At 38.2% G+C, this 72,089-nt stretch overlaps 3 non-coding genes across 3 annotated transcripts; 2 read left to right on the forward strand and 1 right to left on the reverse strand.

The window, feature by feature from the left end:
• Positions 1-30,329: 30,329 nt before the first annotated feature.
• On the forward strand, positions 30,330-30,435 carry LOC145629758 (small nucleolar RNA R71). Its single transcript, XR_014111907.1, has one exon. It is a non-coding gene; the product is annotated as a small nucleolar RNA R71 (small nucleolar RNA).
• Positions 30,436-47,107: 16,672 nt separating this feature from the next.
• Positions 47,108-47,216, reverse strand: LOC145629740 (small nucleolar RNA R71). The gene has a single exon (XR_014111889.1). It is a non-coding gene; the product is annotated as a small nucleolar RNA R71 (small nucleolar RNA).
• Positions 47,217-67,425: 20,209 nt separating this feature from the next.
• On the forward strand, positions 67,426-67,531 carry LOC145629711 (small nucleolar RNA R71). The gene has a single exon (XR_014111865.1). It is a non-coding gene; the product is annotated as a small nucleolar RNA R71 (small nucleolar RNA).
• The last annotated feature ends 4,558 nt before the right edge of the window (positions 67,532-72,089 follow it).

The raw sequence follows: 72,089 nt of genomic DNA on the forward strand, positions 1-72,089 counted from the left end.
GCTTGAAAAGACCTTTCCAACGATATATTATAAGCCCAATTTCGATGAATCATGAGGAATTTATGGCCAAAATACTAAGCTGGGCTCAAACCGGATTTTACCTACAACCAATGATCATGTAGAGGGTCCAAAGGTTTAATCCTATTACTAAACTAAATAGGATTTATTAGAAGCTTATATGAGTTTCTAAAAGATCTTAATTATCCTTTTTGAAAATATAAAATCAAAGAGTTTGAAATTGAATAAAACTTTCCTTTTTTAAAATCCTAATTCTATTCGAATTTAAAGATGTTCAAAGACACTCAAATATTATTTTTGTACCTAATAATCTTTATTCAAATATTATATGGTTGTATAGATCTTGAAATCATCTTTCCAATGATATATTATAATATTAATTCCGGGCTATAATGAAAAAAATATTAATGGAATACGAAACTCTATCCAAAACTGGCACCATTCCACTGTTTCAGCCATATCTTTTTATATACAAAATATTTTAATCTTATTCTAATTGGAATGGAAAGTATGATTCAAGAGCGTTCCAACGACATATTGTATGACTTATTTGGACTTCTGGATCAAAAGATATGATAAAAACAAAATTTGGAAAAAGCTGTCCCAGCGCCAAACGATAGGTCCGTCGCTTGGAGACGATACCTGTCGCCTGGCGCTGCTCCTATCGTTGACAACAAAAGGTCTTTTATTCTGAATATTTCTTTTGATTTTTGTGCTATTTTTTCTATAAATAGGGGTCGTATCTCCCAGTTTTTAATCATTAACAACAATCATCTCTCTATTTCTCTCTCTCTTTTCTTAATCTAAACCTTCCCTTGTGCAAAATTCCTCATACATTAGCTTTAGAAACATCTAGTCAAGTTCGAAGTTGCCTTTGCCTAGACGTGAAAGGTTTAATATTTCTAAGGGTTTGGTCCCAAACCTTTATTCCAATTATTTAATTTAATTGTTTGTTTTATTATTTTCCTTTAAAAAGTTACTAACGCATGTATTTTTTTATTAGAAAGAGATACGAGGCATCGAAGTAAGTAATTTAATTTCTTTGTTGATCTTTTGATATAGAAATCATGCTTAAATTATTTTGGTTCCTAGTATCATGTTAGGATGTTTTATTGCTTGCTTCCTAATATCATGTTTAGGATCAATTAAGTTTCTAATATCAATTATGATTATGATGTTGCTTCCTATTTTCTTTCCTAATATTCATGTTAGTATCATGTTAGGGTTAAAGCTTTGATCTTTGATGTTGTAGGCGTCGCTCGAAGTGCGCCTACATAAAAGCATGTTGTGAATATGCTTGGAACTCATAGGAAGTGGGAATTGACATATACAATTAGGGACAACGATTAGGGACAAGGAAAGTAGAGAGCCGCCAACAAGTTTTCAAGGAACTTGTAAACCGTTCACGGATCATTTAAGGCAACCACGATTAAGGGACAATGAAAGGCAACAACGATTGAACCGTGAAGGTTACACCCCATTCATAATCCATGAGATTACTAACTCCATATGGTTCGGAACCACGAAAGGAGGATCAGGGATGATGGTACAATGTGAGTCATAGAGTCACATTCGCCCGTATTGGCCTCTACTCGATTCTTAAAGTGAAAAGTAATTCCTGCGATCTCAAAGGCATGCAAACAAAATATTCAATTTGCTCCAAATTATTATTTAGCTAAATTGGTTGAATATTAATGCAACACATAATTCCAATATATTAGCGATCACTTGATCTAACAACAAGATTAAAAAGGAACCTAAACTAGTCGTCCAAATTATCGTATTAGGTGTAATTTTCAATTACGTATTTCCTTTAAACATGCAATATGGTGATCATAATAATAATAGAATAAAAATTAATATTGGAAGCAATTTAACAATAATAACGTTAGTCAAATTAAATGATAATAATAACCCTAATCATGATATTAGCAATATTAAAATAAAATAAGAGTAATTAAATTAATTAATTACTCACATTCCACGCGTTTCTTTAAATTGCTACATCATGAATAAATTGTTAGTAACTTCAATAAAAAAAAAATAAATCAAATGAAAATTAAATTAAATAAATGTAGATTTGATTTGATCCAAACACTCAGTTATTTGTACCTTTCACGCCTTCGTTTAAGGGCGGAACCTCGGGTTAAGTATAGACTCCTTGAAGTGCTTAGGGGAAGAATGGTGTAATTAGGAATATAGGTTTAAGGCTTAGAATATGAGAGAGAGAGAGAGAAGAGAATGATTTTTGGTGTAAAGGAGAGGAAGAGAGAGTGATTTGGTGCCCCGAACTGTAGAAAGGAGCTAGGAAATGGACTGGTTTATGAAATGTATTGGATAGAACGTGGATTTAAGAAATCCAAGATTAAATACTCAACCCGACCAATAATGGTGGTGAAAGGTTGTTCATCATCGGGTTTGGTTTTGGGGAGATATTTTTAGGTGTCTAAAGAAGCTCCCACTTTGATTGAGTTTGTAGAAACGCCAGTTTCGAAAACGATAGTCAAATTAGTCGATAGGGACGGAGAATGATTCAAGACGTTCTGCGATTCTAAATCATTCTGTATATGCCGATACCTGCAGAATAATGTTAGTTCCTGACAAGGGGTAAAACTAGGTCGTCATCTAATTATCCCTTGGTCAAACTAAATTTATAAACACTAAATAAACCTTATACAAGTATGCGGTAAGTCAAGGGTCGAACCCAAAGGTATGATTAGGAACTATGCTATAGTCTATTGTCAGGCTAAATCGAAGAATATCAATGGTTGAGGTTGGTGACTAGAATAACAAGAATCAATACAAATTAAAGAATTCAATCAATATACTAAACAGTAGGGATAAAGGTTCCACATGCAAGCTTAACAATTATGCTAATTGATAGATCACTCAATTGATTCAAACATTGCAAGGGACAAACAATAGTTGCAATCAAAGGAATTCAAAGGTTATCTCCTATAAACAAAACTAGGGTTCACTATGAATGGCTAACAAGGATAATCACAATCAAATTCAATCAATTAAAGTAATACTCAAATCAAGGGTTCATGTCATTGAAATTTGCAATGCAATCTAGATGAATCTTATAGGTTGATCACTCCTAGTCAAATTAATCACATGCACAACTATGTCAATCAATTTAATTGCAACAAATCAATCAATCAATGATCATCAACTAGCAAAAATCATCAATCAAGCATGCTTCCCCGCCTCCCTAACAACTAATCTACTCACTTATCATGGTGAAATAGAAAGAAAAACCAAATTCAATCACAAACATATTCATTTCAAGATAAATCAAAAGGAAAATTAATCAATCAACAAAATTCTCAAAAATAAATCAAAATACAAACCAAACATTCAAGCATTAAAGAAATTTGCAATTGAAGTAAATTCAAAGGAAAGAAATCTCACAAACTTTCATTGATATGAAGAAGAAATCCTAACTTGATCGAAGAAGCAATGTTGTAATACAAATCAAATCCAAGAATTACAATCTCTACTTTCTCTCTAACTTATTTCTAGTTTCTCTCTCTAAAAACTAAGCAAATGAAATATTATCTAAAAGTTAGCCTTCAAAAGGATTTACAAGAGTATTTATAGACAAAGAAGAAAAATCGATCGACCGCACCCTCTCCAAGAACACCTCGCGGGCGCGGAGAAATGGCTACGAAACCCATAAATAACTTCGCGGGCAATCTAGGCAAGACCCGCGCCTGCAGGTACTGTAGCCCGCGCCCGCGGCTAAGGGAGCGGCAGATGCCCTGTTCCAAGTGAAGACAGGGGGGTCGCGGTCTCTCCAATTGGAGCGGCCTCTCTGGATTCTCCGCGCCCACGGCTAGGGCGCGGAGAGTTCCTAATCATCAACTCGATGCACTTCATTCGCGCCCGCGACCCTCAGGACCCGCACCCGTGGCAATGAATAGATGCAGAGCGCCCTCTCTGAGCCCTCTTCAAGCCCTCTCCAAGAGGCCTGAATCTCCTTTGCTTAGCTCTTTTTACTCCTCTTGATTCCTTTGCGAAGCTAAATCCTTAAGCACCTACAAAAGTAACCAAAGAGAGAAAATAGAAGAGAAGAAGAGCAATATAAAAGAGAAACACGAAGAAAAACCACATAAAGAAAAGTAAATCACGAAGAAAGAAGATATAGAGAAACTAATGGATAAAAGACCAAAATCATAAAAGAAAACCATGAAAAATAAGGTGAAAACATCCTAAAGGACTACCCTATGAGTGACATAAATGACACTCATCAAATTCCCCCAAACTAGACTTTTGCTCGTCCTGAGCAAAACAAAAGCTAAAAAGGAATAAGGAGTGTTTATTTAGAAAAGAAAAAGAGAGAAGAAGAATATACACTAAGACTCACTAACGTAGGAATCACGGTTGTTTTTAGCTACAACAAGCCCTTTAAACCCCAAAGTCGCCTATGAGGACGAATGAGGTCTCGTAAGGGTTACCTAAGAGCTTAACCCACAACTCTTTGAAATAAAATGAGGCAAAATCATTTAAAAAGAAAAGACGGTAAAAAAAAAATTCAAATAAATAGCTCTTGATAAGGACTTTCATGAAGGAGTTATGTCTTCGTCGTGTGCAATTACTAGATATATAATTGGATCAAATTATGGAGATAATTAAGTCCGGACATTTGGGTCGTCGTTTTGCCATAGCTAGAGGTACTTACGATCTTTGGACTAGTAAAATAGGCCAAAGCCCAATTGGACGGATCCTATAAGGTCACACAAAGGGGCTAGATCGAGCATTAGAGGACGAGGCCCATCTTGGGCCTCATCACTTTAGGTGGCCAGCCATATGGAGTGGACAAGAGAGTTTTGGGCTTCGTGCCCTAGTCTAATTATAATGAGATTATAAATAGACTAGGTGCCTAGGTTTGCAAGAAGGGTAAGCAATTAACTGATCAGTGTGATCAAACCCTAATTAGCAAACACGAAACCCAACCCACTCAAAGTCCTCTCTCACACGGCTCTCTCCTCCTCCCCGACGCACGGTGGTGTCTCGTGGTGGTGGTGATTCGTGCGGTGGTCGGTTGTCCGAAAAGGTGGTGATCGCGGTTTTCCTCAATCACTCGACCAATCTAGTATTGGTGGACGGCTCGTTCGAATCTCGTGGACTAAGTAGAGGAGCAACACTTGGGGCTCTATTCTCTCCCTGATTTGCCTGTCGAATAGCTTCGTGGAATTCACGCTTCAAAGGTATGATTATGTGTCTTGTTTGTTATGCATGTGATTCTTGGGATTAGGTACTTTATTGAATATGATTCATGTTATTTCCGCTGCGTAGTACCTATAAACTCCTACAGTGGTATCAGTTAGCCTCTTGCATGAACGCGCCAGATCATAATAATACGATTATTTGATGTCCACGTTAATTTTATAATCAATTAAGAGGGAGAAATTAATTTAATTATGGTTCGATTATTATATTTAATATGATTAAACTTTTGGAATTGATTAAATGCGATTTAATTATGCTCAAATAGCCATGAAGAGGACCGAATTATGCCCTAAAATTGTTCGAAAATTTCGAACCCTAACCCTAATTTATTCGAAAATTCGAACCTTATTAGCCTTAAAATTATGAATGTTGATGCTTATTTTTGTTGATTACGTTTTAAATTTGTTTCATAATTTTAATTGGATTGATTTATGCATAAAAATGTTTTATGTATGATCATAGATTTAATTTTAAAAGTTAAAATTTAATTGGGATTAATTTTATGATAAACCCTAATTTTAAAGTTGAATATGATTTAATTTTAATCTTATGGACTGATTTAATTTAATAAGGATAAATGTTATTTTAATTAAATTAAAAACAAAAAAAAATAAATTTATTTTGGTCGGCAACCGCGGCTGGGTGGCGCAGCCACGGCGGCTGCCGACCAGGTGGTCAGTCCAGAGGGAGGGAGGGGAGCGTGGCGGTCCTAAGTGGCTGTGGGCAGCAGCGTGCAACCGTTGCACGGCTGCTGCCGCGGCTGCCAGCGCCGGGGTGTTGCTGCCTTGCGCGGCAGTGGCTGCTGCAAGGCAGCCAGCCACCGTGGCTAGCCTTGGCTGGCCACGCACGGTGGCCTGCAGCCCCGGCAGTAGCAGCTGCCACGCTGCTGCCCTTTGCGGCAGTGGCTGCTGTCACGGCAGCCAGCCACCGTGGCTAGCTTCGGCTAGCCAACCACGGTGGCTGGCGTTGGTGGTTGCGGAAATTTAAAAAAAAAAAAAAATTCTGTTTTGAAAAATTTATTTCAGGATAATTATGAATTATTTTGGGATAAAATCAGTTTATTTTGGATAAGTTAAAATATTTTGAAAATATGATCTTTTATTTTTAAAAGATAGAATTGGTTTTATTTGGATAAGATCTTTTATTTTATTAGGATAAAATCAAATATTCAAAAGTTGTTATATTTGATATTATCCATATTTAAGTTGTTAAATTGGTAATTATCCTAAATTAAAGTGGTTAATTATGGATAAGATTGACTAGGATATTCTAAACATATTCCAAAAGGATAATAATTGATTTAAACAATGTGATTATCCCATAATTAGATTAGGATGTAATTAATTTTAAAATTATTTGATTGGCTAGTAATTAGGATAGAATCTTCTAAATTAGTTAGGATAATCATGGAAGATTAAATATGATTTATCTTTCTAGATTAAAATATGAATTGATTCTATCTCATGACTAAATTAAATATATGATATTTGATGAACCGTCATGAATAATATATGATATTATCTAATTATGATTAATATATAAGATATTTTAGGAAATGCGTTGACTTTATTATGAACATTCGATGTTGTAGTTTAGACAAGCATATTGAGTGATTTATTATATGGTACTTTTATAATATATGATATTATGTTGCTATATATAGACTAGTATGGTCCATAGATTCTTAAATACGATCTGCGCATCGTGATGTATTTTTGTAATCTAAATACGGTCTGCGTACCGTTAAGTATTTTATAACTTTTATTTAATGTATATAGAATAGTTATTTAAATGGTGTTAGCCCAAAAGAAGCCCATGAAGTGAAGGCCCAAAGGAGCAAGGTGGATGAAGATCCATGATGATTCAAGTGGGAGCATTTTTCATTTCTAGTTTTCTTAGGACTAAGGGGCCATACTACGTCATGTTTATTTTATTGCATTAATTGATTATGCATGTTTAGGTTTATTTATGTTGATTGATGATGCACTAGAGTTCACTAAATAATCACAATATAATAAATCTAGATCCCAGTAATATTGAGGCAGCTTTTCCAATTAACAAACCCGACGAAACCTTCGATCGTTTATGATGGGTCGGCCCTCAGCAAAGCATCATAATATATCTTGGGGAAGTGGGGGTAGGACCCATTCTACAATTTTAATTGGTTATACTCAACAAGGTTACCTAAAGCGTTTAGAACCTTGAAGCTAAGGGTAATAATTAAACATGTGTTGGTTAATTATTCAACCAAGAGTTACAAGATTTGTAATCAGTAAAGAGTTTACTCACCTTGAAAATGTAATGGTTGATGGCAGGGCCTCACTCTGGTCAATTATTGCACAAATAAAGGATTTTGGAATCACTTAAAATTCAATAAGGATCATTTAATCATTGAATAAAGTGTTTTAAAGTTACCAAATGAATGCGTTTTATGGTACTTTAATTTGATTAAACATAATTATTGAACTTTGCCTTATTTTGACTTAGATGGGTAGCCGTAATAACAATGACAGCAACGTTTACAATTTGCGACCATTCCTTGAGAAGGATAGGTTAACAGGGGAAAACTTTTCCAACTGGGAAGGAATGCTAAGGCTTGTTCTGAAATCTGAAGGTAAGGAGGATGTCATTGATACCCCATTGCCAGGACCTCTGCCAGAAAATCCAACTGCGGCAGAGATCAAGAAGCACAAGGAAGCTCATGATAGAGCTATGCCTATCACTTGCTTAATGATTGCAACCATGGAACCTAGTCTTCAAAAGCGTTTTGAGGACCAGGATGCCTATTCAATAATGGAAGAACTCAAAGCATTGTTTAAGAAACAAGCTAGAGTTGAAAGGTATGAGCTTCATCGTGAGATTCTGGATTGTAGAATGGAGAAGGGTGCCACAGTTCATGATCATGTTTTCAAAATGATCGGCCTAATTCAAAGTATGGAGAACCTGGGGTACCCATATAGTGATGATTTGGCAACAGACATCATTCTCCACTCACTTCCAGAAAGTTTCAACCAGTTTATCATGAAATTTAACATGACTGCCAATGCAAAGACTATGAATCAATTGCATGCAATGCTGGTTTGTGCCGAGAAACAAATCCCTAAGGAACCTAAGAAGTAAGTTCTTATGATTCAAAAGGGAAAGGGGTTGAAGAAGAAGGGGCAAAAGGCTAGTGCCAAGAGCAAGGGCAAGCAAGTTGCCAAGGCTCCTGAAAAGCCTAAGGCGAATCCAAAACCTAAGGCTGCAAGTGAGAGTGAATGCTTTTACTGCAAGAAGAAGGGGCATTGGAAACGTAATTGCCAGAAATACCTTGATTTCCTCAAGAAGAAGAATGGAGCATCAACCTCAGGTATAATGCTATAAACATTTTAACTTTCACTAAGGTATGTGATACCAAATTGCAGTGCTTAACATTGTGATGTTGCGCAGGAACTGCAAAAAAGTGAAGCTAGCAAGGAAATGGAGCTAGAAGGTGCACTAGAAGTGTTTTTGAGTGGCCAGAAATAGCTTCATAGTTTTAATTTCTGATTAGTTTATCATGACATTTAGAACAATTTCCAGTTTTTGATGAGACAATATTTCGGTTTTCTTGTTTTGAATACTGATTTGGTTTACTTGGCTCGGACAAATGTTGATCCATGACCAAGGTAATAAATTGTTTTCATTTTGCTAGACATGAGTTAATTTTATTTTATGACATTGATATAAGTAGATCACAAAAGTAAAATTAGATGATTCAAAGTAAACTTACTTATAAATAAAGTAAGGTTAGGTCACATAAGCCATTTGCACATCCAAAGTTATGGATAGACTCTTACTCTTATATGATTATGAATCACTTAAGAATTAGAAGTCATGCTTGATAAGGTAAAATGACCAAGTTACCTTTTAGTTGAAAGGGTAAAAGAGCTAAAATGACCTTTTGGAAAACAAACATATGATGTGAGTGTACCATAAATTCAAAATTAGCAAGAGATTTAACTATTTCATTGCTCTTATTAACGATTTAAGTAAATATGTCGATAGTTACTTAATGAAATAAAAGCTAGAATCATTGAAATGTTCAAAATTCCAAAATTAAATGTAAAATCAATTTGAGATAAACAATTTAGTACTACAATATGATTGTTGTGATAAATATTTAACTCAAAACAAATGATCATCTAAAGGAATTGTTGAATTAGTTCACAATCCAGGAACATTACAATTAAAATGTATGTATAAAGCAGGAATCAAACTTTGCTTGCCATGGTTCGATCCAAGATTTAATGATTTACAAATATCATTTTGAGGATATGCATTAGAACAACAACAATTGCGAATATACTAAACAGAAACTTAACCAAAGCAGTAGAAAAAGATGTCATAAATGTTATGGATTGGAAATGTTCCAAAGTTATCTTTTCTAAACAGGATTGAGGGAGTATGAAATCTATGTAAAATGTTTACAAAGATGACATAATAAACCCTAAATCAAAGGTGTTATTCCTACAATTGCGTAGAAACAAAATGTTTGTTGCTCGCGATAGTGTCTTTATAGAAAGAAATGTCTTCCTACAAAGCCAAGTGGGAGTAAAGTTAGATCTCGATGAGATTCGAGACGAGCAACAAAAGGATGTGGATAACACTACATCAGAGACGAAAGCGCATGAAATCAGCTAATTTGATAAAACATGTGTCGAAGCAAGCTAATTCAAGTAGCGAGACTTCTATCGTCCTACTAGAATGAAAGGCTTCAAAGAGTTGAAGAGAATAATTCTATTGTCGCTCATACCTATCGTAGGTTACTTAGGATCGAAACAAACAGTTTGTTGGAATTCTATTAAAAGGTGGATTCTAAAATTTTCCTATTGGAATGATTGGAATCCATACCTACAAGCAAGCTTTGGACAAGTGCCAACTCAGGAAGTGGCTTAAAGCCAAGAAATCCAGAATGGACTCCATGTCTGTAAAGATGTGCTAGTCCATGATAGTCTTACAAATAGGGTCAAACCTATTAGTCATGTAAGCCTATTCGGATTATTTCTAGTTATGGAAATCAAAATCACCTTCATGAAATGTTCTTGATGGATGACAATGTATATGATACAACCTTAGAGTTTTGAAATCCAGAAATTCTAGAGAGTTTTGCAAACTTCAGAAATTCGTTTATGGATTGAAGTAAGCATCAGGGAGTTGGAACATTCATTAGGAAATCAAACAGTTTGATTACATTGGAAGAATGAAAAGGAATCTTGTAGAAACAAGAAGTTTAGTGGGAGTAATTGGTCTTCTTAGTCTAGTGTGTAGTTGACATACAGTTCATATGAAATGATATATGAATGCTTGAATGAGTCAAGAAATGGTTAGAAAGATTGTTTCTATATGGGAGACTTAGGAGATGTTGAGTACATATTGGGAATCAAAATCCACAAAGTGAATCTTGAAGGATGACTGGACCTAATCAAGAGACTTATGTTGATAAGGTTCTTAACAAATTCAAGATGCAAGACACTAAGAGAGGATCTCTTCCCATGCCTCATGGTTTTACACTCAGTAAAACTCATTGCCTTAAAAGCTAGTAGAGTTGAGTTGAAAAGGTAGTGTACCTTATGCTTCTGCAAAAGGGTCCATTACATGTGCCATGAAATGTACAAAGTAAGTTGTTACATATGACTTGTGCATGTGTAGCAAGTTCAAGCAAATACAGAATAAGCATACGAAAAGTTACCAAGAACAAATCCTTGAGTACTTGAGAAGCACTAAAGGAATTTTTCTAGTTTATGGTATTAGAGGTAAACAAGTTGTCAAAAGGTTTTATGGATGCAAGTTTTTCCAAACAGGCAAGATGATTCTAGAAGTTGATCTAGATGCATATTTTGTCAGTATGGAGAAGTACAGTGAGCTTGAAGAGTTCAAAGCAGAGCACTATTGCATGCTCAATGTCAGAATATGTGTATTAAGCTATAGTCGGATAGTTTTAGAGGAAGTTCGAATTAAAATGTCATATGACTAAAGAGTCACCTTTGCCCAAGAACAAAGGAGCCAGGGTCACATCACAAATCCAAACAAATGGATATGAGATATCGCCTCAGTTATGAGATCATTGACCAGCGGGAGGTCACGTTCTGCAAAGTTTTATTATGAGTGAGAAATCACTAAACCCCTTTCATAGACTAAGGTATGAAAGCAAATTATGTAATTTAAGTTGTGTATGTTTGAGAAAACGTATTACATAAGAAATACATCAATTTACAGAATTATGTTTAAAACAGAAATTATTATTTCTCTTATTTAATTATGGTTTTGGAAATTAAATAAAATGTCCAAAATAATTATGAATTGATGGGCTCACTAGGTTGATGACCTTTTGAATGAAACCCCACAGGTGAACAAAATTCATATATTATTTAAGTTCCTAGTTCGAAATCATTAAAGTGGGCATAAATGGTTTCAATAAATGGACTAGCATGTAAGATTGATTGGATAGCGCAGTTTCATGGGCTATAGGGGCATGGTGATGCTCGGTCAATCACTTGGATATGCATGAATGATGCATGATCGAACTATTGACCTACTTTGAAGTTCAAGTATAGAGCTTCCGTATATATTAGTGGATTCCTTTGACATGAGTGGAACATGATTTCATTCAATGGATGTTATGGCTGTGGTACACTCAAACGTCTGCCCGTAACTGGAGATTATAAAGGGTGTTTCCCGGTCATTTCAGAAGTTGAGTGGGAGGATTGTTACCACAAGATTGGATAGAGTCTACTTATTAAATTAGGAAATGTGTCATGGCCGCTTGAAGAGGGAGAATTCAGAAAATACGTGGCCGCGTTCAAATGCATTACTCAGTAATCATTTGGTTTTGTAATTCTAACTCAGATTTCAAGAAACGATTTGTAGATTAATATGATCTCGACATATTAATCGACATATTATCAAATCGACATATACATTGACTTAAGGAATTTGAATATTGCACCCTTGTCTCAGACAAGTGGGAGATTGAAGGAGTTATGTCTTCGTCGTGTGCAATTACTAGATATATAATTGGATCAAATTATGGAGATAATTAAGTCCGGATATTTGGGTCGTCGTTTTGCCATAGCTAGTGGTACTTACGATCTTTGGACTAGTAAAATAGGCCAAAGCCCAATTGGACAGATCCTATAAGGTCACACAAAGGGGCTAGATTGAGCATTAGAGGACGAGGCCCATCTTGGGCCTCATCACTCTAGGCGGCCGGCCATATGGAGTGGACAAGAGAGTTTTGGGCTTCGTGCCCTAGTCTAATTATAATGAGATTATAAATTGACTAGGTGCCTAGGTTTGCAAGAAGGGTAAGCAATTAACTGATCAGTGTGATCAAACCCTAATTAGCAAACACGAAACCCAACCCTCTCAAAGTCCTCTCTCACACGACTCTCTCCTCCTCCCCGACGCACGGTGGTGTCTCGTGGTGGTGGTGATTCGTGCGGTGGTCGGTTGTCCGAAAAGGTGGTGATCGCGGTTTTCCTCAATCACTCGACCAATCTAGTATTGGTGGACGGCTCGTTCGAATCTCGTGGACTAAGTAGAGGAGCAACACTTGGGGCTCTATTCTCTCCCTGATTTGCCTGTCGAATAGCTTTGTGGAATTCACGCTTCAAAGGTATGATTATGTGTCTTTTGTGTTATGCATGTGATTCTTGGGATTAGGTACTTTATTGAATATGATTCATGTTATTTCCGCTGCATAGTACCTATAAACTCCTACATTTCACACACGGTCAAATGCAAATGAATGAACACTTTTCTATATGAAATGGGTATGCATGCTTCAAGATATTAACGGTTTATTGAAACATAAGGTATGCTAAGCGTAGAGAACTAATGAGGCGCAATCCACTTTCATCCCAACCAATCTAGCCGCGTTATCCCTATGGCTTCAAATCATCCCTTAGTAAGCGTCTCTATGGTTCCTCGAAGGAATCGGAAAAAGAGTATAATTTGAGGGTTTCTCGACATCTTGACCTTGCATCCCTTTCCCTTAGGCTTTAACTCATAATGCCCTCCCTCGGTATATGACTCAACCACTAGGTCGAAAGGACTTTCCCAAAGGTTGTAACGTAAGGGCAAAAGGTTAGGGGTAGGCTAAAATTTTAAAATTTGGTGGTATCCCTAAAAGTGAAGCAAAGAACGGGTCCTTTCTTAGAATCACAATCAAGTAGTCACCAAACAAAAACAAACTAACACCCCCAAGCTTATTCAAAGCTATATCCACAAGTATATATACAAAAAGTGTAAACGCTTCTCTCCCAAGCTAAAAGGAAGCATTGTCCTCAATGCTTGAAAAGGGAAAAGAAATTACATCAAAATATTTTTGAATTTTCTCATTTTCACTACTTTTTTCTTTTCTTTTTTTTTTTTTTTTTCAAAGCAATTGTCCAATCCTATTTAACTAAGGACGACTTTTACAAATGTGCATGTAATATGTCCTTGCCTCTTTTTCACTTTGGATGGCTTTTCCTTTACTCACTTGCCATTATTCACACAAATATCACAACATAAACTTGCTTGTAAGAGAACCAAATATCCAAACTCCTCTACCACAAACTCCAACAATAATGATCAATTGCTTCACAAAAACCCAGAATGGAAATGAAAATGAAACAAAAGGCTCAAGATCTAAAGACGTGGCTTGAAAAGAAGGGAAAAGGCTTAAATGGTTAGCAAGAAGGCAAATGTAAACCCAATGAACTAAAAAGAAAGAAAAATCCTAGAAATGAAAAATTATCACCTCGAAAAGTTGCCTTTGTCCTTCCTAGTGGGTTCGGTTTCGTGTTTGAGAATTATGAGTCAAGATTCAAGATTAGGTATGCGAAGGTCAAGGATCCATGCCGCACAATCAGAACATGATGAAGGCTTGAATAAGATAAAATCTTCACAAGGTTGTAGCAAAAACTTACTAAAGGTGTCAAATCCACTAAAGGAAGCAACTCCGTCTTACCACAAACCAAAAGAATCCGGCTTCAAGGCCCTAAAAGGTCTAGACCGCTACCTTTGCATAACTTATCCTAGAGTCAAACGCAAATACTCTCAAAGAACGCACACCAATAAAACATAGGAAAGCATACATTCAAAGGCAAAATTCTGAGTTGTAGAATGTCCAAAGATAAGAGCTAAACAAGCAAAAAGAAAAGAATAGCCTCAAAAAAGATTTATTTTTATTTGAAAGAAAGAAAAGAACTAAAAATCAAAATAAAGTGAGAAAAGCACAAGAATGCAAGCAATCACAAGTAATACCCATCGTCAAACAATAGTACTTGTGCCTCGTTAGTGTTTGGAAAAATCCCGAATAACCTTCAAGGAAACAATAGTACTTGTGCCTCGTTAGTGTTTCAAGCATTTGAACAAATAAAGGAAGGGGGAAAAGATCTTTCTTTGTGGATGTGTTTAGACGTCTATAGTCTATACACATCCTCCATCCCGTGACCGTCCTCGTTGGAATGAGCTTACCTTTCTCATTCTCAACGACGGTCAACCCTCCATACTTTGGGATAACGTGAACGGGAGAAACCCACCTAGAATTAGAAATGGGGAATATGATTCCCGCATCTAAAAGTTTGGTGATCTTATTCTTCACTACTTCTCCCATTTGGGGATGTAGCTTTCGTTTCCTCTCAATGGGTGGAAGAGTACCCTCCTCAAGAGTTATGTGATGTGTACATAAAGCGGGGCTTATACCTTTGAGGTCATCAATGGTATATCCCAAAGCACCTTGATGCTTCCTCAAAACATCACACAACTTTTGAGCTTGGTGCTGACTCAAAGAAGAGTTAACAATCACGGGAAAAAGTAGAGTTGGGTCCCAAAAATTCATACCTAAGGTGTGATGGAAGAGGTTTGAGCTCAACCATTGGTAAACCTTTACCTTCCTTTGAAGTGGCGGCTTGCAAAGCTTCTTGGCTTGAGATATTCATGCACATAAGCTCATCCACTTCCTCAATGCTTCCATTTAGAAAATCCTCATACATTGCCACTTCCTTGATAGGAGCACCTATCTTATCCTTATTTAATAAGACATTCTCAAGAGGATCATTAGAAGTGAGCAAGCGCTCATGCATGGAAGATACAAAAAGATCAAGAGAATCAATCATCATGATATTTTCCAAAGAAGAACATGGATACTTCATGATTTCATTCAAGTCAAATTCAATGACCTCCTCTCCTACCTTGAGTGAAATTTTTGCACTCATTAAATCAACAATAGCACCTGAGGTAGCAAGAAAAGGTTTACCAAGAATAATGGGAATGGTAGTATCATCATCCATTTCAAGAACCACAAAATCTACCGGAATTACAAACTTCCCTACTTTCAAAGGAACATCCTCAACCTTTCCCTTAGGAATCTTAATTGACCTATTGGCCAATTGCAAAGTAATTTTGGAAGACATAAGTTCCCCTAACTCAAGTCTTTGATAAATAAAATATGGCATTAAGCTAATACTAGCTCCTAAGTCACATAAGGCATTATCAATTTGCATCTTGTTAATGGCACAAGGGATATAGAAGTTTCCGGGATCTTTCAACTTGGGTGGCATCTTGTTCATTATAATTTCACTACAATTCTCGGTCAAGTTGACCGTCTCCACGACATCACAAGTCCTCCTACCACTCAAAATGTCTTTGATGAATTTTTCATAGTTGGGCATTTGGGTAACAACTTCGGTAAATGGTAGAGAAAGATGAAGTTGCTTAAGCATATCAATAAATCTTCTAAATTGTTCATCCAACTTATGTCTCATGAATTTTTGTAGATATGGAAGCTTGAGTTTCACAATTTCTTTCTCTAATCTCACTTCTCTAGGTTGCTTAATCACAACCTCACTCAAAGATGCACCATTTCTCTCATCCTCTACCAAGACCTCCTTAGGGATCTTCTGAGCTCCACTCTTCCTAGGCAAACTCTCCTAAAGAACCTTACCATTCCTTGTAACAATAGCATTCACGGGTCTCTTAGGATCTAAGCCTTGGAAAGTTAAAGAAGAAGGACTAGCATGGTCTTTCAAAGCATTAGCAAGTTGAGAAATTTGGTTTTCAAGCATCTTATTATGAGTCATCATCTCATTAAATTTCTTGTCACTTACGGCGATGTAAGTGTTCAACAACTTGGTTTTATTTTCAATGATTTCCTCCAAATTGGTCCTAGAAGAAGAGGATTGTAAATAGGAATTATCAACTTGAGTCTTTGGAGCAAATCCGGGTGGAGGGCCTCTTTGAGCATTATTTTGAAAATTTCCTCTCCCTTTATTGTTCCAATTACCCCTATTTTGATTTTGACCATAACCTTGATTATGGTTACCACCACCTTGATTATGATTTCCATAACCTTGGTTTTGATTATCATAATTTTGGTTTTGATTTTGGCCACTATAACCTTGATTGTTATAGTTACCTCGAGAACTTTGGTTCCCTTGGTTCCTATAACCACCACCTTGGTGATAATTGTCAAAATTACCTTGGTTTTTGTAATTCCTATTCCATTGACCCCTTTGGTTATCAAATCTTTGAACATTATTATTGTTTGACACATAGTTCACATGTTCACTCTCATTATTATCAAAATCATCATTACCATCCGGAAAAGCATGAGGACAATTACTAGAATCATGATCATATGAACCACACACATCACAAAACAAACAACCACTATGCATGTGACAAGAAGAAGGAGGGGTGTAGGGAATAATTTCAAGCCTTTAAAATCCCACTAGCTTGAACCCCACTGTGATCATACACTAAAGTACGGTGGCGTCCAAAAGGGAAGAAGATAGAGCAAAAGAGTCGCCAACAAGTTTTTAAGGAACTTGTAAACCGTTCACGAGGTGAAGGTTACACCCCTTAACGATCCAAGAGATCGTCAACTCCATAAGGCCATGAACCAAAATAGGGTTCGGGGATGAAGGTACAAATCCAACCTAAAAGAGATTGAACCTGCCCTAATAATAGGCCTCTACTTTATTCTGCTCGTATTCATGTGCGCTTTCTGACTAACATACAATCAATAGGATTAACCCTAAACCTATTTAATCTATGTTGGTTGAATATAATGCACAAACAAACTATTATTGGCGATCACTTGAATTATAATCACAATTAACCTAACAAGATTATTAATTATCTTATTAAGCGTGATTGCAAATACCAATTCCCTTTAACATGCAATAAAGGTGATCAAGCAATAAAGAATAAATAATATGCATATCAAGCAACATAATAAATAATCATGATAATAATAATAATCATGTTAAAACATAGCAAGATCCTAGGCATGATACTAACAAGATTAATAACAAACCCTAGCATGTCACTAAGCAATAAAAGTCAAATCTTTAACCCTAACATGATACTAACATGAATAAATATTAGGAAGAGAATAAAAGGCATCATAGCAATCATATTTAATATTAAAAATACCCTAGACATGATACTAGGAATCATAACAACAATATAAACATGATTTCTACATCATAATATCAATAAATCAATTAAATTACTTACTTGGATGCCTCGTACCTCTTTCTAATAACAAAATACACACGTTAGTAACTTCAAGGAAAATAATAATCAAAACAATTAAATTAAATAATTGAAAGAGAGATTTGGGACAAAACCCTCAGAAATTAAAACCTTTCACGTCTAGGGCGAAGGCAACTTCGAATATGGCTAGGTGTTTCTAGATCTTGTGAATGCGAAATTTTGTATGAAAGAGCAAGAAAGAAAGAATGCCAAAAGATTAAGAATTGAGAATTGATGAAAGAAAGATGATGAATAAATAGAATTGGAGAATGTTGATGATTATTAATTGTAGATTGTAGAAAATTGATAATCAGTGATTGGAGATAATTGGTGAAGGTTGATTGTAGATTGTAGATGAATGAAAACGGAGTTTTTGGTACGATATTTATAGAGAAAATCATCCAAAAAAGATAATTTATCAAAACAGAGTATGAAGACCTTAAATCCACCTTGGCGCCAGACCTGGCTCATTGGCGCCGGGAAATGTGGCTAGCGCCAGGCGCCAATTCTGGCGTCTGGCGCTAACCTTGATTCCAGGCGCCAAGGCCTGGGGTTGGACGCCAAACCGGATTTTAACACGTTTTCGAAAATCTGATAATTTTACCGTACTGGAAGATAAAATAATATAATTTCGGTCGAAAATGCTATTTGATCTAATTAAAACTCTAAAGAATCCTAATTGAATTAAAAATGATGAAACCTTCTAGAATGTTCTAGAAGACCAAAACCATTCCTAATTACATTAGGAAATGATAAATCATATTAGGCCCTCCCCTAGATCATTGGGCCGTACTTAAAACTCAAACCGGGCCCAGTTTAGTAAATTGGCCATAAATTCCTCAATATTCATCGGAATTGGGCTTATAATATATCGTTGGAAAGGTCTTTGCAAGCCCCATCCAACTACACCACTATTGGACCCATATTATGGACCAACCAAACTGGATTGGCTGTTTTCTTAAAAATTAAGTTTTCGAAAACAGGGAGAAGAGAAAAGAAAAGAAATAAAACTTTCCGCAACACTAGACCTTTCCACACTTTCGTTTCATTCGATTATGATTCAACGTGAAAGGTACTCATCACTGGGCTTGGTTTTTGGGGAGACACAAATGGGTGTCTACAGAAGCCCCCACTTTGACTGAGTTTGGAGAAACGCAAGTTTCGAAAAACGAATTTCAAAGTAACGATAGGGACGGAGAATGATTCAGAACGTTCTGCGATCCTAAATGAATCTTGTAACGCCGATACCTGCAAAACTAGCATTAGTTAAACAGATAGAAGAGTTAAGAAACGCGTATCTTGCACCGTCGAGCACACGTCTCTGAAAGTAACCGATTTGCTGCTGCTGCCGTTGTTTTGATGACCTACTGCAAGCTAGAGAATGCCATCCCGCTTGAAAACCGCTATGCCCGTAACTGCTTCCAAATTAGAAGATTGCTTCGCCTGAAACTATCCTCCTCCGCAATGATAATATTCCACGTCCAAGGGAATACTATCGAAGATTATTTCTCTTGAAACAATCACCATCCGTTTGTGACAACTCTCCACAATCTAGGGAACGCCACCTTGTTGTTTCGATGTTCACTCGTCTCTGAACAAAGATCTTCTTTTTTATATGTCTCTAATTTCCGCTGTGATAGTCTTCGAAAAGATCACTGCTTCTTAATGTTTGCTATGCCAGTACGTCGGCGCTTTGCTGCTTGTGAACCAGTATGTCGGTGCTTTTGCTATGATGACAATCCTCTTTTCTTTGGGAATAGTTACCAACACAACTCTTGTATGATGTATGACAATCCGATTTAGGGAAAGTTGTCAATGCTTCGTAACAATCCATCCTTGGAAATGTTGCCACGATGAAGTGACAATCCGTATCTCAGAAAATTTGCCAGAATCCAATTTTTGGAAAAGTTGCCAATGCTTCGTAACAATCTTTCATAAGAACTTTGCTACGATCGACAATCCACATCTTGGAATATAACTCTTGAAAGCAATCCACCTTGGAAATTTGCCAACGCCATGCGACAACCCTTTTAGGAGAATATTGCCACAATTGACAATCCGCGCCTTGGAACATTTGCGAAAAAGAGTCGACCGACAATCCACTTCGGGAAAATTTGCCACTTACTGAAATGAATGACAATCCACGTTGAGGAACTTTTTCCGAAATTTATGATGAGTAGAGACCTACGACAATCCTTTGGGAAATTTTTCCATAGGGAACTGGGTGTATGACAATCCAATCTCGGAAAACTTGCCAACGAGCCGATGAATGTATGACAATCCGAACTTGGAAAAACTTGCCAATAAAAGAAGGAGCACGACAATCCACGCTTGGAAACTTTGCCAGAGATGACAATCCAATCTTGGAAAAATTGTCGTTGAAGAAGATGCACGACAATCCATTTTTTGGAAATATTGTCAGTTGGGGATGACAATCCAATTTTTGGAAAACTTTGTCGTTTAATAAGAATGCGCGACAATCCATATTTGGAAATATTGTCGTTTAAGTGCTTGCTTTTGAACCGATTGTAATGAGCCAATACTTAGGCGCTTAAGCTAAGTGAGACGATCTTTCGTCAGGTCAATCACTTACTACGATTGTAATCGAGCCGACTACTAATCATGTCAAATTGCTTATAGGGGCTAACTGGCGTACCAAGGAACCCGAAATTGCTGCATGAGGTCGAAATCACCTTTCTGGTAGGCTTCGAGCTCTGTCGTTGCTGAAATATCTCTGGTGCCAGGCGCTGGAGTAGGGTCTTCCATGTTCTGCTGCATCTGTATTTATTTTTGACTATAGAACTTTGCCAATCTTTTTTAATTATCTTAGGGTTGACCTAAGGCTTAATGTTGCTTGACTCATTGACTCGACACAACTCAAGGTATAAACTTGACTCGATATGTTTGACTGACTCGAGGTTGACTCGACTCGAAGTGTAATGGCACATGTGTTAGACTCAAATCAAAATGATATGACATGACTCAATGTGTACATGACTCGTGTGTGCATTGTAATGTGATCGTGCGACTCGAAAAAAGCAAAAAAGCAAAAATTTTCCGTCAATTGTGGAGGGTACCGACTTTCTCCCGAAAAAGAAAGACGTGAAAAAGAAATCAAAAGTTTGAAGATGCATGTTGAATGAGCTTAGTCAAATGTTGTTTGATACTATTTCTCAAGGTTCAAGGATTAATTCATCCTAGGCTATCTCAATGGTTGACTCCATGATGAAAGTATTTGGGTAACTTAGGCACGGAGGCTAAGCACTTCATACTTCGTGATGCAATGACAATTATGATTGATTTTGACGAAGCATGCTTCAGCGTTAAGATTTCATGACAAAGGGTTCCTAAGGGAAATATATTTGGTCATGTATGTGTGCAGTGTGTGACAGTGACACTAAAGTTAGGCCGCAAGAGCTAAGTGTGTGGGAAAATATTATTGTTAGAAGAGCCAAATAATTGTGACTCTTAGGCTAGGTAAGCTAATAATATAGGGGTCAAACCCCCAAGTCTAGCTCTAAATGAAAAGGGATGAGCATAGGGAATTCCTTGATATGATCATGGTGTAAGTGTGTGAATGTGAATATGAATGCATGTTTATTACGGCCGCACCTCGATGTGAGGTTGCCTACGTATCCGTTAGGAATCAGGCCGAACGTAGCTCTAGCCAAACCTCGCACAAGTGTGTATACCTCAAAAAGGTCTTTTTAAGGGTTGTAACGTGGTTAGGCTAAAGGTTTAAAGAAGAAGGGGATAAAGGCTCAAGACCCTAGATAAGCCCCAAGGTGTGCAACTTCGCTTTTGAATCTTTGTATTTTCATGCTTGAATTTCTATTCTTTTTTAGCTCTTTTTGCTTTAGCATTTATTTTACTTTTGCAAGTGTGGGCAATCTCGATCATGCGGTCTATCACTCACTTGGCATTCATGTTTCTCAGGCACGGTACCGAGCACTCGATAAGAGACGCAATCTGAGACGTGTTCTTATCGAAGATACTTTCATATCAAAGACATTGGAACACTTACCCTTTTGTACACTTGTTTTCGTTTTTTTTATTATTGCTTATTTTTTTGCTATTGCTTTCTTTTGAATTTGCTCAAGCTTTCTTTAGAATTGCATAAGTTGCACACCATCCCATCCCAAGGTTAGGTAGATGTAGGTTGAAAAAAGAAGGGTCTATCGTTAGACGAGGCTCAAAGTGGTTTATGAAGAAAGGATTGTATAATTGAAGGGCGAAAGGAGATATGATGTGGCTACAAGGGGTGCCTCAAATCCTTAGTATACCTTGTGCTTAATTCGACATGGTTTTTTTTTTTTTTTTTTTTTTTTATTTTTATATTTGATGCAATATAATGAAATGATCATATATAAGGAAATAAATGCTCATTTTATTAAAAAGGGAAAAGAAAAGAAAAACTACAAAAATAATCTAAAGGAAAAGAAAAGGTGCCTATGCTAGACTTATTGGGGAAAGGAAAAAATGAAAAAGCAATAGAAAAAGAGGTCATGAAATCTTTTCGTTGAAGCTCGCCTCTTGTCTTGTGTTGTTTCATCATTACCCTCATTTTTTGTTTGTCAATCATATGACTCAAACTCGATTCAACACACATGGATGGAAGAAGTGAAGAAAGATTGGAATAGAATGCGAAAGAAGATTTAGATGGAGGGATATGAAGAATTAGGAATAGAATGTACCCCCCAACTCAAATGACGGAAAAGACCGACTCATGCATGAACCTAAGACATGGCCGTGGTGATGTATACTCAAAGTGTGTGCTAAGACTAGTGAGTGTAGGTGACATGTTAAGACTCGTGTCATGACCATGTGGCTAGACTATGTGACTAGACTCAAGCAAAGACTAAGTAAAGACTTCACGTATATGCATTAAACTGGACAGATTGTGGTATTTTAGTCATAACTTTTGATCTGCGACTCTGATTGGGATGAAGCCAACGCCAAATTAAAGATAAAACTCGGGGCTACAGATCCATAGGTTGTAAGACTCATATTTCTTTCTAGAACTCCAGATATGACCAAAACAAGTTGACGTTTGTGCAGTATACGGGAATAAAAATCCGGGTTGACTTAAAGGAACTATGACTCATTTTATGTTTATTTATTAGCTCAAATTAATTATTTAATTAATTAAACAAAGTCCTTTAGTCATTAATCAGTTTATTTAGTCTTAACACAAGTCAAACAAACGGTTATGAAAAATCACATAGAGTATGCACAACAAATAATGCACAATTAGTCAAGTAGGCACAATATGATGCAATGAGTTCGCAACCTAACCATGGCTCTAGTTCTCTAAAGTTCGGGATATGGTTTAGTCAATAGGGTCCATGGTTAATTGTCCAGATGCACCGCGTAGAAGCCTAACCGTGAAGGGTTAACGCGTGTTGATAGAACACCGCGAGTTTTTAGAAAAAACTCACTTCCATGGTTTGGTGAATTCAACCTCTCAGATATACCCTTTGTTGCCAGGAGCGTTCAATCGGGTAGATAGAGCATGAATTCCCAGAGGGTTATGTCCATATGTAGAACACATATGGGTTTCAGAAAAGTGAGAAAAAATTCAATCAGGAAGTAGGATCGAGCAAACAATACGAAAAACTGGTCGAAATTAGAACGCATATTTCTGGCTCGGTATTGGGGGAAATTGGCGCCAGCAAACAGAGACTGGCGCCAACTTTTAACTGTAGCGCCTGGCGCCAATACTGGCGTCTGGCGCTACGGCTAAAAGTATGGCGCCAAGCTCTGGCCCCTGACGCTATTTCCCACATGCCTCAGCAGCTTTCTGTGCTCAATAAAATCATCCAGTTTCGCGCGGTGTTATTTCAGTCCTAGTTGTGAAAGACATTTCTCAAATTTCCTACGTGTAAAATCCTATGTTTTTGACTCATTACAGATGGTCTTTCCAATGAGAACCTTTTTATGCATATGCCACAATGTTAATCAAAATTACGCACATGAAATACTTAGAACTTTTCGAGTCTCATCCACTCATTCTAAATCATTGCCGAAACAAATTCAGGAATTAAAATAGAAATCGTCCCCAGCGGAGTCGCCAAAAACTGTAGGGAATAATTTCAAGCCTTTAAAATCCCACTAGCTTGAACCCCACTGTGATCATACACTAAAGTACGGTGGCGTCCAAAAGGGAAGAAGATAGAGCAAAAGAGTCGCCAACAAGTTTTTAAGGAACTTGTAAACCGTTCACGAGGTGAAGGTTACACCCCTTAACGATCCAAGAGATCGTCAACTCCATAAGGCCATGAACCAAAATAGGGTTCGGGGATGAAGGTACAAATCCAACCTAAAAGAGATTGAACCTGCCCTAATAATAGGCCTCTACTTTATTCTGCTCGTATTCATGTGCGCTTTCTGACTAACATACAATCAATAGGATTAACCCTAAACCTATTTAATCTATGTTGGTTGAATATAATGCACAAACAAACTATTATTGGCGATCACTTGAATTATAATCACAATTAACCTAACAAGATTATTCATTATCTTATTAAGCAAGATTGCAAATACCAATTCCCTTTAACATGCAATAAAGGTGATCAAGAAATAAAGAATAAATAATATGCATATCAAGCAACATAATAAATAATCATGATAATAATAATAATCATGTTAAAACATAGCAAGATCCTAGGCATGATACTAACAAGATTAATAACAAACCCTAGCATGTCACTAAGCAATAAAAGTCAAATCTTTAACCCTAACATGATACTAACATGAATAAATATTAGGAAGAGAATAAAAGGCATCATAGCAATCATATTTAATATTAAAAATACCCTAGACATGATACTAGGAATCATAACAACAATATAAACATGATTTCTACATCATAATATCAATAAATCAATTAAAGTACTTACTTGGATGCCTCGTACCTCTTTCTAATAACAAAATACACACGTTAGTAACTTCAAGGAAAATAATAATCAAAACAATTAAATTAAATAATTGAAAGAGAGATTTGGGACCAAACCCTCAGAAATTAAAACCTTTCACGTCTAGGGCGAAGGCAACTTCGAATATGGCTAGGTGTTTCTAGATCTTGTGAATGCGGAATTTTGTATGAAAGAGCAAGAAAGAAAGAATGCCAAAAGATTAAGAATTGAGAATTGATGAAAGAAAGATGATGAATAAATAGAATTGGAGAATGTTGATGATTATTAATTGTAGATTGTAGAAAATTGATAATCAGTGGTTGGAGATAATTGGTGATGGTTGATTATAGATTGTAGATGAATGAAAACGGAGTTTTTGGTACGATATTTATAGAGAAAATCATCCAAAAAAGATAATTTATCAAAACAGAGTATGAAGACCACAAATCCAGACCTGGCTCATTGGCGCCGGGAAATGTGGCTAGCGCCAAGCGCCAATTCTGGCGTCTGGCGCTAACCTTGATTCCAGGCGCCAAGGCCTGGGGTTGGACGCCAAACCGGATTTTAACGCGTTTTCGAAAATCTGATAATTTTACCGTACTGGAAGATAAAATAATATAATTTCGGTCGAAAATGCTATTTGATCTAATTAAAACTCTGAAGAATCCTAATTGAATTAAAAATGATAAAACCTTCTAGAATGTTCTAGAAGACCAAAACCATTCCTAATTACATTAGGAATGATAAATCATATTAGGCCCTCCCCTAGATCATTGGGCCGTACTTAAAACTCAAACCGGGCCCAGTTTAGTAAATTGGCCATAAATTCCTCAATATTCATCGGAATTGGGCTTATAATATATCGTTGGAAAGGTCTTTGCAAGCCCCATCCAACTACACCACTATTGGACCCATATTATGGACCAACCAAACTGGATTGGCTGTTTTCTTAAAAATAAAGTTTTCGAAAACAGGGAGAAGAGAAAAGAAAAGAAATAAAACTTTCCGCAACACTAGACCTTTCCACACTTTCGTTTCATTCGATTATGATTCAACGTGAAAGGTACTCATCACTGGGCTTGGTTTTTGGGGAGACACAAATGGGTGTCTACAAGGGGGAGGAGAGTTAGAAGGAGTACCTCTCCCCTTAAATTGGGAGGGAAGACTTGGATCTTTGGAAGAAGAATGTGATCTAGGGCGAGACTAGGTCGTTAAAAACTAATCTACCCTTGGTCAAAACAAAATTTGTAATCTCTCAACATACCTCTATACCAAGCATAGAGTAAGTCGAGGGTCGAACCACTAGGAATGGAAGGTGAATGCTAATGTCAAAGCTAAGCTATTTTGAAGCAATAAAGTAAGGTGTGTATATTCAAAACAATCTAATAATCAAAATGAAATCAAATTTATCAAGAACTAGGGTTAGGATCCGCATATACTCAGAATGGATATAGCTAATTGGGATTGGAGATGATTAAGTCGAGTGTTTTGAGGGAAAATAAATTAGGCAATCAAGAGAGTAAGGTAAGCTAATCTCCTAGAGGTCAAGCTAGCGCCAACTACGAGAGACTCTAACTAGGAACCATGCAAACCTACTCAATCGACAAAAGCAAGCCACAAATCAATTTTCCGTATCAATGCAAGCTTAGAATGCCTTCTAGTGTAATAATCAATGTTAGATACTCTTCAATTAATCACACATGCACTTAATCAATCAACCAATTTAATCACAACATCAACTCCATCAATTTCCCCTAATTAGCATCAATCCATTACTCATACATGCTTTATCATTCCCTTAGCAAGAGAACTACTCACAATCCATTGAAATCAAAATCAAAACTAAGCTAATCAACAATTTCATCATCATCTTACCAATAGAACTAATTCAATCACAAATTCAATTCAAAGTTGAACAATCAACAAAGCAATTGAAACGATGAGCTAAAGATTTCATTAAAGTAAAAGAAATCCTTCCAAACTTTCTTCAATTTAATGGAGAAAATGCTAGAATCACCAATCTTTAATCATCAATCAAGAAATTCTCTCTCTAAAATCTAGAGTTTCTCTCTCTAAAATTCTAATTCTAATTCTATTCTAATTTATGAAAACAATTCCCTCCCTCTAATAATAGAAAGAAAATCTATATATAGTAAAACTAACTAAGAGAAGCTAGTTAGATCGTCCCCAAATAAGCCCATACAGGCATGGCCAACTATAAGGGAGAGCGCGGCCGCGCAAATCTTGGTACGGAACAGAGACCAAGACAGGCGCGCCCACGCCCGAGAGTGGCACGCCCGCGTCACCACGCCGCGCGACTGCACGCGCCCGTGCTTGGGAACAGGGCAGCCTTCTTCCTTATCATGCCGATGCTCCTCGTGCATTACACTTAATGCTCTTGATAAACACGGGACCTTGTGACAAGGGAATAAACGCGTCGTCAATTGTCTATCCCTAGATCAAATACAACTTATACAACCTAAACAAACCTAATACGAGTATAAGGCAAGCATAGGGGTCGAACCACAGAGAACGAATAAACACCACCAAATGTTATTGACAATTAAGCTAGTCCGGAATAAGAGATAAATAAACTAAAGTCTAAAGATGCTAAAACAAGAAATAAAACATCAAGGGAAATGGTTTAGGTATAGCATTTACTTGAACATAAACAAAGGCATAGAAATTGAATTAATTATGAACTAAACATGCTCGAATATCGAAACAAAGGATCCAATCTAGCCGCCTTCCGGGATCAATTGGCTTCTCCTAACATAGCCTCTATGTTTCCACATTAGAACCATATACTAGGAGGTACTATTAAATAACAATCGATAGTAATGAACCTTAACTAAGTCAACTTCCATTTCTTGTTAGCAAAGATTCACCTTTAATCAACCAACAATGTGCACTTGCAAGAAGATTAAAGAATATCAAGCAAATAAAGACTTTAATCACAAATAAATCAATTCTAAACCCTAGAACATGCTCAAGATCCAACTACACCACAACCATTCCCTTAATGGGGAAATTACTCACTAATCATGCTAATAACAAGATTAATTAACAAATAATCAAGAATAAACATGATTAACAAGCAATACCAACAACTAAAATAATAATCAAAATAAAGCAAATAAAAAATAGAGGAGAGAGAGTTAGAGATTCTCATTGATTGAATGTGAAAATCTACAAACAAGATGATCAATCTTCTTCTTCAATATCCAAGCTCAACAATGGTGAAACCCTTACTTTCTCTCTCTAAACTATCCTAATCCTAACCTAAACCTAGAGAGAGAAGCTCTCCTAAAACTAATTAGAGAGTTGAATAATTTGTAATTGTTCTCCCCTCCTAATTACCCCAAAAATGGGTATATATACAAAGCTAATAAAAAAATATTAAGTAAATAAAAGAAAAAAAAAGAAAGTAAAAAGGAAAAATGAAATAAGAAACTCAATATAAAAATAAAAGAAAGAAATAAGAAAAAGGGAAAAGAAAAGAAAGAAATTAAAAATAAAAGAAAAAGAAAATAAAACTACCAAAATCCCCCCAAACCGTCAGACCCTGTTCTTCTTCTTCGAAGTTGGCTGCTTAAAATGGTGGAATAATCCCCTAATTCACACCCATCAAACAAAATAAGCATTCATCAAGCTTCAATCAATGCCGCTCATTATCATCAAGAATCGACATCAAGCAAACACCACCGTTCTATCTTCATTAAAAACCATGTGTGAAGCTCGTGGAGTGGTTCGGTCGAACCATGGGATGGTGTGGCCGAACTACGGGGTTGGTTCGGTTGAACCATGGGTGTGTTCGACCACACCTCTTCAATTTACAGAACTTCGAAAGTTTCTGACTCTTTTTGCATTTCGATCGAACTCCTTAATGGTTTGCCCGAACCATGATAATTCGTAATTTCATCTTATTTTGCTCTAATTCTTGAGCGAATTGGTAGGGTGATGGCCGGAATTGGCGCGGCTGCTGCTTTAATTGATGCTGGGCTGGTGGTGAAGTAGCTGTGACTGTTGGTGATTGAGAATGGTGGTGTGGCTGTGACTGTTGGTAATTAGTGGTTGCGCGGAGAGGTGTATTGAGGTGGCTGGGGGTCTGGTTGGTCGATTGGTGGTTGATTGGAGATGGTGGTGGTGATTGTTTGCAGGTGGTTGCGTGGCTGGTGAGTGGTGTTTGCGGGAGCTAATGAGTTGGTATGAAATGGTGGTGTTTGCTGCAAGTTGAGGCAGTGAGGGAAGGTGCGGCAACGATTGTTATGTTGGGGTAGCAAACAGGTGATTTCGGTGGTAGATTGGAGGTGAGTGCGGTGACGATGGTTGTTGGGTAGGTGGGGGCTGCAATATGCGTGGAGCAGAGGAGGAGCAGGGGAAATGGCTGGTTGTTTTGTTGTGGTGGAGGATAAGGAAGGTGGGGTGACGGATAGGAGGCAGCAGGGGCTTGATGTTGGGTGGCAATTGAAAAGCCTCGACTTGGACCTTGAACTCGAGCCTACACACAAACAAACCCGAGGGTAAAAGTGTGTGAAACCGAGACAAATAAAATAAAATAAATAAAAAGGAAATAAATAAAATAAAATAGAAAAAGAGAAGTAACACTAAACTAATAAAAATTAAATAAAACTATATAAGTAAATAAAATAAAATAACAAAATAAACTTAAAACTAATAAAAACTATGAAAGTAACAAGGAAAAGGAACGAAATAAAATAAATCGAAAGCAAATAAAATATGAAAATAAACTAGAAAAAAATTAAATAAAGAAATTAAATTAAAACATACTAAAACTAAGAAATAAACTAGAAACTTTATTAAAAAGGAAATAAGAGAATAAAAGAGAAAATAAGGGGAAATAAACACGAAAATAACTCTAAAACTACTCCCTAAGAGTGACATAAATGTCACACATCACCTTGCAGTTTCTAAACTCTATGTTTACGGGTTCAACACTAGAAATCATTCCCCCACGGCTTGAATGCACAACTCAAGGACTTTAGGAACTTGCACTTCTCCATGCTTGAGCTTCAAATGGAGAACATTAGACATCCTAATCAATTCCAAACTTGGGAAGAGGCCTCGGGAAACTAGGATAACAACCTTAACCTGAAAATTATAGGAAAACAAGCAAATAAAAGAGAAAATAACAAAATAAACCAAAAAATGCATAATAAAAGAAATCTAACTAAGAAAATACAAACTAAAAGAAATAAAGAAGAAATTTAATGAAAAGTTAAGTAAAAGAGCTATAGAATAGCACGAAATTCACCCAAAAAATAACCAAATGAGTGTCATAAATGACACTCATCAGAACTCTCTAATTTTTCCTTGATTGCTATCACTTCCTTCCCCAAGTTTGTCATTTGTGAGGAGAGATTGTTGATTGCATTTAAATGATCAATCGAGTACACCGAAGAGGTACTCTGGCTTGTTGATTCTCTCTCACCACCTTTCCAATCTCTATAGTACCTCACAACATCCTCAATGATGTCTACCACTTTTTCTTCTGTCCTATTCATGATGGGACCTCCGGCTCCCCCATCAAGGCATGACTTGCCTTGGGGACTTAGGCCTCCATAGAAAATCTGAATAATTTGATAGGTTGGAATCCCGTGGTGAGGACACTCCCTTTGATACTCCTTATATCTCTCCCACGCTTCATAGAGGCTCTCACTTGGCTTTTGTTTGTAGCCTTGAATCAAAGCTCTTGCCTCCGTCGTTTTCTTTTGTGGATAGAAACGGGTTAGAAATTCTTTTGTAACCTTGTCCCATGTCGTTAGAGAATTCAGCTTAACCTCCTTATCTAGCCATTTCAAAGCACGCCCAATGAGAAAAGGGAAAGAGCTTGAGGCGGATGAATTCTTGGGAAACTCCGTTCACCTTGATATTATTGTAATATTTTTCAAACGCCTTGAGATAATTTAGCGGGCTCTCATGCTTGGCTCCAATAAATTATCCCCTCTCTATCAAAGTGATCATAGCCGGCCTAATTTCAAAATCATTTTCCGGTGTTGTAGGTGGAGTAATTCCCCTCTCAAATCTATATGCATTGGGAATTCCCAATTCTTTCATGCCACTTTCAGATTCTCTCCCATTCTTGCTTGTTCTTCTTGTTGCGGTTCTTCTTCACTTGAAATGCTAGAGCTCAAAGATCTCCTAGCAACCCTTAATCTTGTAATAGTCCTCTCAATCTCCGGATCAAATGGCACTAGAGAATGACCACGTGCTCTATGCACAAAACTCAAAAGAAATGATTAGTAGCACGGCTACAAGTGTAGCCTTAAAGAGAAAAATCTTTTTGTTTTGGTTTTTTAGAATGAAATAGACTAAAAAACTATAACAAATCACCAATGTAATTCCCCGGCAACGACGCCATTTTTACAAAGGGTATAACTAGGTCGTCATCTAATTCTCCCTTGTTCAAACTAAAATTATAAACACTTAACAAACCTTATACAAGTATGTGGTAAGTCAAGGGTTGAACCCAAAGGAATGAATAGGAACTATGCTATAGTCTATTGTCAAGCTAAATCGAAGAATATCAATGGTTGAGGTTGGTAACTAGAATAACAAGAATCAATACAAATCAAAGAATTCAATCAATATGCTAAACACTAGGGATATAGGTTCCACATGCAAGCTCAACGATTATGCTAATTGATAGATAACTCAATTGATTCAAACATTGTAAGGGATAAACAATAGTTGCAATTAAAGGAATTCAACGGTTATCTCCTATAAACCAAACTAGGGTTCACTATGAATGCTTAACAAGGAGAATCACTATCAAATTCAATCAATTTAAGCAATTCTAAAATCAAGGGTTCATGTCATTGAAATTTGCAATGCAAGCTAGATTAATCTTATTGGTTGATCACTCCTAGTCTAATTAATAACATGCACAACTATGCCAACCAATTTGATTACAACAAATCAATTAATCAATGATCATCAAATAGCAAAAATCATCAATCAAGCATGCTTCCCTTCCTCCCTAGAAACTAATCTACTCACTAATCATGGTGAAATTGAAAGACAAAATAAATTCAATAACAAACATATTTATTTTAAGCTAAATAAAAAGGAAAATTAATCAATCAACTAAATTCTCAAAACTAAATAAAAATCCAAACCAAGCATTCAAGAATTAAAGAAAACTGCAATTGAAGTAAATTCAAAGGAAGAAATCTCACAAACTTTCATTGATATGAAGAAGAAATCCAAACTTGATTGAAGAAGCAATGTTGTAATACAAATCAAATCCAAGAATTAAAATCTCTGCTTTCTCTCTAACTATTCTCTAGTTTCTTTATCTAAAAACTAAGCAAATGAAATATTATCTAAAAGTTAGCTTTCAAAAGGATTTACAAGAGTATTCATAGACAAAGAAGAAAAACCGATCGGTCGCGCCCTCTCCAAGAACACCTCGTGGGCGCGGAGAAATGGGTACGAAACCCATAACTAACTCCGCAGGCAATCTGGGCAAGACCCGCGCCCCCAGGGAAAAAACCCGCGCCCGCGGCTAAGGGCGCGATAGATGCCTTGTTACAAGTGAAGACAGGGGGCTGCGGTCTCTTTAGATTCTCCGCGCCCGCAGCTAGACCGCGGCTAGGGCACGGAGTGTTCCTGCCAAAACGCATCATCCCGATGCACTTTATCCGTTCATGCGGGCCTTAGGACCTGCGCCCGCGGCAATGAGTAGATGCTGAGCGCCCTTTTCGAGCCCTCTCCAAGAGGCTTGAATCTCCTTTTCTTAGCTCGTTTTGCTCCTCTTGATTTCTTTGTGAAGCTAACTCCTTAAGCACCTACAAAAGTAACCAAAGATAGAAAATAGAAAAGAAAAAGAGCAATATAAAAGAGAAACACGAACAAAACCACATAAAGAAAGTAAAACACGAAGAAAGTAAAAATACAGAAACTAAAGGATAAAAGACCAAAATCATAAAAGAAAACCATGAAAAATAAGGTGAAAACATCCTAAAAACTACCATATGAGTGCCATAAATGACACTCATCAATTCTACAGATAAAAGAGTAAAGGGATAGAATGTTTATCTAACACCATTGTATCGGTGACAAATGAGTTTGGTAGCTTCCTATGCTTGTAGGAATCCACCGGATGACGTTTTGTTGAGATACTTTCCATGCTTAAGGAAAGTCGTCTGATGAGTTTTGTAGCTTTCTATGCTTGAAGAAATCTACCAGATGATACTTTCCATGCTTGAGGAAAGTCGACATATGAATTTGGCGGTTTCTATGCTTGAAGAAATCCACCAGATAATACTTTTCATGCTTGAGGAAAGTCGACAAATGATTTTCACAGCTTTCTATGCTTGAAGAAATCCACCGGATAATACTTTCCATGCTTGAGGAAAGTTGATAATGATATAATCGCTGACTTATTCGCCTTAAGAGGTGGCAACGACCGACAATTTTCCATGCTTAAGGAAAAGTTTGTCTAAAGAGAGATTGCAAGTCTCTTTGTATCGAGAACCTTGCACTGTGAAATGATGGTGGTTCGATTGTCCCCAAACATGGGCTGTAGTTGGTTTGCTTGTCCCCAAACGTGGGCTGTTAATGGTTCATTTGTCCCCAAACGTGGGTTGTAGGTGGTCCGCTTATCTCTAGACGTGGCTGTAATTAGTTCGCTTGTCCCCGAACGTGGGCTGTATATGGTCCGCTTGTCCCCGGACGTGGGCTTTAGATGGTCCACTTGTCCCCGAACGTGGGCTGTATTTTAGACCTGCAAAATAAAATTTGCCAAGGGTCACTTATAGACTGTGATTGACTTAACCAAGTTTGACTTGGCATGACATGACATGTGTATAACTTATGGTTGTGTGTGTGTGTGTGTGTGTGTATATATATGGTGTGTGTGTGCAGACACAAGCAACAAAAAATGCAAAAGCAAAAATTTTCCGTCATTTTTGTCATGAGACGAGTGGAGGGTACCGACGTGAAAAATGATGTTTTGTTTTCGATCTTCCCTCAATAAAAAATTCAGAAAAAGTTTTTGAACTTCCCAAAAAGAAAATAATGAAAAAGGGAAGAAGTTTTGAACTTCCTCCTTGAGCAAGATAAAATGAAAATATTTTATGCATGATGCATGTTCTTAGGCCAGGAGGCTAAGGACAATTACATCATGTGACACGATAGATGAATGAACTTCGATCATGGAGCTAAGAATCATATATGGTGTAAAGAAGCAATCTTAAACGTCACTTAGGTCTAGAAGCTAAGAACGTATGTAGATGAAATGATTGATGAGTATTGCATAATGAATGTTTCTTAGGTCAAGGAGCTAAGCACGATATGTGATGCATGAAATAATGAATATTGCTCGGGTTAAGAAGCTAAGCAAGTATACAATGTTTCTTCTAATGAATGTTGTCTTGAAAGATGATGAAACATGCACAGTGGGGAAATAAGATTTCACGATAAAGGGTTCCTAAGGGAAAGATGATATGGCTATATATGTGTGAAAGAAGTGTGTGAAAATGATACTAAGGTGAGGCTGCAAAAGCTATGGTGATGGAAGGAGATGTGAGAAGATTTGAAATGGTGACCCTTTAGGCTAGATAGGCTAAATGATGTGGGTTTAAGCCCCAAAGTCTAGCTCTAGATGGATAGGGTCATAGGGGTAAGCATTGGATATTCTTCAATTCGATCATGCATGTGAATGTGGCTACACCTCAATGTGAGGTTGCCATGTATCCGTTAGGAATCAGGCCAAACGTAGCTCTAACCTAACTTTGCACAAGTGTATGTACACATCAATGAGGTCTTTCAAGGGTTGTAATGTGGTTAATTTGATGGTTTAAAGAAGAAAAGGGTACAAGGCTCAAGACCCGAGTTAATCCCCAAAATGTGTAATTGTGAATTTGAATTTTCCAAGTTTATTTTCAACAATCTTTTTTGAATTTTTTTTTCATTCTTTTGAATCAATATAGGCAATCTCAGATCATGCGTTCCATCACTCACTTAGTATTCATGTTTCTCAGGCACAATACCAAGCACTCGATAAGAGACGCAATTTGTGACGTGTTCATATCGAAGACATTGGAACAGTAGCCTTCAGACATTGTCTTTTTTTTTTTTTAGTTAAACTTGCTTTCTGAATGTTACACATTTTTCACACCTTCCTATCCCAAGGTTAGGTGAATGTGGGTTGAATAAATGAGGCTAACCGTTAAACGAGGCTCAAAGTGGTTGTTGAAGAAATGGATATGTGATTGAAAATGGTTTAAGGGGAATGACAGGGTTGCAAAGGTGCCTCAAGTCATCGGTGTACCTTTTGTTTAGTTTGGTAATTGATTTTTTTTTTTTTTTTTTTTTTTTTTGCATAAGAAGACATGATCGAGATGTAAAGGAACAATGCTCATTTTATTGATGTGAATGGTGAATGAACAAACACAATAGAGTCTACAATGAATAACCTATGATAGACATGAATAGGGGAAAGGGAAAAAAAAAAAAGAAAAGAATGAAATCTTGCACAAAAGGGTTGCTGTGTGCCTTGTCTTCATTACCTCTTGACACCTGGAGGACATGAAGTTTGTTGGCATCTACTAAGTCTTGAATGGCGTCTTTCAGATTCCAACATTGCTCAGTAGTATGGCCTCTTCCTTGATGGTACTTGCAATGGGCGCTGGGATTCCATTTGGCGCTCCTTTCTTCAGGTTTTAGTTCTTGAAATGGCCCAATAGGTGTAATCAAGCCTTAACCGTAAAGGCGATCAAAGGTCGCATCATAAACCATTCCTAAAGGAGTGTAAGTTCTTTTTTTCTTGGGCAATGGAGCGTCAAGAGCTAACACTTCATTGAGATCAACTTGGTTTATATTGTTGGTAGTATTTTCATGCTTAGAAGACGAAGAAGAAGGATGGTCGTTCTTCTTGTTTTTCCAAGTGTTATTATTGTTACTACCAGCAGTCTTTATTAGCTCATCCTCGATATTGATGTCGATGTCGTATATAGCTTTGAAAGTGTTTAGTGGAAGATATTTGAGATGTTCCCTATATTTGTGAGTCAGATTTTGAATAAAGAGGCGAACCATCTCCCTTTCTTTGGGAGAATCTCCCAAGAGTGAAGCCATTTCTCTCCACCTGTACAGATAAGTGGTGAAGCCTTCATTCTCTTTCTATTTGAGAATGGAGAGTTCACGTTCAGACGTTTTTGTTTGAATGTTACACTTGTAACGATTTATGAAACTGTCGGTGACATCTTGCCAAGTCGCAGTACGCTTGGCCTCTAGAGAATAAAACCATTGTTGGCAAGCATGTTCTAAGGAGAGAGGGAACACCGTAGGGAAGAGTGTTACGTCCAATCCTTTCAGAGCCATGGTTGCAGAGAACGCCTTCAAATGGAATATTGGATTGTAAGTAGGCTTGAACATTGGAATATCAGCAGTGGAGAATTTTTCAGGGAGCCTGTCTTTCACATCTAAAGTAGTGGGAGGTTGTTCCATATAAGTGAAATCCTCAGAATTCTTAATCATTTGTTCCTTCAATTTGTCAAAGGTAGAAACAATGACCTTGTTTTGCTCCATGGTAGTGACCCTAGTGGTAAGGGTTTCCATCATGGAAGACAGTACCTCAATGGATTTGTTGATGTTCTCAATATCTACCTTAGTGGCCATTGAAAGGTTATAAGTAATGTGGAGATGGCGAAGTTCTCTTTGAATGCCTCTTGGATTTAAGAGATTGTTGCGTAATGACTCAAACCGTATTAATCTACCCCTGCTCTTGACCAAGTATTGCGAAATAAAACAATTCACTTAATTGTTTGACTCATTGCTCAAGATAAGAAAGGAAGGGAAAAAATAGGCATTTGAAAAGAGGTGAGAAAACTCCACTCATTTTTTTATTATGACGAAAAAAGGGTGCATGAACCTAGTATACGATCATAAACGACCTGGCGCATGACTCGAGTCGGAACATAAAGAAAGTTTGTTGACTATAATTGACTCGTGAGTGATCAAGTGATGTTATAAGACTCGTGGTATGATTGTATGGCTAGACATGTGAACAGTAACCAAAATGACTGACACGTGGACCAAATTAGCACGGAAGACCAAAATAGGGGCTGACTGGACTTAAACTTGGGCACCGTGTCGCTGCGCAACTGTCGTGTCATGGAAAACCTACACCATGGTGCGGTACAGGCCGCTGTGACATGGTACTGATTGTCGTGACACGACGTTTTTTGCCCTGTCACGGTAATCAGTTCCATTTTTTTTTGTCAATTTTAGAGTTTGTGCTAATTACTAAGTGAGTACGGTCCATTGGAAATTTTTAGTCATAAAATAATCCACCATAGACAAAGAAAGATCGTTAAGGTTAGGATCAAAACGACCAAATATGCACACATAGGACACGTAGGCACCATGATTCAAAGAATAGTTCGCAACCTAAGGTACAGTTCTATATTCCACTATGGTCAGGTTTTATTTGGTGTCAAAAGGGTACCATGGTTAAGAGTTTGGACGCGTTAGCAAGGAAGCCTCTCTTTAGGGTGTATTCCAACGAGCAGCTTTGCGAGTTCGTGATGAAATCGAACTCGACTCCATGGTTTGGGTGGAATTAAAAACTCGGATGAACCCTTATTGCCATGAGCGTTTTTGGGTTGATAGATCTTATACCCCCCCGGTGCTAAGATGTATGTAGAACACACACGTTTTTGTAGAAAAATCGAAGGAAGCTGACTTTGAGAAGAGAAATAAGGCCACTAGAAGGATTTAAAGACTGTCGCGACACGGCAGAATCCACCGTGTCACGGTGCTGGACACCGCTTCACGGTTCCCTACTCCGTGACACGACAAGTTCTGTCGTGGCTCGGTAGTTAGGAAATCTGACTGGTGCCCCTATTTTCTTCGTTCAAGACCAGGTTATCAAATTTTTCCTACGTGACAGACCTGAAATACTACGTTAAAACGCCTATGTGTATGTAAAAATGCCAATTTAATCACATGGATATTTTCAAGAATCTTTCAAGTTTCATCCACTCATCTTAATTAAATACCGATCACTCAAATCGTTAAATAACCAAGAATCCTCCCTAGTGGAGTCGCCAAATTGTAGAAGTCGCTCAAAGTGCGCCTATGTAAAAGCATGTTGTAAATATGCTTGGCACTCATAGGAAGTGGGAATTGACATATACGATTAGGGACAACGATTAGGGATAAGGAAAGTAGGGAGCCACCAACAAGGTTTTAAGGAACTTGTAAACCGTTCACGAATCATTTAAGGCAACCACGATTAAGGGACAATGAAAGGTAACAACGATTGACCAGTGATGATGGTACAGACTGAGTCATGGAGTCACATTCGCCCGTATTGGTCTCTACTCGATTCTTTAGTAATATAGGTTTAAGGCTTAGAATATGAGACAAAGAGAGAAGAGAAGGATTTTTGGTGTGAATGAGAGGAAGAGAGAGTGATTTGGTGCCCCGAACTGTAAAAAGGAGCGGGGTATTTATAGGGAAAATGAGCTAGGAAATGGATTGGTTTATAAAATGTATTCGATAGAACATGGATTTAAGCACTCCAAGATTAAATACTCAACCCGACAAATAATAGCGGTGAAAGGTTGTTCATCATCGGGTTTGGTTTTGGGGAGACATTTTTTGGTGTCTACAGATGTTTAGTGACATGCTATGATTTGTTATTAATCTTGTTAGTATCATGCCTATGATCTTGCTATTATTATGCTTTAGCGTCGATATGATTATGGTAATGTTTATTATTATGATTGTTATTATTATGCTTATTATTATGTTGCTTGATTGTTATTATTGTTATTGCTTGATCACGCCTTTTATGCATGTTTAAAGGGAATTTGTACTTGAAATCACGCTTAATAAGATAATTAATAATCTTCTTTAGGGTTAATATTATTATAATTCAAGTGATCGCCTATAATAGTTTTATTTGTGCATTAATATTCAACTAACATAGATTAAATAGGTTTAGGGTTAACCTATTGATTGCATGTTAGTCAGAAAGCGCACATGAATACGAGAAGAATAAAGTATAGGCCTATTTTTAGGGTAGGTTCAATCTCTTTTAGGTTGGATTTGTACCTTCATCCCCAAACTTCCTGTCATGGTCAAGATCTATTGGAGTTAACGATCTCCTGGATCGTATAGGGGTGTAACCTTCACCTTGGGAACGGTTTACGAGTTCCTAAAACTTGTTGGCGACTCTTTTACTCTCGCTTCCTTCCCTTTTGACGCCTCCATGCTTAAGTGTATGATCACAGTGGGGCAGTGTGGGATGGCTTGAAATATTCTCTACAGTTTTTGGCGACTCCACTGGGGAGGATTTCTATTTTAATTTCTGAAATTAATTTTGGCAATGATTTAGAATGAGTGGATGAGACTCGAAAAGTTCTAAGTATTTCATGTGCGTAATTTTGATTGACATTATTGGCATAAGCATAAAAAAGATTCTCATTGGAAAGACCATCCGTAATGAGTAAAAAAACATAGGATATTTACATGTAGGAATCTATGGAAATATCTTTCACAACTAGAATCGAAATAATGCTACGAAAAAACTGGAAAATTCAAGAATTGAAAGCTGATGAGGCATGTAGGAATTAGCAATGAGAAAATAGCGTCGGCGCCTAATGTTAGCATTGTCGCCAAGCGACAAGCTTGTCGTCTGGCGACGGGGCCAGCGTCTAGCGACGACGCTATTTTCTTGCGCCAAATTCTTCCACTACCGAGCCATAAATCTACCTTCTTGTTTAGACTTGTTTTATAGTGCTGTTTCCTCGGTTCTACTTCCCGATTGAGTTTTTCATTATTTTCTGAAATCCATATGTTTTCTAAATATGGACATAATCCTCTGGGAATTCATGCTCCATCTACCCAATCGAACGCTCCTGGCAACTAAGTGTACATCCGAGATTGTTGAATTCACCAAACCATGGAAGCGAGTTTAACTCGTGGTGTCCCATCCACACGCACCAACCCATCCAAAGGTAAGGCTTCCGCGCGGTGCATCCGGAATCATAACCATGGACCCTCTTTAACTAACCCATATCCCGAACTTTAGAGAACTAGAGCCATGGTTAGGTTGCAAACTCATTGCATCGTATCGTGACTACATGTGATTAAACTAACCTTTTGATTTGACTTGTAATTATTAAGATGCTTAAATAAACAAACCAAGGATTGAAGGACTTAGCTTAATTAATTGATTAATTAATTTGAGCTAATAAATATGTCTATAATCGAGTCATAGTTCCTTTGAGTCAACCCGGATTTTTATTCCAGTATACTGCACAAACGTCAACTTGTTTTGGTCATAGCCGGAGTTCTAGAAAGAGTTACGAGTTGTACAACCAAGGGATCTGTATCCCTGAGTTTCATCTTTAATTTGGCGTTGGTTTCGTCCCAATCAGAGTCACAAATAAAAAGTTATGACTAAAATACTACAACATGTCCAGTTTAGTGCACATACATGAGATCTTAACTTAGTCTTTGTTCGAGTCTAGTCACATGGTCGTGACACAAGTCTTAACATGTCACATAAACTCACTAGACTTAGCACACACTTTGTACATACTCTTTTCACACCATGACCATGTCTTAAGTTCATGCATGAGTCGTCCTTTTCGTCACTTGAATTGGGGGCACATTCTATTCCTAATTCTTCTATCTAGCTACATCACCTTTCCATTCTCTAGATGCTTTCTCCATATCACAATATTCATTCTTCCAACCTCCTTCCATCTATTGCATGTTGAGTAGAGTTTGAGTCAAATAAGTAACAGTAAACATCCCCAATGTATTACGACCGAATTTAAGTGGCTGGAGGGCCCCTGTGCAAAGAAGGAAGAACAACTTGAGGACAAGAAAGCCCAACTGAAGGAGGAAATCGAGAAGAAATAACGTGAAGGGAGAAAGAGGAAACCAAGTGATGATGCCTCCGAAGAATAGGATGGTAAAAGGAAGAAAACAGAGGAAATGGACAATGTAGAGGAAGTTGAAGGGGTTGCACCTCAGAATGAAGAGTAGCCACAACTAGAGGAAGGCAATGACGCTGATGATGAGGGTGATGATGATGATGATGATGATGATGATGATGATGATGATGATTCTGGTTCTTCTTCATCGTTAGAGGAGGAGGATTCTAGTGACGATGACTCTGACTGTGGTGGGGTAGACACACATCCATTTTATATCTCTTAGGGGGATGATCCGGAAGAAGATGATGACACCGTTCTTCCGCTTTACATATCTGGTTTTGGCACTGATGTTAGCTCTTCCCCCAGTTCTTCCGACTCTAATGTAACCAATCGCTCTCCCCACAACTACTTCAACATGGTCTAGCCTTCCTTTATCTCAATTTTAAGTTTCAATTTCACAAACTTTATTTATGGCCTTTGGATTGATGGATTTGAAGGTTTCTTTTTTTGGCACCATGTATGGTGTTTGTTAATACTTTTTTGGTTTTTGGTGTTTGTGAATATTATGCAACACTGAACTTATTTGACTTTGTTAATATATATGTTTAAGTATGATTAACTAGTTGATTTTAAGTAGATGATGAATGATTGGTTTTTGATTTGTTTTTAAGTTATATTTGTGTTTGTGATGATGTTATTTGTGATGATGGACAATGATGGAATGATTTGTTGGGGATGATTTTCATGTTTTTTAATCATAGGATCAATTACAATATAATGTATGAAACATTAGTGTCTTCACACTCTATTTCTGTTTGAAGCCTTCTATATATGAGTAGGAGTTTTAAAGCCTAGCCTTTGCCACCAAAAACACTCCCGCCACCCAACTTTGTCTTTTTATAAAATAAAAGTGTATGCTTGGATTTGGATTTACTCAAAGTAAGACTTTACCCTCCTCTAGTGACACAGGGTAGGCCATTAATGAATGCCATTAAAACTGAATTTGTAGAAACTGGAGTACCTCAACTGCAGACTAATGAGACCCTTTTAATTGTCAGTGAGACATGTATATAAGTGTTTAAAACGGGGTTAGAGTACAAGGTAATAATAAAGGTAACTATCTATTTTTTAAATGGATTACCAATAGTTGTTGTTTCGTTTACCTAGTGTGAAAGTGTGATAAGAGAGTCTCTAATAATGCATGACATAGTTCTAAATTAAGAACTTAGGAGGGCATTTAGTTACACGAGAAATAATAGTCAAGGTCTAAGGTAATTAATACTTAATCATACGTAGCGATTTATAGTTCTTAAGGTGTAATTACAAGCTAAGGTAATTATAAGTTAAACATATGTTGGCGTGATGCGCGGCTTTTGTTGGTGGAGAGTGTGGCCGAGAACATTTGCTGGGCTTTCGACAATTGTTTCCCCTGCAATTGTTGCTGTTGTTGCGAGTGGTTCGGTGCTGGTGGTTAATGGTGGTGAGAACAAGGGGGTTGCTGTTGTTGCGAGTGGTTTGTTCTGGTGGTTAACGGTTGTGAGAACAAGGGGTTGCTACTGCTAAATTCGGTGGTGTGCAAGGTGGTCAATTAGAGGCTAACGGGGCTGTGATGTTGGTGAAGTTATTGTTAGAGTTGTTGTGGGCTGGAATGTGTAAGGAAGGTGTTCCCATCGTAGGGGATCTTTCTCCTTCAATGCCCATTGCCCTTTAAAAGCCTAGGACTTTACACTTGTTAGGGTGTATTAGGATTTGAATTCCTGACTATTTGGGGGACCTTGAATTAGAAATGATACTCTCATCATGCTTTTTTGTAAGAAAAACAAATAGGAGTCACCAATGAGTTTTAGGAAAACTCATAAATCTCGTTCATGCCTTTCTCCCAAGTAGAGTACAAGGGATAATTAGCACGAATCGTAAGTTTACCTATGCCCAAATTGGTCTACATGTACCAGAAATGAGTTCGGGAGCAAGGGTACTAAAATAACTTTCCTTTTAGAGAGAAATCGTTATTCTAGCCCTAGTAATGGCCTCTACTACCTCTTCCTTTTTCACAATTTCATCACCAAACAATATATGCAACGCAATACCTAAAACTAAGTTATTTGATTTTATTTACAAGAATTAATCACGTAGAAATTACATTGCAAAAGTCATTATTCTTTGTTTAATCAAATTCGTGAAAAGAACGCGAAATAAACAATGTTTGCCTTGACTTAGGTGATAAAACAATCAATTAATTATTCAGATTTTAGTCTTGATTAATACAAGAATACTATGTGAATAAAATTAATTAATTTTTTTTAAAAGTGATCAAACAACACTATTTAATCAATCAAAGTTATTTTAACAATAAAAGAAAAGTGATTTATATAAGTGCTCAGGAAACTTACCGTTCTTCTTCTATGTTAAATCTCCATTTAATGCGTTTATGGACTTTATTTATTCTTCGTACCTCCAAGGACTTCAATGGATTCAATAAGGGTTGGAAAGTATTTGGGAAGAGAGAAGAAAAGTATTATGATAGTAAGAGAACTTGAGAGATTAGGGTTTTAAGAATGCTAGGGTAGAATTATGATTTTTCGGTCCTCTTTCGAGTTAAACGAAGACTCCTTTTTATAAGCGTAGGGATCTAGGTTTAGGGTTTTAGAGCTGCTCCGTCAGGTGACGAGCGCAATTCTAAGTTGCGCAGGGTGCCGCGCGCATCTCATTGAGTCACGCGCAACTAACTGAGTTGTGGAGGGTTCGGTTTGCCTTATACAAAAACGCAATTTTAAAACTTCCATAACTTTTAATTGCAATGTTGGATTAAAAAGTGTGAGATATATTTGGAAATATCTAAATGTCTAATTTCTAATTCCATTAAAATTAGGTTAAAATCTTTTATGTATCAAAAGATATGGCCGTTTCAGTGCTAGGGTGTCGGTTTTAGGGCCCGGTTTAGTGTTTTGATCATATGTTCTTTGTTTTAGCTCAAAATTGGGCTTATAATGTACCATTGGAAAGCTCTTTGAAAGGGATATCTATCTTTATAGGCCATGCACAAAAAAAAATTGTAGGTTTATCTGTTTTGCTCGGTTTTCAACAATGTAAGATCCGTTAGATCCAATCATTGCATTTGACGCATTTGTGTCTGTTATTAATCTAGTTTAAACATGTATGAGCACGTTTTAGGACTAATTAGTAATTAGAAAAGTCTATAATGTAACTTGGTCTCAAATGTGGGTTTAAAATTACTTTATAATGCGTTTCATAGTCCGTAAACACTTCAACTTTGATCTAGAATGAAGAACGGGTGTTTGTAACATCATCGCACTTCCTGTCGGGACAAGAGGCCAAAATTAGGTGTCTACAGTATGCCCCCACTTTGATCTAGTCTAGAATAGACGATGATCAAAGTACTCAAGGAAATAAATCCGAGACTCATTATGCGAAGTTCCCTAAGAATATAGAATCTTTCAGTAATTTTTAAGGATGTAGAAACGATCCTTGATTCGCTAAGTGTTCGAGACAAGTAGATATTAAGGCAAGAAAAAATTATTTTCTAATCTTAGTGCGCTAAAGAATCTAGATTGATCCTTTGCAAATGTAGAACGCTTTTACAAGTAAAGATGTTTTGTGTGATGTCACATCATGAGAATAAATCGGTTTAAAAAGGATTAAAAGGGGACGATATTCTCTCGGTCATGTCATCATTGGTCTAAAGTCCCTCGATATGTCATTGAAACTTTAGCCTGATTTTAACAAGTTGTAAAGATGATAAAAAGAGTGTTTCAGCTTTCGCAGCCTAAATAAAGTGCTCTACAATTTGCTTGTCAAAACGCAATACTCGGTGTCCACAAGATAGAAATACATGTCTCAGGATTGGAGGCATATATCCAAATCCAGTGAGAGAGAAGAAAATCAGCAACTCTCTCAACAGTTTTGTCCACAAGATGAGAACATGTGTTTCAGGATTGATGAGTGTCATTAATGACACTCATTTGGTTCTCTTTAGGGTGGATTTCATGCTATTTTATAGCTCTTTTCTTTAGCTTTTCCTTAGTTTTACTCTTTATTTCTTTAGTTTGCATTTTCTTAGTTGAATTTCTATTTTTATGCATTTCTTGGTTTATTTTTTTATTTTCTCTTTTATTTGCTTGTTTTCTTTCATTTTTTAGGTTAAGGTCGTTATTGATGTGTCTATTTTATATTGTATTTTACCCCCGTCCCTTGGTCGTAATTAGTAGTGTTTTTGGCTCTTTAGAGCCACTTTTATTACTAATTGGTGTTTTCTAGTGTTTTCGTAGATTTGGTTGACTTCTGTAGGGATTTATGCTTTTGGAGTATTTTCCCGAGATATTTTGGAGCAATCACGAACATTGGAGAAGCACGACTAGAGTTTATAGCCCAGGGCCGGTTAGAGCCATCGAACCGGTGATTAAGGGCTCGGTATAGGTGATACCGGGGCATTTGGACCGAGTATTCAAGACCCAAGGAGGAAACCCAGATTGGCCCAAAGAATTGGAGCCCAATCGAAGTCCAAATAGTGGCCCAAATGAGCCGCCCGGCCAAAAAGGCTGGCTCCCGGAGGCGCGCCCGGCCGGGCGGGAGAAGCTTAGTCTGGTGCCCGGTGACGCGCCCGGCCGGGCGCGAGATTAGTATTAGAGACAAAAAGGCGCGCCCGATCGGGAGCGTGTTTTCTTAGTAGACGATTAATGTAGTTTTAATTTGTTTTAGTTTAGGATTTTTGTACGGAGTATAAATACCCCTCCGTAATACGTTTTTATAATCTCTTCTTCTCTCTTTTTCACTTTTCTTTACTCTCTTAATTATTCTCTTAGATTTCTTTTCTCTTAAACTTTTGTCCTTAATTCTTCCATTAATTCCAGATTACTTTTTGGTAACAATTTCTTCCCTTTTAATTTCAGTTATTTTATTTACTCCCTTGATTATGCTTTTATTTATTTATTTCATTAGTTTAGTCATGATGATTTGTTAGTAGTTTAATTTCTAGGGTTTATGGGGATCTAATAAATAATATGAAGGGGGTAAATTATTGTTGTTAATTATCAATCCTAGATTAATTTCCTATTGATTTATTTAATGCTCTGTGACTAGATTAGGCCTATCTTTTATGCATGAGTTTGACAATATTGATTCAAGATTCGAGAGATGAGAATTGATGTTTAGGTCTAGTTTCAATAGGCAGGTTAATTTATAAATGGTTAAGTCGAGATTCGAGAGATGAGATTTAATACCGATAAATTAATTGTGTGATTGTAATACGTAGCGAAATCCCTTTACAATCTGGTTAATTGATGCATTGATGATTGACTATTATTGATTATTGGTATTGCATGATAATTTCTTGTTGAATTGTTTTAATGTTTTACAATTGCGGCTTGTAAAAGTATAGCAATATTAAATTGATGAATCGAGCAGATGTTAATTTTGATATTAAAGGCTATTTTCAATAAGAACTTAGATCTAGTAAATTGCGAGAGCCTGTTAGATCTATGTTGATTAATAAATTGCGAGAGCCTGTTAATCATGTTATTTATGCAATGTCAATGGTTGATTACTATGTTTTACCTTGGAGTATTATTTATTGGTGAACCTATGCCCTAGATCCTTTTATATATTGTTTTCTCCCTATTCCTATTCTTTGTAGTTTAGTTTCATACTCAAACATAAATATTGGTTACTTAGATAATTTAGATTATAATAATTAATTAGGAGTAAAAAGACTTGTTTCCCTGTGGAGATCGACCCTACTTCCCTATTTACTTTAGTTAGAGGACTTAGGAATTATTTTTGATTAGGGGATACGACTTTACCCTGTCAAAATTTGGCGCCGTTGCCGGGGAGACTGTTTTATTTTTATTTCTGATTGTTTTTGTAGTCTAGATTATTTTCCTCTTTGTCTTAGAGAGCGTTAGTTCTCTGAGACAAATCTCACCTTTGCTTCTAGTTTTTTTTTGTTTATGCCCAGGTGTTCCAGATCAGGTTATATCCCATTCGATCCTGAGATCGAACGTTCCTTCCATAGAAAGAAAAACTTCTACAAGCAAATCCTGGCGGATTCTGGTAATAATAACAATAATCACCGCGATCCTCCAACTGATTCCAGCGATTTAGAGGCATCATCAGATGCAGAATCAGAGATGACGGCTCCAAAGAAGCTTAGTGATTATTCACAACCAAAGCTTACGGATTTTCCACATCTCACCCCTACTACGGCTCTTGATGGGGTTCAATTCGAAATCAAACCTCAATTTATAACGATGATAGAGAGAAAGCAATTCAGTGGAGCCAAGGGTGAAGACCCGAATCTCCGCATTGCCGACTATTGTCAATATTGCAACACCATCAGGCAAGCCGGGGTCACTCAAGACCAAATCAGGGAGATTCTCTTTCCCTTCTCTTTAACTGGAAAAGCTAAATTGTGGTTTAATGGTTTAAATAGAACTACACTTGGTATAACTGACCGGGAAACTCTTGTTTTGAATTTCTATAACTTTGCCTAAGAAGCCGATGAATCTTTATATGAGGCTTGGGAGAGGTTCAAGTACTTACAAAGAGAATGCCCTCACCATAATTTAGCGCAATGGCAGTTAATCCAAGCCTTTTACAACGGCATTGGAAATTCCTCTAGAATAATTTTAGACTCTGCAGCTAGTGGGAGATTTATGAATCTTAATGTTGATGATGCAGGTCAGTTTATTGAAGATATGGCGATACACAATTCCCAATATGGGAATCCCAGAGGATTTGCTAACAAGGGGAAGCATAGCGTCGACTCTGTATCCTTTTTACAAGCTCAACTAACCTCTATTTGCCAAAAATTAGATAACCTGAGCACTGCTAATGTAGCCAATGTTTCTGCGGTTAATAATAATTCTAATGAGGCTTTCTGTGAAAATTGTGGTATTGTAGGTCATTGGGAGCAGGATTGCAGGAGTTCCGTGGAGCAAGTTAACGCCTTCCAAGCTTATAGGCAGAATAACCCATACTCCAACACTTACAATCCTGGGTATCGGAATCATCCATACCTTTCCTACCGGAGCACTAGTGTTCAAAATCCACCACCACAAGAACCACAGGCGCCACAGCAACAACAGCAGAAATATTATCATCCCAATGCTAGCCAGAAGAACCAACCACAACAACCCTCCTCATCTTACGACCCTTCTCTGGCGGAAATTAGAGCAATGTTGGTCAATATGCAAAAGCACATGGAGAGCAGAGATGCGACAACTGATCAAATTTTAGCGCATAATAAAATTGTAGATAATCAAATTGCGCAAATCTCCGCTACTCTACAAGCCCGCCAACAGGGAGCCTTGCCGGCACAGCCCACTAGGTCTACGGATCAAGCATTTGCAATTACTCTAAGGAGTGGTTCAAACTATGAGGGGCCCTCTTTGCCCAAAGTTGATGAACCTGTTTTTATTAAATACTGCTAATCTTGATTCCATTAAACAAAAAAATGTAGTTGATAGCCATGCAGGGCTAAAGGATAATACTAACATATCTAATTCTACATTGCAGGGTACAACTCCAGAGAAGGTGGCTACTCCAGACAAGAATAAGAATGCTCCAAAGCCAATCATCAAACTTCCTTTCCCCAATCGTCAATTGAAGACAAACTTGGATAAGCAGTTTGGTAAGTTCCTGGTGGTGGTTAAAGATTTGAAGGTAACAGTTCCCTTTACTGAATTGATAACACAAATCCCCTCTTATGCAAAATTTATGAAAGAAATATTGACGAGAAAAAGGTCTATTAGTGAGGTAGAGACAGTAGCTTTCACTGCAGAGTGTAGTGCCGTACTTCAAAATAAGTCTCCACCTAAATTAAAAGATCCGGGTAGTTTTTCTATCCCTTGTCATATTGGCAATCTCTTTATTGATAATGCATTATGTGATTTGGGTGCTAGTGTTAGCGTCATGCCATTATCTGTGTGTTCCAAGTTGAATATGGGTAAGTTAAAAGCTACCAATATAACTCTACAAATGGCCGACCGTTCTTTCAAATACCCCTTAGGTGTTTTAGAGGATGTCCCCGTTAGAGTAGGTAAATTTTATATACCTGTAGATTTTGTTTTCTTGATATGGCTGAGGATATGCAAACCCCAATTATTTTGGGTAGACCATTCCTTAACACTGCAGGAGCAGTCATATATGTAAGAAGTGGTAAGTTAACACTATCAGTAGGGGATGATAAAGTTGTTTTTAATCTGAATAATGCCCCTAAAAGCTCCATGACTGAGGAGAAATGTTTCAGTGTTAATGTGGTTGTAAATTATTCTAACAAGCCCCAAGCTCTTGAAAAAGATCCCTTGGAGGCGGTATCTTGTGTTGCATCCTTTTCAGATGAGATAGACAAATGGTAAAAGGAAGTCGATGCAATAGAAAGAGCACTCTACAATGTTGGTCTTGGTTTCGAGGATGAACAAGTGGAACCGATCGAGCAATGGAAGATACAAAAAGATCAAGAGAATCAATCATCATGCAATTTTCCAAAGAAGAACATGGATACTTCATGATTTCATTCAAGTCAAATTCAATGACCTCCTCTCCTACCTTGAGTGAAATTTTTGCACTCATTAAATCAATCATAGCACCTGAGGTATCAAGAAAAGGTTTACCAAGAATAATGGGAATGGTAGCATCATCATCCATTTCAAGAACCACAAAATCTACCGGAATTACAAACTTCCCTACTTTCAAAGGAACATCCTCAACCTTTCCCTTAGGAATCTTAATTGACCTATAGGCCAATTGCAAGGTAATTTTGGAAGACATAAGTTCCCCTAACTCAAGTCTTTTATAAACCGAATATGGTATTAAGCTAATACTAGCTCCTAAGTCACATAAGACATTATCAATTTGCATCTTGTTAATGGCACAAGGGATATAGAAGTTTCCGGGATCTTTCAACTTGGGTGGCATCTTGTTCATTATAATTGCACTACAATTCTCGGTCAAGTTGACTGTCTCCACCACATCACAAGTCCTCCTACCACTCAAAATGTCTTTGATGAATTTTTCATAGTTGGGCATTTGGGTAACAACTTCGGTAAATGGTAGAGAAAGATGAAGTTGCTTAAGCGTATCAATAAATCTTCCAAATTGTTTATCCAACTTATGTCTCATGAATTTTTGTAGATATGGAAGCTCTAGTTTCACAATTTCTTTCTCTAATCTCACTTCTCTAGGTTGCTTAATCACAACCTCACTCAAAGATGCACCATTTCTCTCATCCTCTACCAAGACCTCCTTAGGGACCTCCTGAGCTCCACTCTTCCTAGGCAAACTCTCCTAAAGAACCTTACCATTCCTTGTAACAATAGCATTCACGGGTCTCTTAGGATCTAAGCCTTGGAAAGTTAAAGAAGAAGGACTAGCATGGTCTTTCAAAGCATTAGCAAGTTGAGAAATTTGGTTTTCAAGCATCTTATTATGAGTCATCATCTCATTAAATTTCTTGTCACTTACGGCCATGTAAGTGTTCAACAACTTGGTTTGATTTTCAATGATTTCCTCCAAATTGGTCCTAGAAAAAGAGGATTGTGAATAGAATTATCAACTTGAGTCTTTGGAGCAAATCCGGGTGGAGGGCCTCTTTGAGCATTATTTTGAAAATTGCCTCTCCCTTTATTGTTCCAATTACCCCTATTTTGATTTTGACCATAACCTTGATTATGGTTACCACCACCTTGATTATGATTTCCATAACCTTGGTTTTGATTATCATTATTTTGGTTTTGATTTTGGCCACTATAACCTTGATTGTTATAGTTACCTCGAATACTTTGGTTCCCTTGGTTCCTATAACCACCACCTTGGTGATAGTTGTCAAAATTACCTTGGTTTTGGTAATTCCTATTCCATTGACCCCTTTGGTTATCAAATCTTTCAACATTATTATTGTTTGACACATAGTTCACATGTTCACTCTCATTATTAATAAAATCATCATTACCATCCGGAAAAGCATGAGGACAATTACTAGAATCATGATCATATGAACCACACACATCACAAAACAAACAACTACTAGGCATGTTACAAGAAGAAGGAGGGGGAGGAGAGTTAGAAGGAGTACCTCTCCCCTTAAATTGGGAGGGAAGACTTGGATCTTGGGAAGAAGAATGTGATCTAGGGCGAGACTAGGTCGTTAAAAACTAATCTACCCTTGGTCAAAACAAAATTTGTAATCTCTCAACATACCTCTATATAAAGCATAGAGTAAGTCGAGGGTCGAACCACTAGGAATGGAAGGTGAATGCTAATGTCAAAGCTAAGCTATTTCGAAGCAATAAAGTAAGGTGTGTATATTCAAAACAATCTAATAATCAAAATGAAATCAAATTTATCAAGAGCTAGGGTTAGGATCCGCATATACTCAGAATGGATATAGCTAATTTGGATTGGAGATGATTTAGTCGAGTGTTGTGAGGGAAAATAAATTAGGCAATCAAGAGAGTAAGGTAAGCTAATCTCCTAGAGGTCAAGCTAGCGCCAACTACGAGAGACTCTAACTAGGAACCTTGCAAACCTACTCAATCGACAAAAGCAAGCCACAAATCAATTTTCCGTATCAATGCAAGCTTAGAATGCCTTCTAGTGTAATAATCAATGATAGATACTCTTCAATTAATCACACATGCACTTAATCAATCAACCAATTTAATCACAACATCAACTCCATCAATTTCCCCTAATTAGCATCAATCCATTACTCATACATGCTTTATCATTCCCTTAGCAAGAGAACTACTCACAATCCATTGAAATCAAAATCAAAACTAAGCTAATCAACAATTTCATCATCATCTTACCAATAGAACTAATTCAATCACAAATTCAATTCAAAGTTGAACAATCAACAAAGCAATTGAAACGATGAGCTAAAGATTTCATTAAAGTAAAAGAAATCCTTACAAACTTGCTTCAATTTAATGGAGAAAATGCTAGAATCACCAATCTTTAATCATCAATAAAGAACTTCTTTCTCTAAAATCTAGAGTTTCTCTCTCTAAAATTCTAATTCTAATTCTATACTAATTTATGAAAATATTTCCCTCCCTCTAATAATAGAAAGAAAATCTATATATAGTAAAACTAAATAAGAGAAGTTAGTTAGATCGTCCCCAAATAAACCCATACAGGCATGGCCAACTATAAGGGAGAACGCGGCCGCACAAATCTTGGTACGGAATAGAGACCAAGACAGGCGCGCCCACGCCCGAGAGAGGCACGCCCGCGTCACTAGGCCGCGCGGCCGCACGCGCCCGTGCCTGGGAACAGGGCAGCCTTCTTCCCTATCATGCCGATGCTCCTCGTGCATTACACTTAATGCTCTTGATAAACACGGGACCTTGTGACAAGGGAATAAACGCGTCGTCAATTGTCTATCCCTAGATCAAATACAATTTATACAACCTAAACAAACCTAATACGAGTATAAGGCAAGCATAGGGGTCGAACCACAGAGGACGAATAAACACCACCATATGTTATCAACAATTAAGGTAGTCCGGAATAAGAGATAAATAAACTAAAGTCTAAAGATGCTAAAACAAGAAATAAAACATTAAGGGAAATGGTTTAGGTATAGCATTCACTTGAACATAAACAAAGGCATATAAATTGAATTAATTATGAACTAAACATGCTCGAATAACGAAACAAAGGATCCAATCTAGTCGCCTTCCAGGGTCAATTGGCTTCTCCTAACATAGGCTCTATGTTTCCACATTAGAACCATATACTAGGAGGTACTATTAAATAACAATTGATAGTAATGAACCTTAACTAAGTCAAATTCCATTTCTTGTTAGCAAAGATTCACCTTTAATCAACCAACAATGTGCACTTGCAAGAATATTAAAGAATATCAAGCAAATAAAGACTTTAATCACAAATAAATCAATTCTAAACCCTAGAACATGCTCAAGATCCAACTACACCACAACCATCCCCTTAATGGGGAAATTACTCACTAATCATGCTAATAACAAGATTAATTAAAAAATAATCAAGAATAAACATGATTAACAAGCAATACCAACAACTAAAATAATAATCAAAATAAAGCAAATAAAAAATAGAGGAGAGAGAGTTAGAGATTCTCATTGATTGAATGTGAAAATCTACAAACAAGATGATCAATCTTCTTCTTAAATATCCAAGCTCAACAACAGTGAAACCCTTACTTTCTCTCTCTAAACTATCCTAATCCTAACCTAAACCTAGACAGAGAAGCTCTCCTAAAACTAATTAGAGAGTTGAATAATTGGTAATTGTTCTCCCCTCCTAATTACCCCAAAAATGGGTATATATACAAAGCTAATAAAAAAATACTAAGTAAATAAAAGAAAAGAAAAGAAAGTAAAAAGGAAAAATGAAAGAAGAAACTCAATATAAAAATAAAAGAAACAAATAAGAAAAATGGAAAAGAAAAGAAAGAAATTGAAAATAAAAGAAAAAGAAAATAAAACTCCCAAAATCCCCCCAAACCGTCAGACCCTGTTCTTCTTCTTCGAAGTTGGCTGCTTAAAATGGTGGAATTATCCCCTACTTCACACCCATCATACAAAATCTGCATTCATCAAGCTTCAATCAATCCCGCTCATTATCATCAAGAATCGGCATCAAGCAAACACCACCGTTTTATTTTCATTAAAAACCATGTGTGAAGCTCGTGGAGTGGTTCGGTCGAACCATGGGATGGTGTGGCCGAACTACGGGGTTGGTTCGAATGAACCATGGGTGTGTTCGACCAAACCTCTTCAATTTACAGAACTTCGAAAGTTTCTGACTCTTTTTGCATTTCGATCGAACTCCTCAATGGTTTGCCCGAACCATGATAATTCGTAATTTCATCTGATTTTGCCTTATTTCTTGAGCAAATTGGTAGGGTGGTGGCCGAAATTGGGCGGTTGCTGCTTTAATTGATGCTGGGCTGGTGGTGAAGTGGCTGTGACTATTGGTGATTGAGAATTAGTGGTTGCGCGGAGAAGTGTATTGAGGTGGCTGGGGGTCTGGTTGGTCGATTGGTGGTTGATTGGAGATGGTGGTGGTGATTGTTTGCAGGTGGTTGCGTGGCTGGTGAGTGGTGTTTGCAGGAGCTAATGAGTTGGTGTGAAATGGTTGTGTTTGCTTCAAGTTGAGGAAGTGAGGGAAGGTGCGGCAACGATTGTTATGTTGGGACAGCAAACAGGTGATTTTGGTGGTAGATTGGAGGTGAGTGCGGTGGCGATGGTTGTTGGGTAGGTGGGGGCTGCAATATGCGTGGAGCAGAGGAGGAGCAGGGGAAATGGCTGGTTGTTTTTTTTGTGGTGGAGGATAAGGAAGGTGGGGTGACGGATAGAAGGCAGCAGGGGCTTAATGTTGGGTGGCAATTGAAAAGCCTCGACTTGGACCTTGAACTCGAGCCTACACACAAACAAATCCGCGGGTAAAAGTGTGAAACCGAGACAAATAAAATAAAATAAATAAAAAGTAAATAAATAAAATAAAATAGAAAAAGAGAAGTAACACTAAACTAATAAAAATTAAATAAAACTATACAAGTAAATAAAATAAAATAAAAAAATAAACTTAAAACTAATAAAAACTATGAAAGTAACAAAGAAAAGGAACGAACTAAAATAAATCGAAAGCAAATAAAATATGAAAATAAACTAGAAAGAAATTAAATAAAGAAATTAAATTAAAACATACTAAAACTAAGAAATAAACTAGAAAACTTTATTAAAAAGGAAATAAGAGAATAAAAGATAAAATAAGGGGAAATAAACACGAAAATAACTCTAAAACTACTCCCTAAGAGTGACATAAATGTCACTCATCACCTTGCAGTTTCTAAACTCTATGTTTACGGGTTCAACACTAGAAATCATGCCCCCACGAATTGAATGCACAACTCAAGGACTTTAGGAACATGCACTTCTCCATGCTTGAGCTTCAAATGGAGAACATTAGACATGCTAATCAATTCCAAACTTGGGAAGAGGCCTTGGGAAACTAGGATAACAACCTTAACCTGAAAATTATAGGAAAACAAGCCAATAAAAGAGAAAATAACAAAATAAACCAAAAAATGCATAATAAAAGAAATCTAACTAATAAAATACAAACTAAAAGAAATAAAGAAGAAAGTTAATGAAAAGTTAAGTAAAAGAGCTATAGAATAGCATGAAATTCACCCAAAAAAGAACCAAATGAGTGCCATAAATGACACTCATCAGAACTCTCTAATTTTTCCTTGATTGCTATCACTTCCTTCCCCAAGTTTGTCATTTGTGAGGAGAGATTGTTGATTGCATTTAAATGATCAACCGAGTACACCGAATAGGTACTCTGGCTTGTTGAATCTCTCTCACCATCTTTCCAATCTCTATAGTACCTCACAACATCCTCAATGATGTCTACCTCTTATTCTTCTGTCCTATTCATGATGGGACCTCCGGCTCCCCCATCAAGGCATGACTTGCCTTGGGGACTTAGGCCTCCATAGAAAATTTGAATAATTTGATAGGTTGGAATCCCGTAGTGAGGTGACAAGGGAATAATCGTGTCGTCGAGCGACTACACCTAAGTAAAATTAATTTATAACGCTCTACCAACCTAATACGTGTATAGGGTAAATAGAGGGGTCGAACCACAGGGAGACATGCATAAACACCGCATTCACTACTTAAGACTTTAAGCTATCTCAGGACAAGAAGTATGAATAACTAAGAGATTAAACTAAGGATTAAGAATGATTAAAGATCAATATAACTAAACACCAAGGGAAGTGGGTAGATGTAGATGTCACTTGATCATGCAATAACACAGAAGGAAAGCAATGGTAAACTAAGCATGCAAGAATATCGAAATAAAGCTCGATCTAACCGCCTTCCGGGGTTAATCGATTTCTCCTAACATAGCCTCTATGTTTCCACATTAGAACCATATATTAGAGGGTGCAAACAAAGAATTATCGATAGTAATGAATCTTAACTAAGTCAACTTCCGTTACTTGTTAGTAAAGACTCATCTTTGATCAACTAACAATGTGCACTTGCAAGAAAGACCAAAGAATATCAAGCATACAAAGACTTTAATCACCATTAACATAACCCCCAACATCATAAGCATGAATCAATTAACAACTACACCATCCCCACACCCTTGGCTAGGTGACTACTCACAAATCATATTGAAGACAATATCAATCATCTAATCAATAAGCATCAACATGATCAATAAGCAAAGAAGGAAAATCAAAATAAGCAAACAAAACTAGATACAAAAGTAAAGAAAGAGAGTAAGAGATTGCTCATTCATTGAAGATGAAGATTTACAAAGATTCAATCAAGCTCCTTCTTCAATATCCAAGTTCATCAATAGAAATCCACACTTTCTCTCTCTACTAATGAAGTTTCTCTCTCTAGATTAAGCTAAAAATGTAGAAAATTAAAACTAAGTTAATCACCCCAAAACGTTCTAAAAAAAAGGGACTTATATAGTCCGTACAGAGTCAGCTGAGAAAAGGAGAGGTCCGACCGAACAAATGGGAAGGTTCGGCCGGACTACAGGGTAGGTTCGGCCGAACCATGGGTAGGTTCGGTCGAACCTCCCTGATCCTGGTCTGGTCGAACTCCTGTGGTTCGACCACTCCTGCAAAACTGCCGATTTTCATCTTGCCCCTGCCTCGAAGTTCGGCCGAACCACTGAGCAGGTTCGGCCACACCTTGGTTCGGCCACACCATCAGGAGGTTCGGCCGAACCTCTTCTGAATCATGCTTCCTCTAGCTTCCTTTGAGCTTAGCTTCCTCCTCTTGAAAATCTCGATGGTTCCTACAAAGCATAAGCATGAAAAGCACAATAAGATCAAAGCGGGAAGACTAAGAAAAGGGAGGATAAAGGAGAAAGAAAAGAGAAAGCAAAGCTAAGTAAAAATGCTTAGAAAGAGGGCCAAACAAGTGCAAACGAGGGGAGAATCCTTAGAGAAAAAGGATAAAAGAGTGGCATAAATGCCACTCATCAAAATCCCCCACACTTGCCTTTTGCTTGTCCTCAAGCAAGGAATACTAAAACAAAAAGACAACATACAATAAGCATAATATGACAAGGGTTAAGAAAATCAATCAAGTTTCACGATGGGAAATGCTCCAAATGAACTCTAACATAGGGACATGAATCAAATAATGCTTACTTTTCTCATATCAAAGAGGGGGAACACGTTCTAAGACGCTCATGGTTGAGGGAGACAAACCTAAGCTAAGCGTAGAGAACTAATGATTTCATCCTCTTCCCTAGCTCCAACCAAGACGGTCCACATTCTCTCCACTAGCTTCAAATCATCCCTAAGTTAGCTCCTCATGGTTCCTCGAGGGAACCGGAAAAAGAAATTTATTGTGGAGTCATAAGGTTATCCCGACATCTCAACTATGCACACTCTTTCCATAGGGTTGAAATCTATCTCCCTCCACCGTTCTTTGACCGCACTTCTCCAAGTCCAAGGGTCTTAACTTAGGTTGTAATGTCATGGCTAAGGGTTAAGGTTGGGAATTAATTTGAAAATTTTTGGTGGCAAATCCTAAGTGAAGCAAAAGAGTGGCCATCTCTCAAGAACCACCTAAGAATTGAACCTAAATTCAAATTACAACCTTCAATACAAGATTTCATAACATTACTTCATTTCTCTCATCATTTCCTCTTCCTTTTCCTTCCCCCTCTCTCTCTTTTTTTTTTTTTTTTTTTTTTTTTTTTTTTATTTTTTTTATTTTGAACTTCATACGTTGCATCCTTCCTCACAAACTTTTTGCAAATATTTCCTTTCATGAACAACCTTCAAAATCTCACTTGAACCAATATTCACAACTTTCTTGCCCTAAAACCAACACTCTCGAATTCGAACCTCAAAAACCAATGCTTCACTAACTACAAGGGTTGGTAGAACATAGGCCGAAAGGTTTGTAATATGGCTAGATCAAGAAAGGGGAATGAGGCCCAAATTGGTTAGCAAGTGGGTGGATGTAAAAATGAAAACCAAATTTATAACAAAACACAAAGAAAACAAAGAAAAATGAGAAGAAATGCCCTCTTCCTCCTTTAAAGTTGTTTGGTCACGATCTCGGGAGCTAAATACCAACACAAAGATTAAGACATGCATAGTTAAGGATCCAAAACGCCGCTCACAAGAGTGATGAAGGCTAGAACAAATGACGCTCACACGGGATAAAAATAAGCAAATACCAACCAAGGGAATCCTATTCACTACGGAGAGCAACACCATCTTACCACTTTCCCGTGAACTAAGGGGTTCAAACGTCATCAAGAGTTCTAAACCGGGCTACCTTAGCTTATAATGTGTCTAATTCAACCTTAAGCATTCTTAAACCGTGTAAACCCTCATCAACTAGGAAGGTAAGCATTCAAAGCCATGTCATCAAAAAGGCACATAAATTCTTGAATCCAAATGAATGAGCAAATCCACATCAAAATTGTTTCAACTTGTCATAGTCATGCTCGTTACACAAAAGAGAACAAGAAAAACACACAAAAGGGAGGAAGAAATTAAAAAGGTTCATAATCGAGGCATGTAAATCAAATAAATCCCAATCGACATACAAGTGATCGTTGATATCAACATCAACGATCCCAGGTTCCTTGGAACCAAAATCAATCAACCTCGAACCATTCAACTCTTCCTAAACTAGATCTAAACTAAGCACTCAAAGAAAAAGAAAAAGAAAGAGAGGAAAGGTCTCACCGAATGCCGCTTGAAATATAAGACAAGGTAATATATCCAATTCTCACCAAGGGAGCTAGTGTTGCTCCTTAACGTCCTACATCTCCGCTTCAAGCTTCAATAAAGGTGAGCCAAACAAAAGAAACTAAAACAAAACAAGAAAAGGTTAGAAAACAAAGAAAAAGACTAAAGAAACAAACAAAAAGAAGAAAAATTAATAAAAAGCTATCTACAAAGTTTGGATTAAGGGGATTTGGAGTTTCGGGAAATTTGGATTTTTTTTCGGGAGCATCTCCACCTACAAAGACTCGGGGATCATAAAAGAAAATCAGCAGAAATCAGCAAAAATAACCATAAAACATCATCATCATCATCACATCAATAATCATAAAACATCACCATCTCATCACATCACCATCACAACATCACCAACATCATCACCACCGCCACAACGCCACATCAATACCACAAAGCCACTATCCTCACTATCCTCCTTATGTGCAAGCAACTACCCTACCACCCTACCTTCCTATGTACACTTCAACCAACCAAAAGGACATCCTCCCCCACACCATTCTTTTGCTCGTCCCGAGCAAAAGTGACAAGTGAGAAGATCGGGGGGAAGGGAAAAGTTCCCACAGCATCACTGGTTATCATCTCCTCGCCCCCTAGGTTGAGGGGGGTTGTTAGGATCAAACCCGGGAGTGTCCATGAAAGGGTGGAAGGGTTGGTTAAAGTGGTCATAGGGCCACCCTTGGGCACCCCAACCACCATCAAAAGGAGCGGGGGTGGATGCGGATGCCGGGTCATAAGACGGATCACACCCACCCGGACGATAGGGGTCGTATGGGGGGGTGCCAACGCGTTGGGTAGGGTCGATGGGACCTTCCCAATAGGCGTAGCAAGGGGGGGTGGGGTGTTGAGGGTCATAGGGTCCCCAATGATTGACCGGACCCTCTTAAGGAGGGTGGTAGGGGTAGTTCACATAGGGCGCTTGAATGCCCGCTTGCACAAGATTGTCATAATTTGCCCTCGCGTAGTACCCCCATTGCTCAATGGAAGCTTGATTGTCTCGACGAATATCGTCGAGGGTACTACGAAGGGCATTGAAATCAAAAGGAGGAAAGGAAGAAGAAGAAGATGCCTCACCTCCCCCGCTAAGGGGGGGATTGATTTGCTCTTGATGGAGGACCGGTGGAGGTTGAGGAGCTCCACCCCGGGCTCTAGTTCGCCTCTGCTCATTGAGGATGATTTGCTGAGGGATCTTCCATTTGAGAGGAGCGGAGTGGTCCACCGTAGTGAGGTCGGGGTCCGGGAGGACACACCATTCGATCTCCCTATCGACCAGGAGGATAAAACGGCGTTTGCTAGTAGTGAAATTGAGGAAGCGGCTGTGACGGAGGGCGCTTATGGATAGAGCATAGGGAGGGAACTCGTCGGTGAGCTCTTCTCGGTTTTGGTGCACGGGTGGGAGCAATTCAATTTGGTCCTTGTATGCTCCACCCTTCAAAGAGAGAGCAATGATAGTAATCACGCCACCCATAAATATCTCATCACCCAGACGGTTGTCCCTAGTATCCAAGAGCCGTTGGATAAAGGTGGAGGAGCATTGAAATTTTAGCCGTTGAGGATTGTCGGCCAAGAATAGGCAAGCAACCTCGTCTTTTACCATGGAGCCGAGGTTGGCTTTGAAGAACACGGCGTATTGTAGAAGCCGTACAAAATACCTCAAGGCTAAATGGATGATGTTGTTGACCTTTGAGGTATTAGTTTGGAACCTATCCTTGTTTGTGATGCTCCTCCACCACTCTTGCTCGTTGTAAGGAATGCGATGGGAGGAGGTCATTTCAGACGGGTGATCAAGGCCAGTGGCGTGCCAAAAGAAGATCTCATTTAGATCACTCTTCGTTAGAGAGTGATCCTCGTTGAACATCCTGAAGTGTATAATGAGTTGAGGATCCTCATGGACATCTTCCGGCTCAAAAACTTCCTTGCGGAGGGAGGCAAGGAATTCCAAGGTCACACGCTCGTAAGTGTGAGCGTGGAGGTGGATGAAGTCGCCCCAACCAAAGTTTTGAGCCAACCTAGTCACCTCATCCAATATTCCCAGCTTCCTCAAAGTTTGAGGGCAAAAGAACCTTGTGGACCTAAGCGGACGCTTGATGAGTGATGCATATATAGGCCAAAATTGCTCGTCCGGAGCAATAATGCCATGATCGTTGATGCCGGGAGGAGGTGGGAATTGCGTTGCTGAGGATTCTCCCACCCTCTTCCTCTTTGACTTTCCTTTTCCCTTACCGAACATCGTGATTCTACAAATTCACCAAGAGCATATCATTAGAACAAATTGATAGGAAATGACATAAGAAGCCAAGTATTTAACCAAGGTAAAAGTGTATGCTTGAGAGTATACAATTTAAGGCATGCATGAATACATTTGGACCAAGGTTTGAATAAGGATTCCTATGTCATTCCTAAATTAGTCCTAACAAGGTCTAGGTGAAATTTGGCATGATGTCCCCTTATTTTCATGATATCCAATCATCAAACCATCAAAATCAAGCCAAAACCATGAATAACAATCTCCAATAACATCAAACTCATGCATTTCTCAATCATAAAATGGTAACTTGAATACCCTAGTATGAAATCAACATTCAATTACATTGAGATCAAAATAAAACCAAGGTAAACATGCATAATCATCATAAGAACATGTTCTACTATGAACAACTAATCAATTGCAACAAGTCAATCCAAAGAACCACATGAAATAAACAAGTCATTACTAATAATTTCAAGAATACCATAATTCACACTTAAATATGTAAAACATGGTAAAACTATAAGAAATTAAAGAAATAAACTTGCAAAAGCTAGAAAAAACATACCACAATTGATTGGAAGGAAGTAAAAACCCAAAAACACCGAAGCACTTAAACCCTTGAAATTGGGGAAAATGGAAAGATGGGTTTGTTTGAGAGGAAATTTTTGGTAGAGATTGCAAAAGTTGAGTGAAGGATGGAAAATAAGTGAGAAAGGATGAAGATTGGAGTGATTTTGATGGAGATTTGAGGTTGTAAGGGGAGGTGCAATGGAGGTTTAGAGTGAGAAGGAGAAGAATGGGGTAGGTGAGGAATATGGGAGTGATATTCACGAAAATGCAGCAAAATAGAAAACATGGCAGCATTTTTTTTTTTCGACTCTGAAGATAGGTTCGGCCGAACCGAGGGTATGTTCGGTCGACCCATAGTAAAAGTTCGGCCGAACTCCCCTGTGGTTCGGTCGAACCATTGCCAAAACTCTACATTTTAAAATCCGGGCAGAAAGTTCCAGCAAAATCGCAAAAAGAGAGGAGTGACCGAACCCAGGGAAGTTCGGCCGCACTACGAATTAAGTTCGGTCGAACCATACTTGGGTTCGGTCGAACCTATGCTGGAACTGCAAATTTTCAGATTCTGGCAGAAAGTTGCTGGAAATTTCTAAAAATTTAGGAGTGACCGAACCCAGGGAAGTTCGGCCGCACTACAGTATAAGTTCGGTCGAACCTCCCATGGGTTCGGTCGAACCTTCTGCCAGAATTCAATATTTTTGTTTTTGGCAGAATGTTGCCATAAATCCTTGAAATTGCTGCAGTGGCCGAACATGAAGTGGTTCGGCCAAACTTCCATAAAGAATCACGCAAGTAAAAATAGTCCGTTAACACACATCTAAACACATTACAATCATGCTAGATGCAAAGTATATCTAAAACCCAAGCACAATCAAAACCCAAAAATCCAAACAATTCAAAGTCGTAGATGGAAAAATAGAAGCAACATGAAAAGAAAAAGTATAAAAGGGTTAGAAACTCGGGTTGCCTCCCAGAAGCGCTTTTGGTTAACGTCGTTAGCTCGACGTTCCTTGAGTTGATCAAGGAGGGTCGAATTGACGATGCACATCAAGAAGTGTCACAGAAACTGGTTCATCACTTGGGAATCCTTCATGATAGGGCTTGAGACGGTGACCGTTGACTTTGAAAGGGGAGTGGCCGTCTTGGGAAATTTCGTAGGCTCCATAGGGAAACACTTCCGTGACAATGTACGGCCCACTCCATCTTGACCTAAGTTTGCCCGGGAAAAGCTTCAAGCGGGAGTTGAATAGGAGGACTTTTTGGCCTTTGACGAATGCCTTCTTGACAATTTGAGCATCGTGCCAAGCCTTAGTCCGCGCCTTATACATGCTTGCGCTATCGTAGGCATTCATCCTCAACTCCTCTAACTCATGTAGCTCTAGAAGCCTTTTCTCACCCGCACTATGGAGATCAAAGTTGATTTGATTGATTGCCCAATGCGTTCGATGCTCCATCTCCACGGGCAAATGACAATTTTTCCCATAGACAAGCTTGTAGGGAGTGGTCCCTATTGGGGTTTTGAAGGCGGTCCTATAAGCCCATAGTGAATCAATAAGTTTGGAGGACCAATCCTTCCTTGTCCTAGCAACCGTCTTCTCCAAAATCACCTTGAGCTCTCTATTGGTGACCTTCGCTTGGCCACTCGTTTGAGGGTGGTATGCAAGCCCTCGCTTGTGAGAAACCCCATATTTATCAAGTAGTCGAACGAAGGTGTGGTGCTTGAAATGCGATCCCCCATCACTAATTATTGCTCTTGGAACACCAAATCTCTGGAAGATCACCTTTTTGAAAAGGTCGACCACCACCTTAGAGTCATTCGTTGGAGAAGCCACGGCCTCCGCCCACTTAGATACATAGTCAACGGCGACCAAAATATACTTGTTCCCATGTGAAGAAATGAAAGGGCCCATGAAGTCTATAGCCCACACATCAAAAACTTCAAGCTCAAGGATGGGATTTTGCGGCATTTCATCCCTTCTAGAAATATTCCCCATCCGTTGACATATATCACAAGTTTTGACAAATATCCACGCATCCTTGAATAGAGAAGGCCAAAAGAGCACAGATTGAAGGACCTTTGAGGCGGTCTTTTGAGCACTCATATGCCCACCACAAGGAGAAGAGTGGCACATATGGAGAACACTTTGAACCTCGTCGTTGGGGACGCATCTCCTCAACAAACCATCGACCCCTCTTTTCAATAAAATGGGATCATCCCAAATGTATCTCTTGGCCTCGTGCTTGAGTTTTCGACGTTGTTGTGAAGTGAAATCTGGTGGTATGGCACTACAAGCTAAGTAATTCACAATATCCGCATACCAAGGCTCCGATTTCACTTCAAGGACATAAAGCACATCATCTCTTAGAGCGTCCTCTATTGGCAAGCCATCATCTTCAAACCTTGCACCGCCCAACCTTGAGAGGTGATCCGCCACCACATTCTCGGCTCCCTTCTTGTCTCTCATCTCATAATCGAAGTCTTGGAGGACTAAAACCCATCTCAACAACCTTGGTTTAGCTTCCTTCTTCCCTATCAAATATTTGAGAGCCGAGTGGTCGGTATACACAATTGTCTTAGAACCAATGAGGTAGGTTCTAAACTTCTCTAATGAATGGATAACCGCTAGGAACTCCTTCTCGGTAGTTGTGTAGTTTCGTTGGGCATCATTGAGAGTTTTAGACAAATAATGTATGACATGAAGTTTCCCATTCTTTCGTTGTCCAAGAACCGATCCAATGGCCTCGTCGCTTGCATCGCACATGAGCTCAAATGAAAGAGACCAATCCGGACCTTGGACAATAGGAGCGGTGCAAAGGGCTTCTTTCAACCTACAAAAGGACTTATGACAAGCATCATCAAACACAAACTCCTTATCCTGTTGCAATAGGGATGTGAGAGGCTTAGCGATCATTGAAAAATCTTTAATAAAGCGCCGATAGAACCCGGCATGGCCAAGAAAAGACCTCACTTCCCTCACGTTGGTGGGGGGAGGAAGTTTGTCGATGACCTCAACCTTGGCTCTATCAACCTCAATGCCGGCATGGGAAATTTTGTGCCCAAGAACAATCCCACTTTCGACCATAAAGTGGCACTTTTCCCAATTCAGCACGAGGTTAGCCCTCTCACACCTTTCTAAGCAACGAGATAAATTAGATAGACAATCTTCATAGGTGGCTCCTCCAACGGAGAAGTCATCCATGAAGACTTCTATCTCATCCTCAATCATATCACTAAAAATGGACATCATGCAACGTTGGAATGTTGCGGGGGCATTACAAAGCCCGAAAGGCATCCTACGATACGCATAAGTACCGTAGGGGCATGTGAAAGTTGTCTTCTCTTGATCCCTAGGGTCAATTGGGATTTGGAAAAATCCCGAGTAACCATCAAGGAAACAATAGAAGGAATGCTTTGTAAGCCTTTCCAACATTTGATCAATGAACGGTAGTGGAAAATGATCTTTGCATGTACTTGTGTTAAGTTGGCGATAGTCAATACACATGCGCCAACCGGTAACAAGTCTAGTGGGTACTAGTTGATCATGATCATTTTTCACTACCGTCATGCCCCCTTTCTTAGGCACAACTTGCACGGGAGATACCCAATCACTATGAGCAATTGGGTAAATAATTCCCGCATCAAGAAGCTTAGCCACTTCCTTCCGCACAACCTCTTGCATGGAAGGGTTAAGCTTTCTTTGCCTTTGCCTGACGGGTTTGGCATCTCCCTATAGATCAATTTTGTGAATACATAAAGATGGACTTATACCCTTGATATAATCAATGGTATAGCCCAAAGCTTTTTTGTGATTTCTCAAAACATTGATCAAGAGGGAGGTTTGCTCCTCCGTTAGGTTAGAATTTACAATCACGGGGAAAGACTCATTGGGACCAAGAAATGCATACCTCAAGCCCAAAGGTAGAGGTTTCAAGTCTACCTTTGGTGCTCCCTTACCATTGGGGCTCTCTTCTCTTTCTTCAACTTGAAAGAGGTCATGAATGTAAGGAGCTTCTTCTTCCATGCTCGCGCCCTTGCACTCCTTGCTCTCAAGCAAATCCTCATAGAATTGTATGTCTTCTTTGTGAGTACCTATCTTTGATTCATTCAACAACACACTTTCAAGGGGATCATCAGTGGCATGCAAGTGGGAGCGAGAAAATTCATCAAGAACCGTATCAAGAATATCTACCCTAAAGCATTCACCACTTGAGGAGGGTTGTTGCATGACATTGTTCAAATCAAACTCAATAGAATCATTGTCAATTTTCAAGGATATCTTCCCCTCCTTCACATCGATGATAGCTCTAGACGTGGCTAGAAATGGCCTACCCAAAATTTTAGGAATCCTCTCATCCTCATCCATTTCTAGCACATAGAAATCCACGGGGAATGTGAATTTTCCTACCCTAAGGGGAATGTCCTCAACTTTGCCCATGGGGAACTTAACGGAACGGTCCGCTAGTTGGAGAGTAATGTTAGTGGGAGAGAGGGTTCCTACACTAAGCTTTTGGTAGACGGAATAGGGCATGAGACTCACACTTGCTCCTACGTCACACAAGGCTTTATCAAATTCAATGCCATTGATAGAGCAAGGGATGGAAAAGTTACCCGGATCTTTCAATTTGGTAGGTAGTTTGTTGGAAAGAATTGCACTACAATTGGCGGTTAAACTCACCGTCTCACACTCCCTTCTCCCACTCAAAAGATCTTTCAAAAATTTGGAATAGTGGGGCATTTGTTTCATAGCATCAACAAAAGGGACGGAGATATGCAAATTCTTAATGACTTCCAAAAACTTCCCAAATTGGGCATCAAGTTTAGCTCTCACAAATCGTTGTGGAAAGGGTAGCTTCTCCTCTCTAGGTTGGCGATTTAGGGGCAAGGGGGTGGCTTCTTTTTCCTTGAGCACCTCAACATGTTTTTCTTTTTCAACACTCAATGCCTCATTGGGTTTTTCACCCTCATTCTCTAACTCCGCCTCTTCTTGGGGTTCTTCCTCAATTAAAGGGTCACTCCCTACTACTTTCCCACTCCTTGTTGTCACGGCATACAAAGGTTTTGGGTTGACTCCTTGACTTGGGATGTGAGAAGAAGAAGGAGAAGAAGAAGAAGGGGATGAATTAGATGCAAGTTGAGAAATTTGAGTCTCAAGCATTTTCATATGAGCATTGGTTCGTTTTTGAGCCTCTTCATGTTTCTTTTGATCCTCCTCACGCATTTTTAAAAGAGCATCTAATTTAGCCATCACGGGATCTATTGGAGGGGCTTCAAGTTGAAGAGGTTGTTGAGGTGGAGGAAGTCGGGGTTGATGGAAACCCGGGGGCCTATTAGTTTGGGCATAGTTAGGAACAAATTGGCCCCTATTGCCTCCCGTGCCTTGGTTAGGAACATTGCCTTGTTGATTATTTCCCATGTTACCGTGGTCACCAAAATTTTGATTTTGATGGTCATGGTATCGGGAATTAGGTTGTATGTTTTGATTACCATATCCTCTTTGGTTAGAGTAGCCTCTTCCATTGAAATTGGAAGGGCCTCCCCCACCATGGTATTGGTTATCATAGCCACCACCATTTTGGTTCCAACCATGGTTTCCACCTTGATTCCAATTCCCCATTTGATTGGAGGTTGGCCTCAAGTTTCCTACATTTCCCATTCTAGGAGCAAAATTCATAGCATTGACATTTTCCATATTATTATCATGTTCATGGGAAGGGGGTTGAACTTTACAAGCATAGACACAATGAGAGGTATCATGATCATAGGTTTCACAATTAGAACAAAACATGCATCCTTGGGGCATTGTATTGTAAGAAGAGGGGGAGGAAGTGTCCATACCATTGCCTCCCTTGGTTGAAGGGGAGATATTACCATGAGGGTTGGACCTTTCTTTCATCAATTCATCCATTTGCTTGGTCATTTTGGAGATTTGGGTAGAAAGGTTGTTGATTGCGTTGGCTTGCTCCAATGCATAAACGCCATTGCTAGAAGTAGCATCCCTTTCTCCTTCGTACCAATCATCATAGTGCTTTGCGGCTTCCTCTATAATACACTCCACTTCATGCTCTCCTTTGTTCATAATTGGACCACCGGCCGCGGCGTCTAGGCTTGTTCTTCCTTGAGGTGTGAGACCTCCATAGAAAGTGTGAATGAGTTGATACTTGGGTATCCCATGGTGTGGGCATTGACGTTGAAGCTCTTTGTATCGTTCCCATGCCGCACTTAGAGACTCACCACTCTTTTGGCGAAAACCTTGAATCAAAGACCGAGCCTCGGCGGTCTTCCTATGGTTATAAAACCTCCTCAAGAAAGTCGTAGTCACTTGGTCCCATATCGTGAGAGAATTAGGGGGCACCTCCTTCTCTAGCCATTCTAGACCTCTCCAAATTAGCGAAAATGGAAACATTTTGAGGCGAATATATTCTTGAGTCACTCCATTGGCCTTTATTGTGTCACAATATTTCTCAAACTCTTTTAGGTGCTCATGAGGACTCTCAAACTTTCCACCCGAGAATTGTTTCCTCTCAATCAAGGCAATCAAATTAGGCTTGATCTCGAAATTGTTGGCTTGAGTAGTAGGAGTTAGGATCCCACTTTGCGCTCTAAAAGCTTTGGGGGCCCCAAGACGACTCAAAGGCGTATTCTCTCCCATTTTAGAACCTTCTTTACTTTCAAACTTATAGGTTGAGAAAGGGTTGATTTCTGAATTCGAAGATGATTTAGGGCTATCTAATTCTTCACTTGAGGGTGAAGAGGGTGGAGTATCTTCTAATTCTCTTACTCCTCTTGTTGGAGTGCGGGGATTTCTACTCCTTGCTCTTGCTTCTCTTCGAAGTAGGGACAAAGACCTCTCTAGCTCTGGATCGATGGGAATTAAAGATCTTGAGCGGGTTCGTCCTCTGTTCATACAACAAAGCTAAGAAGAACGTAAGCACTGACAAGTAACAAAAGTAGCAAACACTAACAAATAAAGGTGAGAGTCTTAAACAAGCAATGAAATAGCAATGGAAACCGTCTCCCCGGCAACGGCGCCAATTTGACAAGGGAATAATCGTGTCGTCGAGCGACTACACCTAAGTCAAATTAATTTATAACGCTCTACCAACCTAATACGTGTATAGGGTAAATAGAGGGGTCGAACCACAAGGAGACATGCATAAACACCGCATTCACTACTTAAGACTTTAAGCTATCTCGGGACAAGAAGTATGAATAACTAAGAGATTAAACTAAGGATTAAGAATGATTAAAGATCAATATAACTAAACACCAAGGGAAGTGGGTAGATGTAGATGTCACTTGATCATGCAATAACACAGAAGCAAAGCAATGGTAAACTAAGCATGCAAGAATATCGAAATAAAGCTCGATCTAACCGCCTTCCGGGGTTAATCGATTTCTCCTAACATAGCCTCTATGTTTCCACATTAGAACCATATATTAGAGGGTGCAAACAAAGAATTATCGATAGTAATGAATCTCAACTAAGTCAACTTCCGTTACTTGTTAGTAAAGACTCATCTTTGATCAACTAACAATGTGCACTTACAAGAAAGACCAAAGAATATCAAGCATACAAAGACTTTAATCACCATTAACATAACCCCCAACATCATAAGCATGAATCAATTAACAACTACACCATCCCCACACCCTTGGCTAGGTGACTACTCACAAATCATATTGAAGACAATATCAATCATCAAATCAATAAGCATCAACATGATCAATAAGCAAAGAAGGAAAATCAAAATAAGCAAACAAAACTAGATACAAAAGTAAAGAAAGAGAGTAAGAGATTGCTCATTCATTGAAGATGAAGATTTACAAAGATTCAATCAAGCTCCTTCTTCAATATCCAAGTTCATCAATAGAAATCCACACTTTCTCTCTCTACTAATGAAGTCTCTCTCTCTAGATTAAGCTAAAAATGTAGAAAATTAAAACTAAGTTAATCTCCCCAAAACGTTCTAAAAAAAGGGACTTATATAGTCCGTATAGAGTCAGCTGAGAAAAGGAGAGGTCCGACCAAACAAATGGGAAGGTTCGGCCGGACTACAGGGTAGGTTCGGCCGAACCATGGGTAGGTTCGGTCGAACCTCCCTGATCCTGGTCTGGTCGAACTCCTGTGGTTCTGCCACTCCAGCAAAACTGCCGATTTTCATCTTGCCCCTGCCTCGAAGTTCGGCCGAACCACTGAGCAGGTTCGGCCACACCTTGGTTCGGCCACACCATCAGGAGGTTCGGCCGAACCCCTTCTGAATCATGCTTCCTCTAGCTTCCTCCTCTTGAAAATCTCGATGGTTCCTACAAAGCATAAGTATGAAAAGCACAATAAGATCAAAGCGGGAAAACTAAGAAAAGGGAGGATAAAGGAGAAAGAAAAGAGAAAGCAAAGCTAAGTAAAAATGCTTAGAAAGAGGGCCAAACAAGTGCAAACGAGGGGAGAATCCTTAGAGAAAAAGGATAAAAGAGTGGCATAAATGCCACTCATCATGAGGACACTCCCTTTGATACTCCTTATATCTCTACCACGCTTCATAGATGCTCTCACTTGGCTTTTGTTTGTAGCCTTGAATCAAAGCTCTTGCCTCCGTCGTTTTCTTTTGTGGATAGAAACGGGTTAGAAATTCTTTTGTAACCTTGTCCCCTGTCGTTAGAGAATTCAGCTTAACCTCCTTGTCTAGCCATTTCAAAGCACGCCTAATGAGAGAAAAGAGAAAGAGCCTGAGGCGGATGAATTCTTGGGAAACTCCGTTCACCATGATATTATTGTAATATTTTTCAAACTCCTTGAGATAATTTAGCGGGCTCTCATGCTTTGCTCCACTAAATTATCCTCTCTCTATCAAAGTGATCATAGCCGGCCTAATTTCAAAATCATTTTCCGGTGTTGTAGGTGGAGGAATTCCCCTCTCAAATCTATATGCACTGGGAATCCCCAATTCTTTCATGCCACTTTCAGATTCTCTCCCATTCTTGCTTGTTCTTCTTGTTGCGGTTCTTCTTCACTTGAAATGCTAGAGCTCAAAGAACGCCTAGCAACTCTTAATCTTGTAATAGTTCTCTCAATCTCTTGATCAAAGGCACTAGAGAATGACCACGTGCTCTATGCATACAACTCAAAAGAAATGATTAGTAGCATGGCTAAAAGTGTAGCCTTAAAGAGAAAAATCTTTTTGTTTTGGTTTTTTAAAATGAAATAGACAAAAAAACTATAATAAAGCACCAATGTCATTCCCCGGCAACGGCGCCATTTTTACAAGGGGTAAAAATAGGTCGTCATCTAATTCTCCCTTGTTCAAACTAAATTTATAAACACTTAACAAACCTTATACAAGTATGTGGTAAGTCAAGGGTTGAACCCAAATGAATGAATAGGAACTATGCTATAGTCTATTGTGAAGCTAAATCGAAGAATATATATGGTTGAGGTTGGTAACTACAATAACAAGAATCAATACAAATCAAAGAATTCAATAAATATGCTAAACACTAGGGATATCGGTTCCACATGCAAGCTCAACGATTTTGCTAATTGATAGATAACTCAATTAATTCAAACATTGTAAGCGATAAACAATAGTTGCAATTAAAGGAATTCAAAGGTTATCTCCTATAAACCAAACTAGGGTTCACTATGAATGCTTAACAAGGAGAATCACTATCAAATTCAATCAATTTAAGCAATTCTCAAATCAAGGGTTCATGTCATTGAAATTTGCAATGCAATCTAGATTAATCTTATTGGTTGATCACTCCTAGTCTAATTAATAACATGCACAACTATGCCAACCAATTTAATTACAACAAATCAATTAATCAATGATCATCAACTAGCAAAAATCATCAATCAAGCATGCTTCCCTTCCTCCCTAGCAACTAATCTACTCACTAATCATGGTGAAATTGAAAGACAAAATAAATTCAATAACAAACATATTTATTTTAAGCTAAATCAAAAGGAAAATTAATCAATCAACTAAATTCTCAAAACTAAATCAAAATCCAAACCAAGCATTCAAGCATTAAAGAAAACTGCAATTGAAGTAAATTCAAAGGAAGAAATCTCAAAAACTTTCATTGATATGAAGAAGAAATCCAAACTTGATTGAAGAAGCAATGTTGTAATACAAATCAAATCCAAGAATTAAAATCTCTTCTTTCTCTCTAACTACTCTCTAGTTTCTGTATCTAAAAACTAAGCAAATGAAATATTATCTAAAAGTTAGCTTTCAAAAGGATTTACAAGAGTATTCATAGACAAAGAAGAAAAATCGATCGGTCGCGCCCTGTCCAAGAACACCCCGTGGGCGCGGAGAAATTGGTACGAAACCCATAACTAACTCCGCAGGCAATCTGGGCAAGACCTGCGCCCCCAGGGAAAAAACCCGCGCCCGCGGCTAAGGGCGCGACATATGCCTTGTTACAAGTGAAAACAGGGGGGCCGCGGTCTCTTTAGATTCTCCGCGCCCGCAGCTAGATCGCGGCTAGGGCACGGAGAGTTCCTGCCAAAAATCATCATCCCGATGCACTTTATCCGCGCATGTGGGCCTTAGGACCTGCGCCCGCGGCAATGAGTAGATGCTGGGCGCCCTTTCCGAGCCCTCTCCAAGAGGCTTGAATCTCCTTTTCTTAGCTCTTTTTGCTCCTCTTGGTTCCTTTGTGAAGCTAACTCCTTAAGCACCTACAAAAGTAACCAAATATAGAAAATAGAAAAGAAAAAGAGCAATATAAAAGAGAAACACAAACAAAACCACATAAAGGAAAGTAAAACACGAAGAAAGTAAAATTAGAAAAACTAAAGGATAAAAGACCTAAATCATAAAAG

The sequence above is a fragment of the Chenopodium album genome, chromosome 4, assembly GCF_948465745.1.
Source record: "Chenopodium album chromosome 4, dcCheAlbu1.1, whole genome shotgun sequence".
Classification (NCBI taxonomy): domain Eukaryota; kingdom Viridiplantae; phylum Streptophyta; class Magnoliopsida; order Caryophyllales; family Amaranthaceae; genus Chenopodium; species Chenopodium album.